The 72089-nt window shown below is 37.8% G+C and overlaps 1 protein-coding gene across 1 annotated transcript; it reads left to right on the top strand.

The window, feature by feature from the left end:
* Positions 1–24984: 24984 nt before the first annotated feature.
* Positions 24985–56970, top strand: LOC127666341 (vomeronasal type-2 receptor 116-like). Its single transcript, XM_052159165.1, has 6 exons — positions 24985–25190; positions 32408–32687; positions 33072–33875; positions 34580–34807; positions 35172–35295; positions 56051–56970. Exons 1-6 carry the CDS (start codon positions 24985–24987, stop codon positions 56968–56970), a joined length of 2562 nt encoding a protein of 853 aa, XP_052015125.1.
* The last annotated feature ends 15119 nt before the right edge of the window (positions 56971–72089 follow it).

The raw sequence follows: 72089 nt of genomic DNA, 5'->3' as shown, positions 1-72089 counted from the left end.
CTTTTCAGCAAATGGTGCTGGTTCAATTGGAGGTCAGCATATATAAAGAACTCAAGAAGTTAGACCCAGACCCCAGGGACCAAATAACCCTATTAAAAATGGGGTACAGATCTTAATAAAGAATTTTCACCTGAAGAAATTTGGATGGCCGAGAGGCAACTTAAGAAGTGCTCAACATCATTAGTCATTAGGGAAATGCAGATCAAAACAACCCTGAGATTTCACCTTACACAAGTCAGAATGGCTCAGGTCAAAAACTCAGGAGACAGCAGGTGTTGGCTAGTATGTGGAGAAAGAGGAACACTCCTCCACTGGTGGTGAGGCTGTAAGATGGTACAACCACTGTGGAAATCAGTCTGGAGGTTTCTCAGAAAACTGGACATGAGTCTTCCAGAGGACCCTGCTATACCTCTCCTGGGCATATACCCAAAGGATTCCCCAGCATGCAATAAAGACACATGCTCCATTATGTTCATAGCAGCTTTATTTATAATAGCCAGAAGCTGGAAAAAACCCAGATGCCCCTCAAAGGAGGAATGGATACAGAAAATGTGGTATATTTACACAATGGAATACTACTCAGCAATTAGAAACAATGAATTCACAAAATTCATAGGCAAATGGTTTGATCTGGAAAATATCATCCTAAGTGAGGTAACCCAATCACAAAAGAATACACATGGAATGCAATATCTGATAAGTGGATATTAATTAGCCCAGAAGCCCTGAATACCCAAGGCACAAATTGCATAACAAATGAATCCAATGAAGAAGTAGGAGAGGGTCCTGATCCTGGAAAGGATTGATCTAGCATGGGAAAAGAATATAAGGACAGAGAAAAAGGAGGTAGGTGATTAGAGAAGGGATGGAGAGAAGAAGGTTTATGGGACGCATGGGGAGGGGGGATCCGGGAAAGGGGAAATCACTTGGAATGTAAACAAAGAATATAGAAAATAAAAATATTTAAAAAATGTATAAGAGAACATAGTAAAAAGGCAGGAAGAAATGCTTGTACACTGTCAGTGTTTGCCAAAATTAATAAGTGTTTTGTAGTCAAATATATCATTCTATACAGAGTATCTGCATGTGGACTAGAATATATTGTTGAGACAAATGTCCGGTATGACAAACAAAATGCATCCACTGTCCAGAAGAGCAAAATCAGCATTGTGGTATGCAAAAATATGGTTCTGTAGTAGTCAAAGTAGGCAGCTCTAGTGTGACAGGTACTCAGAAGATGGAGCCATATGACTGGCAAAGGAGGAATGGGCCAGGAATGCACAGGGCACAGGAACAGTGGAATACCTGGGACAGGATACTTTAGGTCATAATCTTCACCCAGAAGCTGGGGCTGTCACAGGTCCTGTCAGGAGAGAGCTGGTTCTCAGGTATGCTGACTCAGGCTTACAGGCCCACAAGAAGGACAAGCTCCAGCCAGAATCAGCAAGAACAACTAGTACCAGAGATAACTAGATGGCTAAAGGCAAGTGCGAGAATCTTACCAACAGAAGTCAAGACATGGCATCATCAGAACACAGTTCTCCCACAAGTAGAAGTCCTGGCTACCCCAACACACCAGAAAAGCAGGATTTGGATTTAAAATCAAATCTCATGATGCAGATAGAGGGCTTCAAGAAGGACATAACTACCTTAGCTCTCTGGAGGGGACACAGCTAGGAACACAGAGGGCCTAAGATTGGTAGAACAGCTGCCATTTGCACCAGGAATCCAGGAGACTCCACAACCTTCTGTGCATAGACCACCAAAAGGGAGTGATCTCCCAGCAGGATTTCACTTTGAGCACAGAGGTGAGATCTCCATCTTCTCTCTGGAGGGGAACCAACTAGGAGTACACAGGGACTAAGATCAGTGGAGCTGCTGGGACAGAAGTCTTCCTGCCTGCCACCATTTGTACAGGGGAGTCTGGAAGCTTCACAGTCTTCTATGCATAGCCCTCCAGGAGAGAGAGAGATCTCCCAGCAGTGCTTTCACATTTGAGCTCAGTGGAGGAAGGACTCAGGTTTACAGACACATAGGAGGAACAAACTCCAGCCAGAGACAAGAATAACAACTAGCACCAGATGGTGAAAGGCAAGCACAATAACACTACCAACACAAACCAAGGCCACATGGCAACATCAGAACTCAGTTCTCCCACCACAGCAAGTCCAGGATACCCCAACACACCAGAAAAGCAAGAGTTGGATTAAAATTCATATCTCATGATGCGGATAGAGGGCTTCAAGAAAGACTTAAGTAAATTCCTTAAAGAACTACAGGAGAACATCAGTCAACAGGTAAAAGCCCTTAAAGAGGAAAGTCAAAAATTCCTTAAAGAAATACAGGAGATCATGGGTCAACATGCAGAAGCCCTTTTTGAAAAAAAAAAAAAAAAACACAAAAATTGCTTAAAGAATTACAGGAAAATACACACAGTCAAGTGAAGGAACTGAACAAAACCATCCAGGATCTAAAAGTGGAAGTAGAAACAATAAAGAAATCACAAAGTGAGACATCTATGGGGATAGAAAACCTTGGAAAGAATTCAGGAGTCATAGATGCAAGCATCAACAATAGAATACAAGAGATAGAAGAAAGAACCTTAGGTGCTGAAGATTTCATAGAAAACATTGGCTCAACAGTCAAAGAAAATGCAAAATGCATAAAGCATGTAATCCAAAACATCCAGGAACTCCAGGACACAATGAGAACACCAAACCTAAGGTTTATAGGTAGAGACAAGAGTGAGGATTTAAATCTTACATCTAATTTACATCTTAAAGGCCCAGTAAATATCTTCAACAAAATTATAGAATAAAACTTCCTTAACCTAGAGAAAGAGATGCCCATGAACTTACAAGAAGCTTCAGAACTCCAAACATACTGGACCAGAACAGAAAATCCTCCCATCACATAATAATCAAAACACCAATTTCTTAAACAGAGAAAGAGTATTAAAAGCAGTAAGGGAAAAAGGGCAAGTACCTTATAAAGGCAGACCTATCAAAATCACACCAGATTTCACCAGAGATGATAAAAGCTAGAAGATACTTGCAAGACATCATATGGACCCTAAGAGAACACAAATGTAAACCCAGGTTACTGTACCCAGCAAAACAACCATCATAGATGGAGAAACCAAGATATTCCATGATTAAACCAAATTTGCATATTATCTGCCCACAAATGTAGCCCTACAAAAGATAATTGTTGGAAAATACCAATACAAGGAGGAAAACTACACCCTAGAAAAAGCAAGAAAGTAATCTTCCAACAAACCCAAAAGAAGATCCCCACACAAACATAAAAATAACATCAAATATAACAGGAAGCAATAATCATGATTCCCTAATATCTCTTAACAACAATGAACTCAACACCCCAATAAAAAGACATAGACTAATGAAATATTTCTCATGTAAATCTTCAATTTTATCAGAAAAAGTTTGCAATTCCCTTTTTAATTAATTTAGTAATTTCTTTTATGTCTACCATTTTATCTGCATTATTTTTCAAGATAACCTTCAATGACTTTCTATATATTTCTATTTTATCAGAAATATTTCCAATGTAAATCTTTGATTTTATTACAAATGTTTATAAATCAGCCTTCAATTAACTTAGCATTTTTACATCAATCATTCTTTATGTAAAATTTTCCACAAAATAGTCAATTTTAACCTGTTTGTCTATTTATTTCTTGAATTTTACCAGAAATATTTTCCATGTAAATCTTCAATGTTATCTGAAAATGTTTATAATTGCACTTAGAATTATCTTCATGCCTATCATTTTATCTATATAATTTTCATGATGATCATTAATTTTAATGATTTTCTACGTATTTGTACAATTTTATCAGAAATATTTTCCATGTAAATATTCAACATTATCAGAAAATGTTTATAATTCCACTTTTAATCAACTTATGAATACTTTTATGCCTACCATTATTATATCTATATAAAATTTTTCATGATAATCTTAAATTCTAACATGTTTTTCTAAATTTTCTACAATTTTATCAGAAATATTTTCCATGTAATTTTCAATTCTTTCATAAAATATTTCTACCCCATATATCAATTAATTTAGCAATGTTTTGCATATCTACCACTTTAATACTCAATTTTCCATGAAAAATGTCAGTTTTAATGTGTTTATTTGAAATATGTTCCATGTAAATCTTTAATTTTATCATAAAATGTTTTTACTTCCCTTTACTTGCCTTTTCAAAAAATAAAAAATTAAAATAAATAATTCACAGAAAAATAAAAAAAAATAATAAATAAACAATTACCTTAAAGAAATACAGAAGAATACTGGTAAACAGATAGAAGCCCTAAAAAATTAAAGGAAAACACAAACATTTGAAGGAACTGAACAAAACCATCCATGATCTAAGAATGGAATTTGAAACAATAAAAAAATGACAAAGGGAAACAACACTGGAAATAGTAAACCTAGGAAAGAAGCAGGAGTGTGTGGGTTGGTAAGCATAAGGAGGAGGGATAGGATAGGGGATTTTTGAAGGGGAAATGAGGAAAGTGGATAACATTTGAAATGTAAATTTTAAAGTATCTAATAAAAAATAAAAATGAGACAGAGAACTAAGCAGAAAGACCTCAAAAATGAAAAATATATGTAGATGCTTGTAATGTGATGAAGAGCATAATATAATGGATGACAATGAAGTTGTAGGAATAATATATTGTCAAATATTGCCTACAAATTCTTTTGTTATGTTTAAACGAGATCTAGTTTTATATTGAAATGTTTAAAATATGACCTAATAAAACACAAATCTAATACAGGGGATATATTCATACTAAATGTATATTCACTACTTTATAAATATCTTGTGGGCAAATTATTTGATAAAATGAAAAGACATGCAGTTAAGTACTTACTAATAATATTTTTCTATTTTTAACTATTTGTTTTCTCATAAATAAAACCTAAGAACAGTATCAAATAGTACCACTCATATCCAACACATCCTCTCCCCTAAATCCATTCATTCTGTTTCCTTTCTAAAAAGGGCAGGCCTCATAGGCACATTATCAAACATTGCATTTCAAGCTACAGTAGGAGTATGTATTCTCCTCATTATGTTTGAGTGACACATCCCCATAGAAGGTAAGAGGTCAAGGAGCAGGCGATATAGACATAGACAACCCCTCCCTCAAAATACTAGGAGTCCCATAAGAAGACCATGTTACACAAGCATACTTTTGATCCAGAGGACTTAGCTATGTCAGACACATGCAAGCTTCTTAAATGCCTTCAGTTCAGTCTCTTTGGGCCACTGTGAATCCAGGATAATTGATTCTACAGATTGCCTTGTGGTACTATTAATATCTCCTGCTGTTATAATTCTTGCACTCCAACTTGAGAAAGATTACCCAAGCTCCATCTAATATTTGAATGTAGGTCTCCACATTTATTTCCATCAGCTGCTGGGTACTGTTTCTCTGATGACTCATATCTAAGTTCCTCCAATGAGTATAGCAGAACATCATCCTGAATCATTTCATTGAATCTTTTTCCAGGAGTGTTTGGAGCTATATTCTGGCAAGGTAATTCTTCTGGTTACCTAGTCCTAAGTTCATGGATATCCAGGCAGAATCAAGCGTAGGCTGCCTCTTGTTGGTTGAATTTCAAATGGGACCAGTCTCTGGTTGACAACTCTCATAATTTCTCTGCCACTTTTAATACAGCACAACTTGGAAACTGGACAAATTATAGGTTGAAGGTTTTTTTTTTTTTTTTTTTTTTTTTTTTGGTTTAGTTGATATACAAGTCATTCCACTGGAATTTCCTCTGGTTATAAACAAAACATTCTTAATGTTTAAATCACACACCTTAGCACTAGACATTATTAGTAGGAGATTTCAATACAGCACCCTCACCAATTCACAGGTCATGCGGTCAAAAAATAAACAGAGAAATAATGAAAATAACAGACTTTGTGAATGAAATAAACTTAACAAACGTTTATAGAACTATTTCACTCAAACACTAAAGGAATATACCTTATCCTCAGCACCTCAATGTTCCTTTGCCATAATTGACCATATAGTTAGTCAGTTACAAGACAAGCCTCAAATGACACAAGAAAATTGAAATCATACCTTGTATCTTATCAGGCTACCACAGATTAAAGCTGAGCAACAAGAGAAACACCAGAAAGCCTACATACTAAGAGAAATTGAACAACTCTCTACTCAATGATCTGTGAGTCAGGAAAGAAATAAGAAAAGACTTTCTAGAATTTGATGAAAGTAAACACAAAGCATACACAAATTTATGGTGAACAAGGAAAGCAATGCTAAGAAGAAACTTCATAGAACTAAATGTGTCCATAAAAATTTAGAAAGCTTTCCTACCATCAATTTAAAAGTACACCTTGAAAGCTCTACGGAAAAATGAGGCAAGTATACCCAAGATGAGTAGAAGGAAGAAAATAACCAAAATCAGGGAAAAAAATCAATCAGAAACAAAGAAAACAATACAAAGAATCAGCATAACAAACAGGTCATTTTTTTGAGAAAACTAACAAGATAGACAAACCTTTAGCCAAACTATCTAAAAGGTAGTGTGACACTATCCAAATAAACAAAATCAGGGAGACATAACAAGCAACACCTAGGAAATTCAAGGAATTATTATTTTTTACTTCAAAACTTGTATTTTATAAAATTGAAAAATCTTACTGTAATGGATGATTTTCTAGACAGATACTAGTTTCAAAAGTTATACAAAGATCATACATACTATTTAAACATTCCTTAAAGAAATATAATCAATCATCAAAACTCTCCCAACCCAAAAGAGCCAGGGACAAGGTGTAGTTCAGAATGTTACCCATCTTTTTAAGAATAGCTAATACAGATACTCCTCAAACTATTTCACAAAATAGAAACAGAAGGAAAACTGTGAAACTTGTTCCCTAAAGCCACAGTCACCCTATATCCAAACCCCACAATACCATTGCAAAGAAGTAGAAATTCAGAATGATTCCTATTAAGAATGTTGATGCTAAAATAATCAGTAAAATACTAGCAAACCAAATCCAGAGAAGACATCAAATGTATTATGCACCATGATACATTATGTTTTATCTCACGAATGCAGGAATGGTTCAGTATATGAATATTCAACCTCCTAATCCACTATATAAGGAAGCTGAAAGAAGTAAATCACATGACCATCTCATTACATGCTGGAAATCTTGTGATAAAACACAACAATCCTTCACATTAAAAGTACTAGAGAGAACAGGAATATAATGCACATACATAAACATAATCAAAACAATATTCAGAAAGCCAATAGCAAACATCAAACTGAATGGAGAGAAATTTAAATTATTTCCAATAAAACCAGGGACAAGACAAGGCTGCCCCCTCCCTCCTAATCTATTCAATATACGACTTGAAGTTCTAGCTAGAGCAATGAGAGAACTAAAGAAGATCAAGGAATCTTAATTTGGAAAGAAAGTACTTAAAGTGCACTATTTCCACTCCTCCCACTGATGCCCGATAAGGCATGCCTCTGCCTCATTTTTGGCTGGAACCATATGTACCCTTTGGTTGATGGTTTAGTCCCTGTGTGTCCTGAGGTATCTGGGTGGCCTACATCATTGCTATTCCCATGGGCCTGTAGACCCCTTCAGCTCCTCCTGACCACCTTCCCACTCCTCCATTAAGGACCCAATGCCCAGACCAATGGTTGGCTGCTAGCATCTGCCTCTTTATGTGTGAGTCTCTGGCAGGGCCCCTCTGGAGACAACCATGGAATGCTCCTTTAGGTATGCACTTCTAATCTTCCATAATAGTGTCAGGGTTTGGTGACTGCTTATAGGATGAATTCCCAGTTAAGGCAGTCTCTAGGTGGCCTTTACTTCAGTCTCTGCTCCACACTTTGTCACCTTTATTGCTCCTGTGAGTATTTTGTTCCTTTTCTCAGAGGAACCGAAGCACCCTCACTTCAGTATTCCTTCTTCCTGTTAATATTTGGTTGAAAATTCATTTTATTCCATATTAGAATGGCTAATCCAGTTTGTTCGTTTGGACCATTTGCTTGGAAATTTGTTTTCTAGTCCTTTACTCTGATATAGTGTCTGTCTTTGACACTGAGGTGTATTTCCTGTATGCAGCAAAATGCTGGGTTCTGTTTCTGTATCTAGCCCATTAATCTCTGTCTTCTTATTGGGGAAATTGAGTTCATAGATGTTAAGAGATATTAAGGGAAATGGGAAATCATTTGGAATGTAAACAAAGAATATAGAAAATAAAAATATTTTAAAAAACAGAAAAGTGATTGTTGCTTCCTGTTATTTTGATGTTATTTTTATGTTTGTATAGCTATCTTCTTTTGGGTTTGTTGAAAGAAAATTATTTTCTTGCTTTTTCTAAGGTGTAGTTTCCCTCATTTTGTTGGTGTTTTACATCTGTTATCCTTTGTAGAGTTGAGTTTATGGAAAGATACTGTATAAATTTAGTTTTGTCTTGGAATATCTTGTTTTCCTCATCTGGTAACTGAGAGTTTTGCTGGGTATAGTAGTCTGGGCTGGCATATGTATTCTCTTAGAGTATATATGATACCTGCTCAGGATCCTCTTGCTTTCATAGTCTCTGGGGAGTATTCTGGTATAATTCTGATAGGTCTGCCTTTATATGTTACTTGACCTTTCAACTAGCTGCCTTTAGTATTCTTTCTTTTTGTGTGTGTGCATTTGGTGTTTTGATTATTATGTGATGGGAGGAATTTTTATCTGTTCCAGTGTATTTGGAGTCCTGTAGGCTTCTTGTATGTTCATGGGAATGTCTTTCTTAATGTTAAGGAAGTTTTCTACTATAATTTTATTGAAGATTATTATTGGCCATTTAAGTTTAGAATCTTCACTCTCTTATATACCTATTATTCTTAGGTTTGGTCTTATCATTGTGCCCTTGATTTTCTGGCTATTTTGGGTTAAGAGCTTTATGTATTTTACAAAAAAAAAACAATAATAATAACTGGTCAATCTTTTCTATGGTATCTTCTTCACCTGAGATTCTCTCTTCTATCTCTTGTGTTCTGTTGGTTATGCTTGTATCTATGACTCCTGATCTCTTTCCTAAGTTAAATATCCCAAGATAGTCTTGGTTTTTGGTTTCTTGTTTATTTCCATTTCTGTTTTTAGATTCTGAATGGTTTTGTTCAAATACTTTACCTATTTGTTTGTGTTTTCCTGTAATTCTTTAAAAGATTTTTGTGTTTCATCTAAGCTCAAATCCAAATGGATCAAGGACCTCCACATAAAGCCAGACACTCTGAAGCTAATAGAAAAGAAACTGGGGAAGACCCTTGAGGACATCAGTACAGGGAGAAAGTTTCTGAACAGAACACCAATAGCGTATGCTCTAAGAGCAAGAATTGACAAATGGGACCTGATAAAATTACAAAGTTTCTGTAAGGCAAAGGACACCATCAAGAGGACAAGTCGGCAACCAACAAATTGGGAAAAGATCTTCACCAATCCTATATCAGATAGCGGGCTAATATCCAATATCTATAAAGAACTCAAGAAGTTAGACTCCAGAAAACCGAACAACCCTATTAAAAATGGGGTACAGAGTTAAACAAAGAATTCTCACCTGAAAAACTTCGGATGGCGGAGAAGCATCTTAAAAAATGCTCAACTTCATTAGTCATTAGGGAAATGCAAATCAAAACAACCCTGAGATTTCATCTTACACCAGTCAGAATGGCTAAGATTAAAAATTCAGGAGAAGGCAGGTGTTGGAGAGGGTGTGGAGAAAGAGGAACACTCCTCCACTGCTGGTGAGTTTGCAAATTGGTACAACCACTCTGGAAATCAGTCTGGCGGTTCCTCCGAAAACTGGGCACCTCACTTCCAGAAGATCCTGCTATACCACTCCTGGGCATATACCCAGAGGATTCCCCACCATGTAATAAGGATACATGCTCTACTATGTTCATAGCAGTCCTATTTATAATTGCCAGATGCTGGAAAGAACCCAGGTATCCCTCCACAGAAGAGTGGATGCAAAAAATGTGGTATATCTACACAATGGAGTACTATTCAGCCATTAGAAACAATGAATTCATGAAATTCTTAGGCAAATGGATGGAGCTAGAGAACATCATACTAAGTGAGGTAACCCAGACTCAAAAGGTGAATCATGGTATGCACTCACTAATAAGTGGATATTAATCTAGAAAACTGGAATACCCAAAACATAATCCACACATCAAATGAGGTACAAGAAGAAAGGAGGAGTGGCCCCTGGTTCTGGAAAGACTCAGTGAAGCAGTATTCGGCAAAACAAGAATGGGGAAGTGGGAAGGGGTGGGTGGGAGGACAGGGGAAGAGAAGATGGCTTATGGGACTTTCGGGGAGTGGGGGGGCTAGAAAAGGGGAAATCATTTGAAATGTAAATAAATTATATCGAGTAAAAAAATTAAAAAAAAGAGCTTCTACATGTTTACCTGTGCATACTTGTATATTTTAAAAGGAGCTATTCATGTCCTCCTTAAAGACCTCTATCCTAATCATGATATGTAATTTTTATTTATTTATTTATTTATTTTATTTACATTGTAACTGATTTCCCCTTTTCTGGGTCCCCACTCCCCGCAAGTCCCATAAGCCCTCCTCCATCCCTGTGTTCTTCCATCCACCCTTCCCACTTCCCTGTTCTGGAATTCCCCAATACGCTTGCACCGAGTCTTTCCAGAACCATGGGCTACTCCTCCATTCTTTTCGGGCATCATTTAATTTGTGGATTATGTCCTGGGTATTCCAAGTTTCTAGGCTAATAACCACTTATCAGTGAGTGCATACCATGATTGATCTTTTGAGACTGGGTTACCTCACTTAGTATGATGTTCTCCAGCTTCATCCATTTGTCTAAGAATTTCATGAATTCATTGTTTCTAATAGCTGAATATTACTCGTGTACTATACTTGTGTAAATATACCACATTTTTTTTATCCATTCCTCCATTGAAGGACACCTAGGTTCTTTCCAGCTTCTGGCTACTACAAGTAGGGCTGCTATGAACATAGTGGAGCATGTGTCTTTATTGCATGCTGAAGAATCCTCTGGATATATGCCCAGGAGTGGTATAACAGGGTCCTCAGAAAGTAACATGCCCAGTTTTCTGAGGAACTGCCATACTGATTTCCAAAGTGGTTGCACCATCTTGCAATCCCACCAGCAGTGGAGGAGTGTTCCTCTTTCTTCACATCCTCACCAACACCTGCTGTCTCCTGAGTTTTTGACCTTAGCCATTCTGACTGGTGTGAGGTGAAATCTCAGGGTTGTTTTGATTTGCATTTCCCTAATGATTAATGATGTTGAACATTTCTTAAGGTGTTTCTTAACTCTCTGAAGTTCTTCATGTGAAAATTCTTTGTTTAGCTCTGTACCCCACATTTTAATGGGGTTATTTGTTTCTCTGTGTTCAACTTTCTTGAGTTATTTGTATATATTAGATATTAGCCCTCTGTCGGATTTAGGGTTGGTGAAGATCCTTTCCTGGTCTGTTGGTTGACATTTTGTCCTTTTGACAGTGCCCTTTGCCTTACAGAAACTTTGTAGTTTTATGAGGTACCATTTGTAAATTCTTGATCTTAGAGCATAAGCTATTGGTGTTCTATTCAGGAACTTTTCCCCTGTGCCCATGTCCTCCAGGGTCTTCTCCAGTTTCTTTTCGATTAGTTTCCATGTGAAAGGTTTTTTGTGGAGGTCCTTGATCCATTTGGAATTGAGCTTGGTACAAGGAGATAAGAATGGATCGATGTGCATTCTTCTGCATGCTAACCTCCAATTGAACCAGCACGATTTGTTGAAAAGACTATCTTTTTTCCACTGGATGGTTTCAGCTCCTTTGTCGAAAACCAAGTGACCATAGGTGTGTTGGTTCATTTCTGGGTCTTCAATCCTATTCCATTGATCCACTTGCCTGATATTGTACCAATACCATGCAGTTTTTATTACTATTGTTCTGTAGTAGAGTTTAAAGTCTAGGATACTGAATCCCCCTGAAGTTCTTTTACTGTTGAGAATAGTTTTAGCTATCCTGGGTTTTTTGTTATTCCAGATGAATGTGAGAATTGCTCTTTCTAGCTCTATGAAGAACTGGGTTGGGATTTTTATGGGGATAGCATTGAATCTGTAGATTGCCTTTGGCAAGGTGGTCATTTTAACTATATTAATCCTGCCAATCCACGAGCATGGAAGATTTTTCCATTTTCTGAGATCTTCTTCAAATTCCTTCTTCAGAGATCTGAAGTTCTTGTCATATAGGTCTTTCACTTGTTTGGTTAGAGTCACCCCAAGATACTTTATGCTGTTTGTAGCTATTGTGAAGGGGGTAATTTCTCTAATTTCTTTCTCAGTCTGCTTTTCCTTTGAATATATAAAGGCTACTGATTGATTTTTCATTGATTTTGTAGCCAGCCACTTTGCTGAATTTGTTGCTCAGCTGTAGGAGTTCTCTAGTAGAGTTTTTTGGGGTCAATTAAGTATATGATCATATCATCTGCAAATAGTGATAGTTTGACTTCTTCCTCTCCAATTTGTATCCCTTTGACTTCCTTCTGTTGTCTAATTGCTCTAGCTAGGACTTCAAGAACTATATTGGAAAGATATGGAGAGAGGGGGCAGCCTTGTCTAGTCCCTGATTTTAGTGGAATTGCTTGAAGTTTCTCTCCATTTAGTTTGATGTTGGCTACCAGTTTACTGTAAATTGCTTTTACTATGTTCTTGATTATTTCTATTTCCGTTTTTAGATTCTGGATTGTTTTGTTCAAATACTTTACCTATTTGTTTGGGTTTTCCTATAATTCTTTTAGGGATTTTTCTGTTTCTTCTTTAAGAGCTTCTACATGTTTACCTGTGTTTACTTGTATAGTTTAAAAGGAGTTATTTATGTCCCCCTTAAAGACCTCTATCCTCATTATGATATGTAATTTTAAACAGACTTTTGCTCTTCTGGTGTGTTTTTGTATCCAGGGCTCACTGTGGTGGGAGAACTGGGTTCTGATAATTCCAAGTAGCCTTGGTTACTGTTGTTTATGTTCTTGCCCTTGCCTCTTGCAATCTGGTTATCTCTTGTGTTAGCTGATCTTTCTGTCTCTGATGGTAGCTTGTCCATCCTGCAAGCCTATGTGTCAGTACTTGTAGGAGACCAGATCTTTCCCAGAGGAATTTTCTTATACAAAGCTCTGGCACAGGGTTACCTCTGGGCTTCAGACAGAAACTGGAAGTATTCTGTCCCTACCTGTTCCTTGGTTCCTGTGTCCTGAGCATTGGAGATGGGTCCCTCTGAGCAGGAGTGGTCTTACCGGTGCTAGCAGGTTTGTCCACACTCCTGGGAGATTAGCTGTCTCTCAGCAGTATTCAGGATTCGAGAGCTGTGTCACAGGATAAGCTCCGGGGGCTTTGGCTTACTCTGAGATTTTTATTTCTGATTTTTTTTCTATATGAAGTTAAAATTTTTTACTTTCAAAGTTGGTATAGAAACTGTGTTGGAATTTTGATGGGGTTTGCATTGAATTTCAATGTGTCTTTTGATATTATGGCTATGTTAATTATGTCAATCCTACTGATACATGAGCATAGGGTATTTTTAATTTTTCGATTTTTTCTATCTTCTTCAATTTGTATCTTCAAACCGTAGCAGTTCTATCATCAAAATCTTTCACTTCCTTTGTTAGAGTTCCCCCAACATGTTTTATATTATTCAAGGCTATTTATTTATTATTTTATTAGTATTATATTTTTAATGTCTAGGTGTTACTCCCTCTCCTGGTTTGCCCTTCCCCAGTTAATCATTCCTATTTATACTCCACTGTCTCAAAGAAGTTGTCCCCATACCCTCCCTCTAGCCCCCCCCCACCTGACCCTTGGACAGGTCTCCCCACTCCCTTGGGGCCTCAAGTCTCAATAGATTTAGGTTTCGTTTTCTACCACTGAGGCCAGAGCAGCACTCCTTTTCTATACGTGTCTGGGATCTCAGACAAGTTTCTGGTTGGTGACCCAGTGTCTTAGGGATCTCAGGGGTCCTAGATATAGACTGCCAGTCTTATGTGGTCACCCTCTTCAGCTTCTTTTAGCCTTTCTCTAATTCATCGACAGGGGCCCCCAATGTTAGCCCATTGATTTGTTACAAGTTTCTGCAACTGTCTCAGTCATCTGCTTGTTGGACCTTTCACAGGACAGCCATGCTAGACTCCTGTCTGTAAGAATACTATAGGATCAGTAATAGTGTCAGGCCTTGGAACCTCCCATTGTTGGCCTCCCAAGTCGAGCAGGTCACAGGACATTCTTTCCCTCAGTCTCCTCTCCATTTCATTCCCTGCAGTTCTTTTAGATGGGAACCATTCAGGGTCAGAATTTTTTACTATGGGATGGCAACCAGATCCCTCCACTCCTGGAGGTCTACTCTACAAATGCTTTTTCAGTATCTGAGATGATGACACGATTTTTTTTTTGAGTTTGTTTATATGGTAGATTACATTAATGGATTTTCATATGTTGAACAAATCTTGCATCTCTAGGATGAAACCTATTTGATCGTAGTGAATTATGGTTTAGATGTGTTCTTGGATTTGCTTTGCTAAAAATATATTGAGTGTTTTTAATCAATATTCATAAGTGAAACTAGTATGAAATACTATTTCCTTGTTAGGTCTTTGTGTAGAACAGGTATCAGAATAATTGTGGCTTCATGTAATAAATTAGGTAGTGTTCATTCTGCTACTATTTTATAGAATAATTTGAGCACTGTTGGTATTAGATCCTTTTTAAAGTTCTGGTAGAATTTTGTACTGAAGCCATCTGGCCCTGATTTTGTTTGTTTGTTTTTTTGTTTTGGTTGGAATATTTTCAGACTTCTTTTTCTTTAGGAGATATGAGATTGTTAATATAGTTTATCTGCTCTTTACTTAACATTGCTATGTGGTATGTGTCTAGGAAATCTACTTCATATAGATTTTCTAGCTTTGTTGACTATAGGCTTTTGTAGTAGGATCAGATGGTTTTTTAATTCCCTCAGTTTCTAGCCTTAGTCTGTCGTCATCTGGTAAAATGCATGGGATTACAGCAATCTTGTAAATGTTGACACTTGTTTCATGATTGATTATATTTTCAGTTTGTCAGAAGATAACATGAGGTACTCAGAAGAAGTTATATTCTTTTATTTTAGGGTGAAGTGCTCTGTAGATATCTGTTAAATCCATTTGGTTCATAACCCCTATTAATTTCAATGTGTCCCTGATTAGTTTCTCTTTCAATGACCTGTATATTTATGAGAACTCTCTCATTATTATTGCATGTGGTTTAATGAGTGTTTTTAGCTTTAGGAAAGTTTCTTTTTTGAATGTGAAAGTCCTTGCATTTGGGACATAGATGTTCAGAACTGAAATTAGCTTTCCTTTTATTTTTTATTTTTATTTTAACTTTTTTTATTAAATATATTCTTCATTTACATTTCAAATGTTGTCCCATTTCCTGAATCCCACACCCCCTGAAAATCTCATAGCCCGTTTCCCCTCCTCCTGTTCCCCAATCAACCCTTACCCACTTCCCTGTCCCAGCATTCCTCCACACAACTGCATTGAGCCTTTCCATGATGAAGGGCCTCTCCACCCTTTGATGTCCAACAAGGCCACCCTCTGCTGCCTATGTGTCTAGAGACCTGGGTAACTCCATGTGCACTCTCTGGCTGATGTTTTTGAACCTGGGAGCTCTGTAACTTCTGGGTAGCTCATCTTTTTGTTCCTCCTATGGCATTGCAAACCCCTTCAACTACTTGGATCCTTTCTCTAGCTAGCCAATTGGAGACCATGTGCTCAGTTCAATGGCTGGCTGAGAGTGTCTGCCTTTGTATTTGTCATGCACTGGCAGAGCCTCCCAGGTGACAGTTTTACCTAGCTCCAGTCAGCAGGCCTTTGTGGGCATCAATAATAGTGTCTGGGTTTTGTAACTCTACATGGGATAGATCACTAGGTGGGATAGTTTCTGTATGGTCCTTCACTCAGACTGTTCTACACTTTGTCTTTGTACATACTTTTGTAGGAATTTCATCCTCCTTCTAAGGAGGATCAAAGTATCCATACATTGTTCTTCATTCTTCTTGGGCATCATTTGATATGTGAATTGTGTCTAGGGTATTCCAAGTTTCTGGGCTAACTATATGAAAAATTGAGTTGGGATTTTGATGCTAATTGCATTGAATCTGTGTATTGCTTTTGGCAAGATGGCAATTTTTATTATATTAATCTTGCCAATCTACAAGCATGGAAGTACTTGTCATATAGCTCTTTCACGTGTTTGGTTAGAGTCACAACAAAATACTTGATATTATTTGTGGTTATTGTGAAGGGTGTCATTTCTCTAATTTCTTTCTTTGCCTGTTTATCTTTTGAGAATAGGAAGGCTACTGATTTACTTGAGTTAATTTCAAATCCAGGCACTTTGCTGAAGTTGTTTATCATCTGTAGGAGTTCTCTGGTGTACTTTTTTGCGTCACTTAAGTATACTATCATATCCTTTGCAAATAGTGATAATATGACGTCTTCCTTTCTAATTTGTATACTTTGACCTACATTTTTGTATAATTGCTCAAGCTAGAACTTCAAATACTATATGGAATATATATATATATATATATATATATATATATATATATATATATATATATATATATATATATATGGCATCCTGATCTAGTCCCTGATTTTAGAGGTATTGCTTCTGGTTTCTCTCCATTTAGTTTGATGTTGGCTAATGGTTTCCTGTATATTGCTTTTATTATGTTTAGTTATGGACCTTGAATTCCTGTTCTTTCCAAGACTTTAAACATGAAAGGATTCTGAATTTTTTGAAATGCATTTTCAGCATCTAATGAAATGACCATGTGGTTTTTCTTTCTTTGAGTTTGTTTATGTAGAGGATTACATTGATGGTTTTCTTTATATTGATCCATTCCTGCATCCTTGGGATGAAGCCTACTTGATCATGGTGAATGATCATTTTGATGTGTTCTTTGATTTGGTTGACAAGAATTTTATTGAATATTTCTGCATCGATATTTGTAATGGAAATTGTTCTGAAGTTCTCTTTCTTGGATCTTTGTGTGATTTTGGTATCACAGTAATTATGGCTTCTTAGGACAACGTGGGTAGTATCCCTTTTGTTTCTATTTTGTGGAATAGTTTGAATAGTATTAGTATGAGGTCTTCTTTGAAGATCTGATAGAATTCTGCATCTTTAGGGTTTATAGGATCATTTAGATGGTGTCTGTCTTAGAAATTGGCCATTTCATCCAGATATTCCAGTTGTTTTGAGTATTGGCTTTTGTAGTAGGATCTGATAATTTTTTCAATTTCCTCAGTTTCTGTTGTTATTTCTCCCTTTTCCCTTCTGATTTTGTTAATTTGAATACTTTCTCTGTGTCCTCTGTTTAGTCTGGCAAAGAGTTTATCTATTTTGTTGATTTTCTCAAAAAAAAAAAATCCTGGTTTTGTTGATTCTTTGTATAGTTCTTTTTGTTTCTACTTGGCTGATTTCAACCCTGAGTTTGATGATTTCCTGACCTCCAATCTTCTTGGGTATATTAGCTTCTTTCTTTTCCAAATCTTTCAGGTGTGCTGTTTATCTGATAGTGTGTGCTCTCTCCAGCTTCTTATTGGAGTCACTCAGGGCTATGAGATTTCCTCTTAGCATTGCTTTCATTTTGTCCCATAAATTTTGGTATTTTGTGCCTTCATTTTCATTAAATTCTAAAATGGTTTTGATTTCTTTCCTTATTTCTTTCTTGGCCAATGTATCATTGAGTAGAGCATTGTTCAACTTCCATATGTATGTGGGCTTTTTTGTTGTTTTTAAAGACCAGCCTTACTCCATCGTGATCTGATAGGAGGCATGAGATTAGTTCAGTCTTCTTATATCTATTGAGGTCTGTTTTGTGACTAAATACATGGTCAATTTTGGAGAAGGTACCATACAGTGCTGAGAAGGTATATTCTTTTGATTTTCAGATGAAATTTTCTATAGATATCTATAGATATCCATTTGGTCCAAAACTTCTGTTAGTTTCCCCGTGTCTTTGTTTAGTTTGTGTTTCGCTGATCTGTCCATTGAGGAGAGTGAGGTGTTGAAGTCACCCACTATTATTTTGTGGGGTATAATGTGTGCTTTAAGCTTTATTAAATTTTCTTTTATGAATGTGGGTGCCCATGCCTTTGCAGTATAGATGTTTAGAACTGAAAGTTCTTGGTTGTAGTTTCCTTCTTTTTGTTACTGTTGTCCTTCTACAATCCTCTGTAGGGCTGGATTGGTAAAATGATCTTGTTTAAATTTGGTTTTGTCATGAAATATCTTGGTTTCTACCTCTATGGTAATTGAAAGTTTTGCTGGATAGAGTAGCGGGCCTGGCTTCTTTGATTTCTTAGGGTCTATATGTCATCTTCCCAATATCTTATGGCTTTTAGCATCTCTCTTGTGAAGTCTGTGTAATTCTGATGAGGCTTTCTTTATATGTTATTTGACCATATTCTGTTACTGATTTCAATATTATTTCTTTGTTATGTGCATTTTGTATTTTATTTATTATGTGATGGGAGTAATTTTTTTCTGCTTCCATCTGTTTGTTGTTCTGAAAACTCTGCCAGAGTCTGACCAATAGAGATGTGGATGTACACAGCCAAACATCAGACTGAGCCTGGGGAACCCAATGGTGAAGTTAGGGCAAGGACTGAAGGACTTGAAGATTTACAACCCCATAGGAAGATCAACAATATGAACCAACAGATCCCCCCAAACCTCCCAGAGAATAAAACACTAACCAAAGATTACATATTGGGGATCAAGGACTCCTGTAACAAATGTAGCAGAGGATGAACTTATCTGGCATCAATGGAAGGGAAGGCCCTTCGTCCTGTGCAAGCTCCATGCCCCAGCATATGGAAATACTAGTGTGGTGAGGCAGATACGTGTCAGCAGGTAGGGGAGTGTTCTCATCGAGACAGCGGGGCGATGGGTAGGAACTGGGCATTTGTGGAGGGAAAACTATGAATGGGAATAATATTTGAAATGTAGATAAATAAAATAACTATTAAAAAACAATGTATATCAAGAGACAAAAACAGAACATAGACCGAAGGAATGGTCATCCAGTGACTGTGCCAACCTAACGTCAGAAATCAATAACCCACACTACTGCTGACCCTAAGAAGTGCTTGTTGACAGGGGCCTTGTATGGCTGTTCCTGCAGAGGATCTACCAGTACCTGACCTATACAGATGCAGGCCCTCATAGCCAAACATCAGACTGAGCCTTGAAACCCCAATGAAAGAGCTAGAGGACAGGCTGCAGGAGATGAAAGAAATTGTAACTCCATAGAAATAATAAAATAACCTAACTGGACAATCCAGAGCTTCCAGGGACAAATCAACCAACCAAGGAGTATACCTAGAGTAAGCCTTGAATACAAGTACATATAGAGCAGAGTATGGCCTTATCTGACATCAATGGGAGGGGATGCCCTTTGTCCTGAGGAGGCTTGATGCCTCAGCATAGGGGGAAGCTACAACAGTGAGTTGGGAGTGGGTGTTTTTGTGGAAGAGCACCCTCATAGGACCAAGGTAGATGTAGGAGATGAGGTGTGGAGTGTTAAACAGGAAGAGAATATCAACTGACCCCCACTGTTGAATTAGTGAAGGCTGAATGAAGCTGAGGGCAACCCTGTAGGAGGACCAGCAGTCTCAATTAATCCGGACCCCCAGGATCTCTCAAACACTGGACCACCAAACAGGCAGCATATGTCAGCTGATATGTGGTCCCTAGTATACATACAACAGAGGACTACTAGGTCTGTGTTCATTCAGAGATGATGCACCTAACCATCAGAAGACTGGAACATCCAGGGAGTTTAGAAATCAGTTGGGGTGGAAGTAGGAATATCCACATGGGAAGGGAGGATATATGAAATGCAGAAGAGTCGGGTCGGAGGATAGACAGAGTTTTATGGTGTGGGGAATAAAATATAGTGCATAAAAATATTAATAAAATATTTTAAAATTAAATATAAATGAATAAAATAATAAATAGAATAATTAGCCTTGAAAAAAGTCCAGGTAATATAAAAAGGCAGTCCTGTCAAAATTTCACCTGAATTTTGAACAGAGACTCTACAAGCAAGAAGGACTTGTTCAGATATCTTGCAACTTTGAAAATAAAAATCACAGATACTAACCTAGGCTACTAAATCAAAACTCTCAATCAACACAGATGGAGAAAACAAGGCATTTCAAGACAGATCCAAAATCAAACAATATTGGTCCACAAATCAAGCCACACAAAAAATAAAAAATAAAAACTCTGACCAATCCACTGCCTGTCTTTTCTGCTGGGGCAGACTCTTGCCATGTTTTCCAAAGTAAAGAAAACATTTCCTGATACAATCTAGAGAACAAGCTGCACTCAGGGAATTTGGTAAGATCCCCTTCCCATCTCTGGAATCTAGAGCTGCTGCTAGGTGTTCAGTAGGACTTGCTACCCGGCAATCACCAAAACTTTCACCTTCCAGAATACCACTCTCCTTCCATTCCTTCTGCCCCTTCTGCTACCTGTCCTCTCTGCTGGGGCAGATTCTTGCCAGGTCTGCCAAAGTGAAGACATCCTAGATGTCTCCCCATGCATCCTAGAGTTCTCACTATACTCCGAGTATTTGGTAGGCACCCCCTCCCACTTCTGGAGATCCAGAACTACTGCTGGGGGGTCCAGAGGGACTCACTATCCAGCAACCACTAAAACCCCCACCCCTCTCAAATACTTCTCCCTTTAAAACCCTTCTACCAGTCTGCCACCCATCCTGCTGCTGGGGCAGACTCTTACAGGATATGCCACAGTGAATACACCATCTACTGATACAAGCTAAAGAGCCACCTAAATCAAACAAAGGCCAAACAAGGAAAGAGAACTTCAGACCAATTTCCCTTATGAACATTGATGCAAAAATACTCAATAAAATTTTTTCCAGCTGAATCCAAAGAATGTATTAAAATGAACTTCACGAAGTTCAAGAAGGCTTCATCCCAGGAATGCAGGGACAGTTCAATACATGGAAATCCATCAATGTAATCAACTAAACAAACAAACTCAAAAAGAAAAAAATAACACATGATCATTTCATTAGATGCTGAAAACGTTTTTGGCAAAATTCAGTATCCCTTGATGATAAAATCTTGGAGAAATTTGGATTTCAAAGGCCATAACTAAGCATAGTGAAAGCAATATAAAGCAAACTAGTAGCCAACATCAAACTAAATCAAGAGAAAATTGAAACAATCCCATTAAAATCGGGGAACAGATAAGGCTGCCCTCTTTCTCTCCATCTATTCAGTATAGTACTTGAAGTCCTAGCCAGAGCAAGTAGGCAAGAAAAGGAAGTCCAAAGTATACAAATTAGAAAGTAGAAGTCAAAATATAACTATTTTCAAAAGATATGATCCTATATTTAAGTGACCCCAAAAATTCCACCAGAGAACTTCTAAAGCTGATAAATAACTACAGCAAAGTGGCTGGATATAAAATTAACTCAAACAAATCTGTAGCCTTCCTATACTCAAAGGATAAACACACTGAGAAAGAAATTAGGGAAATGACACCCTTCATAATAGTCCCAAATAATATTATATCCCTTGGTATGACTCTAACCAGGCAAGTGAAAGTTCTGTATGACAAGAACTTCAAGTCTCTGAAGAAAGAAATCATAGAAGATGTCAGAAGATAGAAAGATCTCCCATGCTCATGGATTGGCAGGATTAATACAGTAAAAAATAGCCATCTTGCCAAAAGTAATCTACAGATTCAATGCAATCCTTATCAAAATTCCAAATTAATTAATTCTTCATAGAGCTAGAAAGAGCAATCTGCAAATGTATTTGGAATAATAAAATACCCAGGATGACAAAAACTATTTTCCACAACAAAAGATCTCCTGGGGGAATCACCATCCCTGACCTCAAGCTCTAATACAGAGAAATAGTGATAAAAACTGTATGATAATGGTACAGAGACAGGCAGGAAGATTAAGGGAATAAAATTGAAGTCCCAGAAAAGAATTTGCACACCTACAGTCACTAGATATTTGACAAATGAGCTAAAAACATGCAGTGTAAAAAAACAGCGTTTTTCACAAAATATGCTGGATCAACTGTAGTTCAGCATGTAGAAAAATGCAAATTGACTAATTCTTTTATCCTTGTACAAAGCTCAAGTGCAAGTGGATCAACTAACCAACCCTGAGATTCCATCTCACAGCAGTCAGAATGGCTAATATGAAAAACTCAGGCGACAGCAGGTGCTCCTTAGGATGTGGAGAAAGAGGAACACTTCTCCATTTTTGGTGGGATTGAAAGCTTGTAAAACAACTCTGGAAATCAGTTTGATAGTTTCTCAGAAAATTAGACATTGTACTACCTGATGACCAAACTATATCACTCCTCAGCATATATCCAGAAGAAGCTCCTATATGTAATAAGGACACATCATCCACTCTGTTAATAGCAGCCTTATTTCTAATAGCCAGAAGCTGTAAAGAATCTAGATGTCCTTCCACAGAGGAATGGTTTCAGAAACTGTGGTATGTCTACACAATGGAGTACTATCCAGCTATTAAAAATAATGAATTCATGAAATTCTTAGCCAAATGAATGGAACTAGAAAGTGTCACCCTGAGTGAGTTCAAAAAAGAACAAACATAGTATGCACTCATGGATAAGTGGATATAAGCCATAAAGTTCAAAATAAAAATCACAATTCATGGACCACAGGAAGCTCAAGAAGAAGGAAAACTGATGTAGATGTGCTTTGGTTTTTCTGAGAAATGGAACAAAATACTCACAGAAGCAATTATGGGGACAAAATGTGGAGCAGAGAATGAAGGAAAGGCCACCCAGAGACTGTCCTACCTGGGGATTCATCCTATAAACAGTCACCACAACCTGATACTATTAAGGATGAGAAGAAGTGTGTGCCAAATGGAGCCTGCTATGGTTGTCTCTGGAGGAATCCTGCCAGAGCCTTAGTGATATAGGGGCACATCCTAGCAGCCAACCATTTGACTGAGTGCAGGGTCTCCAATGGAGGAGTTGGAGTGAGGAATTGAGGAGCTGAAAGGGTTTGCAGCTCCGGGGAAAAACGATGATATAGTCCAACCAGACAGGACTCCCAGGGACTAAGCTGTCAACCAAGGGGTACACATGGTTACAGCCAAAAGTGTGGTGGAGTAATGCCTTGTTGGGTATCAATGAGAGGAGAGGTTCTTGGTCCAAGGAAGGTGTGAGAGATGCCCCAGGGACTGAGGTAGCAAACATAACATATTGCAAGACCAAGAGAGGTTACATACATATATGAGGATGAGAAATGGACACACAATTCCCACATTGTTATTAGTGAATGCAGATTTTAGCTCTTGGAAAAGGAGACTTTTTTTTTTAAATTAGAGCACATTCCATGAGAACTTGACTATACTTCTTTGGAAAATCCATTGTCACAAAATGATTTTGGCAGCAAAAAGTAATCTTGAAAGGTTTAAAAATATAAATGACATATAGTTGGATGGATAGTGAATGTAGGAATAAGAATAAAAAAATGGTTTGATTATGATCAAAATGTCTTGTAAAACTAAAGACTATAAAAGTACTAAAATTCAGAATATAAAAGATTTTAACATATGACATACCTGTCCAAGCAATATAATTCAATAACGATAAAAAACACCTAAAGCATATGAATGACAACAAGCATATATTTTTCAAAATGCATTTTTATAAATTATATTCATAGTAAGCATGATCACTGATTACATGCCTAGCCACCTACAATGAAGTTATATTATGTTTTATAGGATGAACTTTGAGGATTTTTCTTGGCAGACATAATTTGTGCTGCGTAATATTTATGTATATCCACCAGAAAACATCCCATAATGGAAATCACCACAGATGATGAGTAATAAATAATGGTTATAACTGACTTTAAATGGTAAGTCAAACTGAAAATAATCTGAGACATCTGTGCATTGTACTAATGCATTTTTATGGAAATCACTCTTGAATTTAAAAGACAGTATTTTTATTCAACATCACAACTAAGGTTAATACACTTGAGGACAAATAATACAGTGCATAGTACACTCTGAACACTCTCTGCTTGTCATTTCACATGCCCTTTAATGAACTATAAAATAAAAAATAATTGCTTGCCTTTGATTTCTCTTGTAATCAGCTTTTGTTAACAGCTATGAGTAAAATTAATTTAAAATGAGGTATTCTTACATTGTCCTGATCTAATATAATTCAATCATAATTATAAATGCAAGAAACATGAATAAGACAGAAAGCAAACATATAAAATTAATATCTGCAAGTGTTGAAGACACATACAGCTGTTGTTTATTTTTATTAATCTTTTTATTACTGAGACCAATTGGGTTCATTTGGATTCATTGACATAATTCCTTGTAAAACTCATTGGAATAACCTATGTAATCAAAGTCAACTATTACACTTGATTTCAGAAAACTAGATTGATGAACTAGGCTTATGAGAAATTATTTCCAAATGGAATCAAGTCTGAAACCTCATGTGTGTTTACATGAATGTAATCACAAGGGATACAGAGAAGCATAATCATGACAAAAATTATTACCCTATTTTCACCTGGACACAGGATCTCAGATGCAGAGCCCCAGGCCAGAAGGTGCTTCAGAATCCTCCAGAGGAAAGCAGTGAACTGAAAAGTATATTCTGTGAGAAGTACTTGTGTTCTTCTACAGTAACTACAGTAATAAAAAGTGACACCTGGATGTGTTCATGAAAATTTGATATGTGATTTCTGCATTTCTGCCTGCCTGATGCTTCATGTTGCATTTTCCTCAGGCACTTATCTTGGTGACATGGAAAAGATGGTCTCTTTGATTGTTTTCTTCTTGGTTTTGAAGCTTTCCTTTCTTTTTTGCCATTTGAGTGACCCGACGTGCTTTTGGAGAATAAAGGACAATGGAAATTATCTAGGAGATAAAGAGGCTGATTGTTTCTTTTCCATTTTTACAAGGGATGGTTATGTGAAGAATGATTACTTCAGTGAGAATCTAGACAAGCAGTAAGTGCATATTTTATTTATACATAAATGCACATAAAGCATTCTACAGATGCTGGATGATAAATAAGATCCTATGTGCCTTCTGGCTGTCCTGCTCTAGGACATGACTAAAATTAATTTTATGTTTTATGGTCATTTAATTATGGTGGTTTTAAGGTGTAGCTTGCTTTTTGTCATTTTTGTATCACCATCCAATTAGATGCTGAATGAATGAATCACACTATTGAATTTATTCTGAGAGAGATTCCCTTAATATGACAATTTGCATCTTAGGGTTTAATGTGATATTCCTGGGAAAAGTAATAAAAACACTGGTTTTGGTTTATTTCATAAAGCCTAAGAGAATGTGCTTTTTTATAAATTTGCTAATGTTTCTTCCATCTGCCTGGATTTCCAGTGCATGAACATCAAACTTCAATATATAGACTGACTTTCAGTTACATTTATTGAAAAGATACACAGATCTAGGTCAAATAATACATATGTCATAATTCCAAAGTTAATTGAAATCACAGAAATCTCAGAAGAAGTAGGAAATTTCAGTAGAATGCTAGGTTGATATGATAAGGAAAGTGATGATTTATTAGTAAACAATGACTACTTTTAAAATGTAGCTTTGAGAATATGATGCAGTAGTCCCAATAAAGTGATGTAGATGAAAAAAAATTCAGGAGAAGTTGAACAGTTTGAATAAGAAAATCTTCTGAAATAAATGTGTTATTTCACCCATAACCTAGACTCATTGTAGGCAAGAATTGTCTCAGGTGTCAAAGAGAATGTGCTTGTAATTCACTTTTATTCATTTTATGTCCGACATTCTGAAAACTGAATCTCCTTTCAATATACATACTTTCATGTTTTGTTGTATAAAATGAGAAAATTCTAGAGAGGTATTTTAATTCCTCCTTTTATGAGTAATAAAGAAAATAGCAAGATGTTTATTTCCTATCAAGACCCCAGCACTTCCATTTTAACAATGAAAATAAATTATTAATGTAGACCTTGACTCATGAACACATGATGAGCTGCAAAATGTAATTAGGTTGTCATTATTATGTTTTATTTTATTCATTGCATATGTTCATTACATTGGATTGTTGTATCCAAGTTTCTATAAAGCCTTGTATATTACATAACAAACATGTTTCCACAAGAGTGTATTTTTCTTTTCCTATATTGTATCTACATAATTAAAATGGCTGCATGGCTATTAAATGTTATTTTATCAGCAATGTTTTGATATTTCTATCATTATTATTAACACACTATAAAAGTTGATAAAGCAAGTGAATATTTGGAAGTAAAATACTGGATTATTTTTCCACCTATATGATGACTAGTGTGAGGTAGACTTTGATGACTAAGGCTGTTGAACATTTCTTTAGATGCTTCTGGGCCATTCCAGATTCCTAAGTTGAGAATTTTCTGTTGAGCTCTGTACCCCATTTTTTACATAGTGTATTTGGTTGTCTGGATTCTAACTTAAGGTCTTTTTATATATTGGATATAAGCCCTCTATCAGATGTTCAGTTGGTAATCATTTTTTCCCAATCTGTAGGCTACTGTTTTGTCCTGTTGACAGTATCCTTTGCCTTACAGATTATTTTCAATATTATGGGGTTCCTTTTGACAATTTGATCTTAGAGCATGATCCATTCATGTTCTGGTCAGGAAGTTCTCCCCTGTGCAGATGTGTTTGAGGTCCTTTCCCACTTTCTCTTCTATTAGTTTTAGTGTATCGTGTTTTATCTGGAAGTCCCACACATTTTAGTGTTGAAAGTGCTAATATTACTGAAATATGTCATTTTCAAATCTAAATTTCAAATACTTTGATGTCAGTTGTGATAGACATATTCTAAATTTCTCTATTGCAAAGCAAGTATATTCCCCATGTAGTTTCTGTTTTTGTCTCTATCTTAGAGTTAATTGGTAGAAAAAACTGAAAAGGACATCATTATATGTATTTACTCCCTCTACTTCTTAAGCATTGCTGTAGATTAGATATAAAGAATACCCAATGCCCTTGTACAGTACATTATTGATCTTAAGCTTGACAATGTTTGATATGTTGCTTTCAAGATGAAGATTAAGTTATTGGTTAGAGCATTACTGGGATAGGGATCATGACTTCCCCTATATGTGTTTAACTGTTTTATCAAGCCATGATTTCAACTGATTGGTAATCATGGAAACCAAATATTCTTTCAGTTTAAATCTATATCTGAAAATTTTCCACTTAGAAACTGGCTAATTGGAGCATATTTTTATTAGTAATTTGAGTGTCATACATTGTATTTTGATTATTTTGACCTTTTTCCTCACTCAATTCTTTATGCAATCTCCCTTGCCTACTCAAGCAATTTTTGTATTTTATTTTCAACCTTTCAGGACTAATCAATTCTATCCATGTATTTTCAGATGTGAGATTTTATGCAAGGCTCTGGCCACCATAGACACTAAGAAAAAACTATATGTCCCTTTTTTCTCAGGTAAACCTGAACCTAAGTGTGGGATTTTCTGTTGAATTCCACTTCAGTGATTGTGTTTAGTTTGTCTTCTCCTTGAATTCTTTTAGGGAGTTGATATTTTTCTTTTTTTACTGCTTTGAGTTTTTGTGTGTACATTGTTTTCAATATCCAGAAGTTAACTATCTCTTATAGTCAACACTCATTTTGATCTCTTAAAAGATTTACATTTTTCCAATGATACCAGATGTTTGGAAGGGAATAAACTTTACACATCCCCTATAGTGCTAATCATTCCTTAGTATCTGGTTCTCCATATTACTTTATTGTTCTTACCAGGGATATAATGACCTTCGTGTTCATGAATAACTTATTTCTTATCCATAAATCTGTTGGTAGTAGTAAAAATCAATTCATTTTCCATAAAAAATGATACATGGCAGCATCAATAGTTATCAAAATATGGATGCTTTTTTAAAATTACTTTTAATGTCTTTTTCTTTTAAATTACAAAGATATGCTTTCTTTTTCTCATGTCATCTATCATTTTTTTTCTTTTTTAAAAAACACTTTTTATAATTTTTAACCTTCAGTCCTTATCCTCCTCATGGTCTCCCCTAAGATGACTCCTCATCCAATTTCTCCTCCCTCTTCTCCAAGAGGATGTCCCCATCCCCTATTCCATCACACCCTGGCAGACTTTCCCAATCTCTGGGCCTCAGGTCTTTCCAAGGTTAGGTGCAGCTTCTCTCACTTAGGTCAGACCAGGCAATCCTGTGCTGAATATATATCAGGGGTTTTGGAACTGATAGTGTGTGCTGCCTCCTTCTTGGTTCAGTGTCTGAGAAATCTCAGGTGTCTAGCTAGGTTAGTTGAGACTGCTGATCCTTCTATGGGGTTGCCCTCATTCTTAGCTTCTTCCAGCCATTCTTTAATTTATCTACAGTGGGCTCAGACTTCAGTCCATTGGTTGGGTATAAGTATCTGCATTTGTCCCAGTCAGCTCTTTGTTGGGCCACTTGAAAAGCAGCAATGCTAGGCTCCTAACTGTAACCACACCATAGCATTTATAATAGTAGCAGGCCTTGAAACTCATAAGTTGGATCCCAAGTAATACTGGTCACTGGACCTCTTTTCCCTAAGATTTTTTTCTTCATTTCTGTCCCAGCACTTCTTTTAGACAGGAACAATATTAGTTCAGAGTTTTTGACTGTGGTATAGCAACCCCAACCCTGCACTTGATTCCCTGTCTTTTCCTGGAGGTAGACTCTGCATATAAAATTAAAACTTTTATAGGATTAATAAGAGTTAGACCTGCTCCATATGATAATTATTATTTGATTCACATCTACAGAGTTATTTACAATTTCTCAGACAATAATTCAAATGGCATTCTTTGAACAATGGAGAAATAATTTACTGTTTTTCTTTCACAAGTATTATTAATTGTGTTAATTTATTTTTTAAAAGAACATTATCTGTTTAAGAATAGCAGAGAATGTATTGTCATCATATTTAATCCCTTCCAATAATTCTTCCAGGTTCCTCCACACTGATTTGTGCAATCTTAAAAAAAAAAAAACCCATCAAGTCTAATTTGCATTGTAAATATGCTTTTACATTTATTACCTTCCAGTATATGAGGTTTAATTAGCAAGGGGATACAATTTCAAAGATTACTGATTCTCCCTCATTCAGTATTTGTTCTCTCTCAACATCTATCAAACATCTATATTAGTTCATATTTTAAGCATATTCTATGTACATGTAGATATGGACTGTATTATTTTTCATGCATGTATATAGTGGCTATTTAAGAAATAATAAATTCTAATGATGGAACAGAGCCTTCAGTCTGAAAATTCAGAATGTCCTTTCACTTTCATTCTTAGAAGGCATTGTGGTGAATTAAACAGGAGATCATCATCAGATAAACTCCAGGCTTTCTACAGCTTAAAGAGAATTCTCACAACTGATAAGTAGACACATGCCAAGCAGATGAGAACAAAACCAAAAGTATTATAAAAATATAAAGCACTAAATATTTTATATAGAAACCACTGAATAAAGTGATTGTATAATATACATGTTAATATAAATTAAAACCTATGATAAAAAATTAATCATTAAATTTCATTAAAGCTAATTTGATTTAAATGGTCCTTTATTCAATTTAGGCTTTCTTGATGTATCATTTATGATCTATTTGTTTAAGTGTGAATGCATCTATATACTTATATAGATGTATAAGTTCAACACCTAATACCTAGAATATTTTATTGGGAATCTTGAATGTTGTATCCTTTAACTCTTATCTTTTTATAACCTCATCTCTACCCTATTCCTAAATCTACTTTCTGTTCCATACCTGTACATTTGCATTTTAATATAAATGAGAATGTATGCTTCATACATTTTTTTTTTTACTAAGCATACTATTTACCAAGGCTAACTAAATTGCCAGCATAAATCAAATTTGTATTCCCGTCATTATTTAAATAAAATGTATTTTTAGTACTATCTACTCAATTTGTGACTTTTGCTCCCTCAACTTCTGTAAGATCATTTCAAAATTACTTCCAATATGGGCCCACATCTTTGTATTCACTCATTAAAATTTGTCATATAAAGAATAGTATTACAATAGGATAAAAAGAATTGTCAGAATATAAAAAAATTTGAACAAACAGAAAAGGAGCCCCTGCAAATATAAAGGCATAAACAACAAAGTTATATTCAAAGAGAAAAATAGACACGCACATCTTTACATCAAGTAGTCCATTAAAAGAAAAGCTTGGAAGCTATAAAATATACACAGAAATCTATAAACTTAAAAAGTAAATTTCTTGACAAATATGATAAGGCAAAGAATTTCCAAAATGTCACTGAGTTTATCTTCTGTTTTTCATCCAAATGAAAATGTATCACAGGTGAGTTTTTGTATCTCAAGTGTGGATAGAAGACATAGAATTGGGTTTTCTTCACTGTTATAGACATGGATGCATTTCTATTCTTCTCCTTGAAGCCATATATTTAGTCCAGTACCATTATTGAAGACAGCTTTTATTTTTTAAATTTTAGTGTAGTTTTCTGGATGTTGTTATAAAAAATATTTGTGCATCCAAAGGGGTGTGTTTATTTCTAGGTCTCCAGTTGCATTCTCTTGATCAACACCCACCCCCATTTTGGCCAATTTTATTAAGAGAGGTATTAAGTACAAAGTGAGATCAGAAATGGTGACAGTGCTATTAATTATTTCATTACTTAGGGTTTTCTTTAGCTCTTCTTTTTAAAATACCAAACTGCAGTTGGTAAAGAAACATTTAAAATTACTTGACATATCTGGATAAATCTGAACTAAATAGAAACCACGGCAAGTTATGTGATACCTAAGGATACACATGAAGTTAGAGGATCTCAGTCGTAACAGGGAAATATTATAGTTATAACCAATCTTATATCACTCAATTTTGTACAACCTCAAATAGAAAATGAAAAGAGATGACAGGTGTGGTATGAAAAAAAGTGTAAGAATTACATTACCTATGAATTCATTAAACTTTTGCAATTATTGAAAAAAGCAAGTATGGCTACTTATCCTTTATATATTTATGAAGGGTCATGACAATTTTAGTCATGATTCTGTAAAGAAGTATATCATTCTAGATAATTCTCATTTATTCTCCACAAATGTTAAGTATTAGAATTATGTATGAAAGCGTTGGAAGATTCAAAGTTGGCTCAGAAATATTTTTTCTTCATGTAGGACACATGTTCAAAAATGTTTCACCATGTTCAAAAAAATAAGAAACATAGAAAAAATGTCACAATCCTATTAATATAAAATTTATATTTAAAAAGTTTATTAAAAATCAAAAGAAAAATGAACATGGTGTCTAATTTCAGAACACAGTTAAAGAAGTCAAAAGAAGTTAACAGCAAACTGTACATGCTTAATACATCTATCTATAGTAAATACAAAAGTTCAAAAGATGTAATATGCTTCAATTCACCTAATTTGATAAAACAACTTTAAAACTTAAATAATTTTGCAGATCTCACATCCTAATACATATACATAGCAAGTAACTGGATAGCCCAATCAATGGGGCACAAAACTGGACAGCCTAATCAATGAGTCACAAAATCCAAAATTTCTATGCTTAAAACACATTAAACTTTATTTAAGATTACCATAATTAAAACCCATATGCGCTTATCAATGAGTACATACCATGTGTTTTCTTTTCTGATTGCTTCACCTCACTCAGGATACATTCTTCAGTTCAACCAATTTTCCTAAAAATTTCATGAATTCATTGTTTTTAATAGCTGAGTCATATTTCATAGTGTAAATATACCATATATTCTTTATCCATTCCTCTGTTGAAGGCTATCTGGGTTCTTTCCAGTTTCTGGCTATTATAAATAGGGCTGCACTATAAGTGGATATTAGCCCAGAAGCTTGGAATACCCAGAAAACAATTTATATATCAAATGATGCTCAAGAAGAAGGAATGAGAGGCCTTGGTCCTAGAAAGTCTCAGTGCAACAGTGTAGGGGAATACCAGGATAGGGAAGTGGGAAGTGGTTGATTGGGGAACAGGAGTGAAAAGAGGGCTTATGGGACTTTCTGGGAGGGGGGATCCTAGAAAGGGGAAATCATTTGAAATGTAAATAAAAATATATTAAATAAAAAAGTAAATAGAAAAAGAACACATATCCACCATAATTGGTGTGCTCTGTTTTCAGTGTGACACCTAAGACCATCCTCTTGATTTCCTCTGTTTATTTTGCCATTGAAGAAATAAATAGGAACATTCATATTTTACCCAACATTTCCCTACAAGTTAAGATTGAATGTAACTTAATACAGGATCATGTGAAAGGAGGTTTGTTTTTGAAAAGAAAGGAAATTGTTCCTAATTACTACTGTAAAAATCAGAGAAGATATCTAATTGTACTTACGGGACCTCAATGGATGACATCTTACAAATTTGGACCAGTCCTCTACTTCTCTAGAACGCCAGAGGTAAGTCATTAAGGGTTACATTTAATGAAATACTATCTTACAGCAGTCTGATTTTCTGAATACCAAAAGTGACTAAAAGGCAGAGAATTCATTTACATCTATTCTGATTAATCAAGCACAAAATTTAGATATTTTCTTTGACAAACACAAAATTTTATTGCAAACTAGTGGGAAGACATGCTAATGTGAAATGTTTTGGCAGAAGACTTAGTCTATCTGCTCTTGTATAGCAATTCACAAGAAGTTGGATATGATTTTAATAATAAAACGAAGAATCCATACTTTATCACACTTCTAGCATGTGCTCTAGCACACATAGAACTTAGAATGAGCACTATGCATCTCATCTTCTTCATACTGATGCTTATGGTCAATATCTTTCAGATTTACTGTGGTTATTTTCGTTTCCTAAGTGATCAGGAACAGTTTCCACATCTCTACCAGATTACTCCCAAGGACACATCTCTGTCACTAGCCATGGTGTCCCTAATAGTTCACTTCAGATGGACCTGGGTAGGAGTGATCATTACAGATGATGACCATGGAATTGAATTCCTTTCTGAATTGAGAACAGGAATGGAAAGAAGCAGTGTCTGCTTAGCATTTGTCACTATCATCTCATATGAGAAGTTTTCATATGTTAACATGATTGATATGTATTATCACCAAATCATAATGTCATCAGCAAAAGTTGTGATTGTCTATGGGGATAAAGAATCTCCTGTACAAATTAACTTCATAATATGGAAATTTAAAAACATTCAGAGACTCTGGGTCAGTGTTTCACAATTTGATATGATCACAATGATAGGAGATTTCATGCTTAACTCCTTGCATGGGACTCTTATTTTTTCACATCAGCAGTCTGAGATGTCTGGTTTTAAACAATTTATGGAGACAGTGTACCCTTCTAACTACAGTAATGACATGTCTTTCGCTAAACTGTGGTGGACTTATTTTAAGTGTTCTTTGCCACCTCCTAATTGTAAAAAATTGAAAAAATGTCCAACCAAAACTCTATTTACATGGTTTTTTGTGCCACCCCTTGGAATGTCTATGAGTGAAACATGCTACAACTTATACAATTCTGTGTATGCTGTGGCTCACTCACTCCATGAGATGGTTTTTCAACATGTAGACACATACTCAGAGAATGCTGGAAAGGTACTGGAATATAACTCCTGGAAGGTAATGACTCTTAGACTAAATGGCATATATATCATAGGGATGGCATTCATAAAGGCAATCTTTAGTGCAAAGTATATGTAAAGAAGTAAAATTTATCCTAAATATATGTCTTTCTTTTCTCTACCACTGCATAAGAGGCAAATCATGTTACTATCATAATTAATGATACAACTAGCATTGGAACCCAAGTCAGCATTTCATTATTTTTCTCATGATATGTCATCTGATATTTCAGTCATATATGTATTTCATGACTTTATTACTTGAAACTTTTCTCATGAAATCAGTAAATGAAATTAAGAAAATAACATGTCTTTTATTTGATCAAAAATTTTAATTCAATGAATAAATCTGAAATAATTTTACCTTCTTTTGCTGTATTTTGAGCTATTGTGTATTTAGCATAATTAATGAGCAAATAGCACTGTTGGCAGAAAAAAATGGATAATTTATTACTATTTTCAAATAAGAAAATTCATGTGGATATGTGTTACCACACCAATTCCAGTAAGAATACAGTATTTGTAAAGCATAAGGAAACTACTTTGCATGCATAAAAATGAATTTCATTTTTTCAGTACTGGATAAATCTAGTAATCCAGTATATATGGAATGTATAATGGATATGAATGATTTTCCAAGCTTTATAATTTCTGTAGTAATGTGTCTGCATAGCTGAAAGTAAAATGACAAATATATTTTAGGTGTTCTCTTTTCTGAAGTACATAAAATTTGTAAATCCTTCTGGTGACCTGGTAAACATGGATCAGAATAGAAAACTGGATGCAGAGTACGACATTTTCTACATCATTGATATTTTAAAACAATATGGGCTAAAAATGAAAATAGGAAGGTTTTCTGGTCACTTTCCAAATGGACAGCAACTCTTTATGTCTAATGAAATGATTGAGTGGGCTACAGATATCAAGGAGGTAATTTGGTTTTAATTTTTCTGCTTTACATGAAGAAAAATTATCTACACTCATATCTACTTTTGTTATAGCATAAAAATTTTGACGTTTCCTCATTTATTGAATTCCACTATCCTAGATTCATTCTCTCTCTCTCTCTCTCTCTCTCTCTCTCTCTCTCTCTCTCTCTCTCTCTCTCTCTCTCTCCCTCTCTCTCCATATGTTCCCAAAATTTTTATCTATAAAAAGCAAAACAAGCTAATTTTGCTTTAGATTATGATATGTGTGACTAAAAGGTTTTTCAGTGGCTTTCTTTTGCAAATCACTGCATCTTTTACCACATATGTCAAACTGTTTTTTCTATTATGTATCTTATTTTCTTCAGATGCTACCCTCTGTATGCAGTATTCCTTGCAGAGCAGGACTCAGAAAATACTTTAAGGAAGGAACGGTTGTCTGCTGTTTTGATTGTTACCCCTGCCCAGAAAACGAAATTTCCAACATGACAGGTAAGGGTATATTTTCTCAAAGTAGTGATATATTGCTTATATCTCCCATATGCACCAAGTTCTTTTTTTTTCTTTTTTCTTTTTTTTTTTATTCGATATAATTTATTTACATTTCAAATGATTTCCCCTTTTCTAGCCCCCTACTCCCCGATAGTCCCGTAAGCCCCCTTCTCTTCCCCTGTCCTCCCTCCCACCCCTTCCCACTTCCCTGTTCTGGTTTTGCCGAATACTGTTTCACTGAGTCTTTCCAGAACCAGGGGCCACTCCTCCTTTCTTCTTGTATCTCATTTGATGTGTGGATTATGTTTTGGGTATTCCAGTTTTCTAGGTTAATAACCACTTATTAGTGAGTGCATACCATGATTCACCTTTTGAGTCTGGGTTACCTCACTTAGTATGATGTTCTCTAGCTCCATCCATTTGCCTAAGAATTTCATGAATTCATTGTTTCTAATGGCTGAATAGTACTCCATTGTGTAGATATACCACATTTTTTGCATCCACTCTTCTGTTGAGGGATACCTGGGTTCTTTCCAGCATCTGGCAATTATAAATAGGGCTGCTATGAACATAGTAGAGCATGTATCCTTATTACATGGTGGGGAATCCTCTGGATATATGCCCAGGAGTGGTATAGCAGGATCTTCTGGAAGTGAGGATGCACCAAGTTCTTGAAAGTCATTATGGAAAGTAAATGATAAATAAAAGTTCAAAAATTAACATCAGTAACACTGTGATTTGAAATAGTGCCTTTTTTGAACTTCAGTTTTTTCTCATAATTCTAGAACGAATGATAACTATTTCTTCAGAGTAGTAAACATTAATGCATTTTTATAACTGTGTACTTCAAATTTATTGAAGACATTGATGCTATGCATTATTATTTTTCAGAATTCCATGAGTTTTACAACAGTCACTACATGTTACTTGATGTTGTATCATGTTTAGAAGTATGTGTTTTTGAATTTTTCTATGGTGGCGCAACAGTATATTTAAAATTTGTATTTTTCAATTGCCCTTTTGTCCACAGATGAGTTTTGAGACCAATAAATGGAACTATGAATAAAAGCTTTTGTTTTAAGATTAATATATTGTTTCCACAGAGATATTATACTTAAATAGTTACCAGTATTTACATTTAGATTAGTAAAAGATTTGAAAATAATTCTTCCAAATAGGAATGCAATAAGAAGATGAAATATAAAATTACTTGCAGTTGCAGGGCTTAGAACTAACCAAGAAAATAACTGAAAGTTTAAGATGCAGGCAAGTGTATAAATGATTGTAAATGGTTTACATGTGAGGATTATGAAGAGGAAGTACAAACTGAAAAAAATTACACTAAAATATTAACCAAATTTCATGATACAACTCAGACTCTACTGTAAAAAAATGAAACTGCTTAATTAGAATGATAATACAAATAAGTTAAGAAAACTTATTAATTAAAATGATATTGTAGCACATGTTTCAAAATCAAATAATCGGTTGATTTTATTGACTTTAGCATTGGTCGATTATAGCACACCAAAATAAATTTTATTAAATTTGCCTTGCTCCTATATATTTTTCTTTTTTATTGTAAATCTCTCATACAGAGCATCCAGGTACTCAAAACTTCTAGTTTCTCTACTCTGCTTGGCTTCTTCCTACATCCCTCTCTCAAAGAACCATTCTCCCTGTTTTATGTCTAGAAAAGTATGGGCCTCCAAAACAAGATAGTCTAACAGGACCAAAGGAGATACAATACGTCAAGCCAAGAGTAATCATACCAAGGATAGAAATGGCAACCCAATAAGTAGAAATGAATCTCAAGGACCTCCAAACAGTCAGAGATATACCTAGTCCCATTGTTATGAGTCCCACAGGAACTCAAGCTAAGAGTACCTCAAGCAGACCTACTCATGCTTCTTGCTAGATCCTTTGTTTTTTCTGACACACATGTAAGAGTTCTGCATAGTGAAATGGTAGAATATTTGCCCGCATGAGCGTGTGTGCATGTGCCTGTGTGTGTGTGTGTGCCTGTGTATGTGTGCCTCTGTGTGTGTATGTATGTATGTGTGTGTGTGTGTGTGTGTGTGTTTACTGATCTGAATTCCCTCTGTATTTTTTCACTTTTCCCTAAGGTATTTTCTGAAGGGGAGGACATGATGAAGATTTCTAATGTAGTCTCTCTCTGAATGCCTGCATATTGGTCTATATACCTGCTCCTAACTGCTGCTTAACAAATATTCTCTACTGGTTCCAGGATAGAGAACAGAACTGAACTGATCTAACTACATAAATATGTATGTATGCATATGTGTGTGTGTGTGTGTGTGTGTATGTGTGTAGTTATATTGTTTTATAACTGTTTTCTGAACTGTTATACATACTGATATGCTGCTATATATATTGTTATATATTGGTATTTATATATTGTTTATATGCCTATATAAATAATGGAACAATATCAATTAGGAATCTTTACTTAATTTTTTATTTTTTATTAAACTAATAAAATATATTTAAAATATATTTTTAATTACTCAAATATATTTTAATTGGTAAATGCCTCTTAAATGTACATGATATCTTCTGATGCTAAAATTAATAAGTACTCAACCAGATTTTAAAATCAATTTGGAACTTTAAACATGAAAGAATTAAAAAAATGTATCTTATGATGATCTTTATTAAAGGAATTTGTGACAAGTTCCTAATTAGATAGAATGTGTTCCATCTCCAAGGGAGAATACTCAGTGTAAATGAGGCTTCACAGAACTTATGGGATAGTGTTTCTATTTCATGAAATAGTTTGAATAGTATTGGTATTAGGTCTTCTTTGAAGGTCTGATAGAGTTCTGCACTAAAAGATGTTTTATTTGATGCTGATTTAACTTTGGTATTTGGTATCTGTCTAGAAAACTGTCCATTTCATTCAGATTTTCCAGTTTTGTATCCTATGTTCACCAAAAATTTGATGATCCTGTTTCTGTTGTCATAGCTCCCTTTTAATTTCATATTTTGTTATTTTAGATACTGTCTATGTGCCCAATGGTTAGTCTGGCTAAGGGTTTATCTATCTTGTTGATTTTCTCAAAGACCAGCTCCAGGGTTTGGTTGATTCTTTGTATAGTTCTTTTTGTTTCTACTTGGTTAATTTCAGCCCTGAGTTTGAGAATGTCCTGCCATCTACTTACCTCTTGGGTGTATTTGCTTCTTTTTGTTCTAGAGCTTTCAGACATGCCCTTAAGGTGGTAGTTTATGCACTCTCTAGTTTCTTTTGGAGGCACTAACAGCTGATTTTTCCACCAAGCATTGCATTCATTGTATCTCACAAGTTAAGGTATGTTGTGCCTTCCTTTTTATTAAATTGTAAAAAGTCTTTAATTTCTTTATTTCACCCTTGACAAAGTTATTATTGAGTCGGCAGTTGTTCAGTTTTCATGTATATGTGGGCAATCTCTTGTTTAAGTTGCAATTGAAAATGAGCCTTAATCCATGGTGACCTGATAGGATGCATGGAATAATTGAGATTTTTTCCTATCTGTTGAGGCCTGTTTTGTGACTGATTATATGGTGAATTTTGGAGAAGGTACCATGTACCATGAGGTGCTAAGAAAAAAGATATATATATATATATTTAGTATGAAGTGTTCTGTACAAATCCATTTGGTCCTTAACTTCTGTTAGTTTCACTGATTCTTTATTTAGTTTTGTTTCCATAATCTGTCCACTGATGGGGATAGGGTGTTGAAGTCTCCCACTATTACTTTGTAAAGTGCAATGTGTGGTTTGAGCTTTAGTAAAGTTCCTTTTATGAATGTGGGTGCCCTTGCCTTTGGAGCATAGAAGTTCAGAATCAAGAATTCTTCTTAGTAGATTTTTCCTTTGATGATTATGAAGTGTACTTCCTTATCCAATTTGATAACTTTTGGTTGAGTGTTGCTTTTATTCAATATTAGAATGGCTACACGAGCTTGTTTCCTGGGACCATTTGCTTGGAAAATTGTTTTCCTGCCCATTACTCTGACCTTTGACACCAAGATGCATTCCTTGTACTCAGAAAAAAAAATGCTGCATCCTGTTTATATATCCAGTCTGTTAACCTTTGTTTTTTAATTGAGAAACTGAATTCATTGATGTCAACAGACATTAAGGAATAGTGATTGTTGGTTCTTATTATTTTTGATGTTAGTTTTACTTTTTTTTTTGACTATCTTCTTTTGGGTTTGTTGAAAGACTATTACTTTTTTGTTCTTTCTAGGTTATAGTTTTCCTCATTGTGTTTGAGATTTTTCCATCTATTATCCTTTGTAGGGTTGGATTTGCAGAAGGATAATGTGTAAATTTGTTTTTGTCAAGGAATATCTCATTTTTTCCACCTATTGTATTTGCGGATTTTGCTGGGTATAGTAGCTAGAGCTGGCATTTTTGCTCTCTTAGGGTCTGTATAACATGTGCCCAGGATCTTCTAGCCTTAAGAGTTTCTGATGGGATGTCTGGAGCAATTCTGATGGGTCTGCTTCTATATGTTAGTTGACATATTTCCCTTATTGTTTTTAATATTCTTTCATTGTTTTGTTCATTTGTTGTTTTGACTACTATGTGACAGGAGAAATTTCTTTTCTGGTCCCATCTATTTAGAGTTCTATAGGCCTCTTATATGTTTGTAGTTATCTCTTTCTTTAGGTTAGGGAAGATTTTTTGTAAATTTGTTGAAGATATTTACTGCCCCTTTAAGTTGGGAATCTTCACTCTCTTCATTATCTATTAACTTTAGGTTTGGTCTTCTCATTTTGTCCTGGATTTCCTGCATGTATTAGGTTAGGAACATTTTGCATTTCAAACTTTCTTTGACTGTTTTGTTAATGTTTTCTATGCTATCTTCTGCACCTCAGATTCTCTCTTCCCTCTCTTGTATTCTGTTGGTGGTGCTTGTGTCTATAACTCCTGATTTCTTCCCTAGGTGTTCTATCTCCTGGGTTGTCTCTCTCTGTGATTTTCTTTCTTTCTTTTTTTTTTTTCCACTTTTAGATCCTGGATGGTTTCCGTTAATTCCTTCAACTGTTGGTTGTGCTTTTTCTGTAATTGTTTAAGGGATTATTGTGTTTCCACTTTAAGGGCTTCAAGCAGTTTACCTTTGTTCTCCTGTATTTCTTTAACTGATTTATTTATGTCTTTCTTAAAGTCCTCTATGATCATAATGAGATGAGATTTTAAATCAGAGTTTTGTTTTCTGGTGTGTTGAGGTATCCAGGGTTCACTGTAGTGGAAGAATTGGGTTCTGAACCAAGTAGCCTTCGTTTTTCTTGCTTATGTTCTTGCTCTTTCCCTTCACAATCTGGTTATCTCTGGTATTAGCTGGCCTTGCTGTCTATGACTGTGGCTTGTTCCTCCTGCAAGCCTGTGTGTCAGAACTCCTGGGAGACCAGTTTGTTGTGGGAGGAATTTGTATATGAAGAGCTCTGGTACAGGGTCAGCTTTGGAATGCATCCTGTCCAAAGGCTGATCCTTGGTTATTGTGTCCTGATGGCTCAAGGAATATCCCTGTTAGACAAGGTATTTGAGCAGAAGGACTGGTTATATCTGAGCTCACAGGAGAATCAAGACTCCTAGAAGACTATTTCTCTCTAGAAAGTATTTGGTTGTGGGAGTACTTCTGCACAGGATCAGCTCTAGTTGCAGATGGAACCTGGAAGAATTCTGTCCCAGTCTACTCCTCAGTTCCTGTGTCTTGAAGGTTCTGGGAAAGTCCCTCTGAGCAGAAGTGGTGGTCTTACCTGTGTTAACAGGTGTGTCTGCTCCCCTAGGAGACCAGCTTTCACCTGGCAGTATTTAGTTAAGGAGTACTGTGGCACAGGATAAGCTCTGGGTGAAGACAGAAACCAGAAACCAGAAACCAGAAACCAGAGACCAGAAACCAGAAACCAGAAACCAGAAACCAGAAACCAGAAACCAGAAACCAGAAACCAGAAACCAGAAACCAGAAACCAGAAACCAGAAACCAGAAACCAGAAACCAGAAACCAGAAACCAGAAACCAGAAACCAGAAACCAGAAACCAGAAACCAGAAACAAACGAGAAACCAGAAACCAGAAACCAGAAATATTATCCAGTGGTTTTCCCAGAGAGAATCCAATCAGTTTCTAGGCATTCAAGACTTCTTCAAGTATTTTTTTTTACTCGATATATTTTTTATTTACATTTAAAATCATTCCGCCTTTTCTAGCCCCCAACTCCCCAAAAGTCCCATAAGCCCCCTTCCCTCCCCCTGTTCTCCCACCCACCATTTCCTACTTCCCTGTTCTGGTTTTGCCCTATACTGCTTCACTGAGTCTTTCCAGAACAAGGGGCTACTCCTCCGTTCTTCTTGTACCTCATTTGATTTGTGGATTATGTTTTGGGTATTCCAGGTTTCTAGGTTAATATCCACTTATTAGTAAGTGCATATCATGATTGATCATTTGAGACTGGGTTACCTCACTTAGTATGATGTTCTCCAGCTCTATCCATTTGCCTAAGAATTTCATGAATTCATTGTTTCTAAGGCTGAAGAGTACTCCATTGTGTATATATACCACATTTTTTGCATCCACTCTTCTGTTGAGGGATACCTGGGTTCTTTCCAGGTTCTGGCTATTATAAATAGGGCTGCTATGAACATAGTGGAGCATATATCCTTATTACATGCTGGGGAATCCTCTGGGTGTATGTCCTGGAGTAGTATAGCAGGATCCTCCGGAAGTGAGGTGCCCAGTTTTCTGAGGAACCTCCAGACTGATTTCCAGAGTAGCTGTACCAATTTGCAACCCCATCAGCATTGGAGGAGTGTTCCTCTTTCTCTACATCCTCGCCAATACCTCCTGTCTTCTGAATTTTTAATCTTAGCCATTCTGACTGGTGTAAGGTGAAATCTCAGGGTTGTTTTGATTTGCATTTCCCTAATGACAAATTAATTTGAGCATTTTTTAAGATCAAGTTTTGATATAAACATTTACCACTCTGTGGTTGTCTTGAATTCTGTGATCTCAAACTCCCCAGTCTTGGACTCACTGTCTACTGCCATCTACTGGAACAGAGCATGCTGACCTCCAATTGAACCAGCACCATTTGTTGAAAAGACTTTCTTTTTTTCCATTGGATGTTTTCAGCTCCTTTGTTGAAGATCAAGTTACCATAGGTGTGTGGCTTCATTTCTGACTCTTCAATCCTATTCCATTGATCCACTTGTTGTTTTATCACTGATTTTATTAAGATCTCTTTAAGATCTATCCACTTAATGTGGTGATGTATCTGCCTCTGTGTATTTTGATTTTATTTTGTGTGTACACCTTGTTCCTCATTAGTCCAAGAATATAATCATGAATGAGTGTTGGATTTTGGTGAAAAGTTTTCAGTATCTAATGAATTAATCTCTAAAACTTTTTTCAGCTTTTTATACTGTGGATAATGTTGATGGATTTTTTTTTAATATGCAACATCTCTGACATTAATAACACTTTATCATGGTAGATGATATTTTTAATTTGTTATTTTGATTCTCTAAAACAAAACTCACAACAGTTTTTGAGCTGTGACATTTATCATAAATGACCATAACAGAACTTGGCCTAAAATTCTCTTCATTTGCCGAGTAGTTCTGTAATTTAGTTACCCTGTTTTCTATGACCTAATAAAAATAATTTGGCCGTGGTAGTGTTTCATTTTTACTTTTCTTTTTTTTTCTTTTATTGGATATATATTTACATTTCAAACACTATCCCCTTTCCAGATCTGTCCTCTGGAACCACTTAACCCATACCCCCTCTTCTTGCCTCTATGAGGGTGCTACCCCAACCCCCAAACCACTCCTGCCTTGCTGCCCTCAAATTCCCCCATACTGGTGTGTTGAACCCTCTCAGGCCCAAGGGTTGCTCCTCCCACTTATGCCCAAAAAGGCCATTCTCTGTGACATATGTGGCGAGAGTCATGGTTTTCTCCATGAGTACCCTGGTGGTGGTCTAGCCACAAGAACCTCCAGGAGTTATGGCCAAGTAATACTGTTGCTCCCCTTAAAGAACTGTAAGCCCCTCAGCTCCTTCATTCCCTTTTCCAACTTGATGATCAGGGAAACAACACTCAGTCCAATGGTTGGCTGGTAGCTCCTGCCTTTATATTTGCCAGGCTCTGGTAGAGGCTCTCAGGAGACAGCCATATCAAGCTCCTGTGAGCAAGCAATTTCTGATATCCTGAATAGCGTCCAGGTTTGTTGACCCTACATGATATGGTCTTTGGATGGCCTTTCCTCTTGTCTTTGCTCTACAATTTACCTCCACAATTCCTCCTGTGAATATTTTGTTCCCCCTTCTACGAAACACTGAAGCATCCATACTTTGGTCTTTCTACTTCTCAAGCTTGCCATGGTCTATGAATTGTATCATGGGTATTCTGAGCTTTTAGGCTAATATCCACTTATCAATGAGTAACTACCATTTTTTTCTTTTATGAATGAGTTACTTCACTCAGGGAAATAATTTCATGCTCCACTCCTTTGTCTGAGAATTTCATGATGTCATTGTTTTTAATAGCTGACTAGTACTACATTTCATAAATGTACCAATTTTTTTTTGTATCCATTCCTTTGTTGAGGGACATCTGGGTTGATTTTTGCTTCTGGCTATTATACATAATGCTGCTATGAACATAGTAGAGCATGTGTCCTTATTACATGTTCGTGAGTCTTCTTGGTATTTGCCAAAGAGTGGTATAGTTGGGTCTTCAAGTAGCACTATGTTCAATTATCTGAGGAACCATTAGACTGATATCCAGATAGTAGTATCAGCTTGCAATCCCAGAAATGACAGAATGTTCCTCTTTCTTCCCATTCTGGCTAGTATATGGTGCCACCTGAGGTTTTGATCTTAGTCATTCTGACTGATGTGATGTGGAATCTCAGAGTTGTTTTGATTTGCATGTTTCTGATGACATAAAATATTGAACATTTCTTTATGTGCTTCTCAGCCATTTCAAGTTTAATCAGTTTGGAATTTTCTGTTTAGCTCTGTTTTCCATTTTTCAATAGGGTTATTTGTTTCTCTGAAGTGAAAGTTTAGAGTTCTTTGTATATATTGGATATTAGCCCTCTATTGGATATAGGATTGGTAGAGATCTTATCCCAATATGTTGGTTTGTGTTTTGTTCTATTGAGAGTGTTTTTTTTTTTTTTTTTTTTTTTTTTGGCTTACAGAAGCTTTGAAATTTTATGAGGTCCCATTTGTTGATTCTTGATCTTAGCATATAAGTCATTGGTGTTCTGTATAGGAAAATTTCCCCTGTGACAGTATTTCTTTTGTTTCAACTTTGTGGAATACATCAAAGAGTATTGGTACTTACTTTACATTAAATGTCTGGTAGATTTCTGTGCTAAAACCATCTGGGCCCGAGATTTACATTGTTGGGAAACATTTACTGACCACTTCTATTACCTTAGGGATTATATGGATATTTAAATTCTTTGCTAGCCTCCATTTAACTTTAGTAACATGTATCTACATAAATGATCATCAATTACATATAGATTATACAATTTGAGTAGTATAGTCTTTTGAAGTAAGACTCAGTGATTTGTTGACATGCTTCAATGTCTGCTCAACAGCATGGATGAAATGAAGTTACTGTTGGGTAGTAATTCATGGTTTAAATATGAAATTGATTCTAACACCATAAAGTGGAGGCCACTGTCCAGGTCTTATGCTAGTTAATATTTATTAAATGTATAAAGGCTGTGTGTTTGTGTTTTTACCCCTGGAATTCTATACAATGTTGAAAATACAACATTTTTTTAACACTTGATTATTTTATTGTTTTGCTTCCCCTTCAGCTCCCCTGCCACCAATCCTCAATCCATTCCTTTTCCCCATGCCTCCTATATCATGCTCCCCTCCACCGGGGCCTCAAACTGGCCTGTGTATGCTACTGGTTGGTGGCAAAGTCTCTGGCAGCTCCTTGGAATATGGGATAATTTACCCTGTTGGTCTTTCTACGGCGTCACACTCCCTTTCAGCTACTTCAGTCCTTCCCCTAATTCAAACATAAGAGTTCCTGACTTCAGACCAACAGTTGTATGAATTTGTCTGTCTTTGGTTCTGTCAGCTGCTGATGGGTCTTCTCTGAGGACAGCCATGAGTGGTTAAAATCTCTAAGTACATTGAAGCATCAGTAATACTGTCAGGCCTTGGTGCCCCCCTCTACCTTGAAATGAATCCTAAGTTGGGATGGTCATTGGACTGTCCTTCAGTCTCTTGTCAATTATTGTCCTTTCAGTTCTTATAGACAAGAACAATTCTAGGTCACAAATTTTGACTGTGGATTAGTAACTATGTTCCTTTATTTGAAACCCTGAGTATCTAATCAAGGTGGACTCTTTGAATTCCCTCTCCCCAATGTTGGGCATCTTTGCTAAAGTTACCACCTATGAGTCCTGGGAGCAGCTAACATGTCAGGTCTCTAGTACTTTCTATAGGGTTCTCCACCTTCCACCCTCCCAGATTTTAATTTTCTGTTCATTCTATCAGCCAAGTGTGCTTCTCTCCTGCACCCCCCATATCTAATCTTGATTATTTACTTTCCCCTTGTAAGTGGAATTGAAATATCCTTACTTGGTCTTTTCTGTTTGTTGAACTTCTTAAAGTCTGTAGATTGTTTCCTAAGTAGTCTTTACTTTTTGTGTAATATCCTGAGTACATGCCAGGCACATTATTTTGGGTCTGAGATACCTCACTCAGGATATTTTCTGGTTCCATTCATTTGTCTGCAAATTCATGATATCCTCTGTTTTATTAGATGAATAGTATTCCTTTGTGTAAATTAACCACATTTTCGGTATCCATTCTTTGAGTGACATCTGGGTTGTTTCCAGCTTCTGGTTCTTACAATAAAGGTTGCTATGAACATTGAAGAGTACATGTCCATGCAGTATAGGTGTGGCACATTTTATATCTATGTGCAAGAGTGGTTTACTTTGATCTTCAAATAGAATTATTTCGAATTTTCTCAGGAACCACCAGATTGATTTCCAGAGCGGTTGCACCAGTTTGCAATCCCACCAGAAATCGAAGAGTGTTCCTCTTTTTCCTCATTCTTGCCAGCATTTGCTGTCATTTGAGTTTTTGATTTTTAACCATTATCATTAATGTGAGATAGAGTCTCAGGATCATTTTGATTTGCATTTCCCTGATGACTAAGGACATTGAACATTTCTGTCAGTGTGTCTAAACCATTCAAGATTACTGTGTTGGGAAATGTTTGCTCCGCTCTGTACCCCGTTTTTAAAATGTGGTTATTTGGTTCTTTGGAGTTTACCTTCTTGCGTTCTTTATATATTTTGGATGTTAGCCCTCTGTCAGAAGTAGGGTTAATATGATTTTTTGCCAATCAGGAGGTTTTCAGTTTTTCCTATTGATGGTCTCTTTTGCCTTACAGAATCTTTTCAATTTCATGATGTCCCATTTATAAATTCTTGATGTTAGATTCTGAGCTATTTATGTACTGTTCATGAAAATTTTCCCTGTGCAAATGAAATTAAGGTTATTTTCCACTTTCCATTCTATTAACTTCAGTGTATCTGGTATTAGGTTGAGATACTTGATCCACTTGGACTTCAGCTATGTGTCAGACGATAAATTTACATGTATTTTAATTCTCCTGTATAGAAACCACCAATTAGACCAGTAGCACTTACTGAAGAGGCTTTCTTTTTTTCCCACTGTATTTTTAAGCTTCTTTGTCACATATCAAGTATTTTTAGGTATATGGGTTTATGATGTATCTATGGAACTTAACTACAAAACTCCAAGATTTTATTGAATATGATTTTCTCTAATGATTTCTCTTTCAATGTATGGTAAAGACTCTAATTATTTGTATGTGTAAGAACAAATGTGTAGAAAAGAGTTTGGGATTATAATGTTTTGGTAAAATGTTGGCTGATGGAGTGGTAGAATATATATATGTCAAAATATGTGCTTGAGACCATATGTACAACCACACCGTTTGCTTAAACATTTCCTTCTAAGTTCTTCTTTTGAATAGTGTAGGTACCTAAGGCCTAAGACACCACGCAAAGCAATGTATAGGTCCGTTGCCCAGGCAACGGCCGCCATCTACCCAGAATTCCATAGCCCACCTTTACCTGTAATTACGTCACCACTCCTATATAACCTAGCAGCACTCCTCCCTCTCTCTCTTTTCCTTCCCTTCTCACTCCCATTCCCGCCGGCTACCCTTCCCTTCTTAAATAAACTCCACGTGGAACCATTTGGTCTAGCGTGCCTCATTGCGGTTCCCGGCTCCACCGCGGTCCGCGGCCCGGCGCCCAGGGTGCGCGCGTGTGTGCCGGCTAGCGGCAGCGGCTACAGAAGTCGACGCAGAAGCCAACAGACGCAGAAACCAACACTGGCGAGCCGACCAGCGAAACCCAGCGAAACCCTCCCTCCAGCCCGCGCTACTGGCCACGCTGCTTCTACGGACCACCGCGGACCACCGCTGAAGTCCCCTGCCCCGCCGCCTCTCCGCGCTGCTGCACCGCCATCTCTCCGCGCTGTTGCACCGCCCGCCTCTCCGCGCTGCTGCCCCGCCGCTGCCGCTTGCTGCTGCTGCCAAGCTGCCGCCACGCTGCCCGCCACCGCTGCTGCTGCTGCCACCACCGCCTAGGGCTCCGGACCGCGGCCGCTAGTGCGCCGCCTGGCCCGGGGTAGCGGCCCGGCCCGGTGCGCCCCGTCTGCGCCCGTCGCCGCCGCGCGCCCCGCTCACCGCTGCCACTCTGAGCCGCTAAACCAAATTGTTCCACGTTCCCGGATATCGGATTGCACTTCCTTAGCAAACACCATCGGCCCAATAAGGTAAGGTCTTTCGGTTGGCTGGGTGGTTTCTTAAGTTCAGAAGAGACCTGGCCAGTTTCCTTCTAGAGCTAGATGCTGCCTGAGCTAACACTCGTTTTATGATGCTCTACCACGGGTGTTTTCCGTTCCAGAAGTAATCCTAACTCCCTCTCATTGGCTTCCAGCCGTTCTGAAAACCCTGGGCCTCAGGTGGATTACTTTTTTTCCGGCTTTTTTGCCCCAGCTCCCAGAAGCCCGCACGACGGTCCGGACTCTCTGGCTTAGCTGCCTTTTCTTTGTTATACACACACTCCGGGACGCCGATTGTGGTATACAAAGCCCCCCCCCCCCACACCTGATGGGGAACAGAGCATCCTCGCCGGTACCCCCAGGAAGTCCCCTCAGTTGCCTCCTGGAGAATCTCAAGTCTCTAAAACTAACTCACGATGTGAGGCGGTCAAAACTAATTAACCTCTGTAATATGGTCTGGACTCAATATAAACTAGATAATAATTCCAAATGGCCACCTAATGGCACCCTAGATCCAATTATTTTAAGGGATCTTAATACATACTGTCAGCAATCCGGTAAATGGGACCAAATCCTGTACGTCCAAGCTTTTATCTATCTCCAGTCTAAGCCTTCTCTCTGCGCTGCTTGCACTCCATCTCAGCTCCTCCTAGCCATGAAACCTGCTCACCCTCCACTAGATGGCGTTACTTTCGACCCCGCTGACGAACCACCTCCGTCCACTCGCCACAGACACGTGGAGACTACAAGATCTCAACCTGCAGCCCCAGTTTCTCCCTCCCACCCGGTCTCGGAGTCTGTCTCCTCTCCCTCTGTGCCAGTAAAGGATCACCACAGACGCCCTGAACTGGCACCAACCTTTACCCCTCCTATTACTCGTTCTAAGGCCACGGCCAAGCCCCTAACCTCTTCTCCAAAGACACCTGACCCAGCGCCGGTCCTTCCTCTGAGGGAAGTGGCTGGAATCGATGGTCTAGTTAGAGTACATGTTCCCTTCTCTTTGAGCGAACTTTCTCAAATAGAAAGCAGACTGGGTTCTTATACCTCTAACCCCTCTAACTTTATTAAAGAATTTCAGTACATTACTCAATCTTACAACTTGACTTTTCATGATGTCTATATGATTCTTACTAACAATTTACTTCCTGATGAACGCAGGCGAGTTTGGGAAGAGGCAAAAACGCATGCAGATGAAATTCACCAGACAGACAAAAGCTATCCAATTGGATCTGAGGCAGTGCCTGACCAAGACCCGCTATGGGATTATAATTCCTCGGCTGGTATTTTAGCCAGAGACAGGTTTGTTACATGCCTTCTAGCTGGTCTCAGAAAGGCAGTTTTAAAGCCAATAAATTTTGAAAAACTCCAAGAGGTTGTCCAGGAAAAACAGGAAAATCCATCTCAGTTTTTACAACGCCTCACGAAGGCTTTGTTGCAATTCACTAATCTAGATCCTGACAATCCGGAAGGTAAGCAACTCTTAATGATTTATTTCTTTTCCCAAAGCTATCCCGACATAAGAGCTAAACTTAGACGCTTGGAGAGAGGACCCCTGACTCCACAGGCAGAAGTCTTGGCGCTGGCCTTCAAGGTATACCATGAGAGAGATGAAAAAGCCCGAAAACAAAAGTACCACATGCTGGCAAAAGCTGTCCGACCAGCTCCAGCTATCGCCCCGGGCTCCGGGCCTTCCAAGGCTCAGGAACCATCAGCTCCCTGCTACAGGTGTGGTCAATCAGGTCACTGGGCAAGGACTTGCCCCAACCCCCGCAAGCCAAGGGGACCATGTCCTAAATGTCATCGTGAGGGCCACTGGGCGGTCGACTGTCCACATGTTACACAGAACAGAAGGCCATCCCGCCCAGAAACCCCTCCTACTGACCTCCTAGGCTTGGCTAGGGATGAATGAAGGGGCCGGAGCTCCCTCAACCCGACCTCGCCCATCACTAGCAGGGAGCCCCGGGTAACTATCGTGGTATGTGGAAAGCCCATCTCTTTCCTTCTGGATACCGGGGCCACTTACTCAGTCCTGGTGGAATTTTGGGGCTCCACTTCACCCTCGCGTCTTCCCATAGTCGGGATAGGAGGACAGCCTTACCTTCCTCATCAGACCCCACCACTTAGCTGTACTTTTAGAAATATACCCTTCACCCATTCCTTTTTGGTAGTGCCAACCTCTCCCGTCCCTTTATTAGGAAGGGATCTTTTAGTTAAGTTGGGAGCTTCAATTTCTTTTGCTCCCCCCACTCGCCTGAACCCGAGCTCGCCAGCAGTTCCCCTACTTCTCCTTCTAGCCAATCAACCTACTAACACTAACATGTTATTTCCTCTGCCAGCTTCTCAGGTGGACCCCAGAGTTTGGGACGTCCAGAACCCCTCTGTTGCTAAACATCATTCTCCCGTTGTCATCCAGTTACTGGACCCTACCAGGTACATCACCCAAGCTCAATACCCCCTCTCTCTCCAGAGCCTCAGGGGACTTAAGCCTATCATTTCTGACCTCTTAAGGAAAAAAGCTTCTTCGTCCCACCTCTTCTCCTTTCAACACCCCTATACTAGCAGTTAAAAAACCTAATGGTACCTATCGCCTGGTTCAAGACCTCAGGCGCATTAATGCCGCAGTGGTTCCTCTCCATCCTGTCATAGCTAATCCCTATACACTCCTTTCTACTATCCCCTCAGGAACTTCTCATTTCTCAGTCCTAGATCTAAAGGACGCATTTTTCTCTATCCCTCTTGATGCCCAGTCACAAAATATATTTGCCTTTACCTGGACAGATCCTGACACCCACTTTTCTATCCAACTTACCTGGACTGTTTTACCTCAGGGATTCCGAGACAGCCCACACCTATTTGGCCAGGCTCTAGCTTCTGACTTACTTTCTTTATCTCTCCCCAGATCTAAAATTCTTCTTTATGTAGATGATGTCCTTGTCTGTAGTCCATCTCTAGAAATTAGCCAAGCTGACACCTCTACTCTCCTAAATTTCCTCTCCAGTCGAGGCTACAGGGTCTCTCCCTCTAAGGTTCAACTGTCCACTCCTCAGGTTACTTATTTGGGATTAACAATTACCCCAACCCATAAGGCTATTACCTTAGATAGAAAAAACCTAATTCAGTCCTTAACTGTTCCTTCTACAAAGGAAGAGATTTTATCATTCCTAGGAATGGCTAGCTTTTTACGTTCTTGGGTTCCTTCCTTCTCCCTCCTCTCTCGACCCTTATATGAGGCAGCATTAGGCCCCACCCACGAACCTCTTCTCATATCTGTTGCCAAACCCTTTCAGAGGCTCCAACAGGCTCTCCTTAAGGCCCCAGCCTTACATCTCCCTGACCTGACTCGCCCTTTTTCCCTCTATGTAACTGAAAAAGAGGGATTTGCCCTTAGAGTCTTAGGTCATCAACTGGGACCTTCCTTCGCACCTGTAGCATACTTGTCAAAAAGGCTGGATTTAACCATCCAGGGATGGGCACCTTGTATTCGTGCCTTAGCGGCTGCTGAACTTCTTATTCGAGAATCAAAGAAATTAACCTTGGGGTCTCCTATAACTGTGCTCTCTTCTCACAACCTGTCACAGCTCCTAACCTACAAAGGCCTGCAGACTCTACCTCCCTCTAGAGTTCTTTCTCTCCAGGTAGCGCTAATAGAAGATTCCACGCTCACCTTTCAATCATGTCCTCCTCTTAATATTTCTACTCTTCTCCCTCGACCTAATACTAACCACTCCCTGTCTCATTCCTGCACTGAGACTTTAGAGCAAATATTACCTCATCCTTCACACATACAGGAGGGCACATTGCCTCAAGCCATTTATACTTGGTACACAGATGGAAGCTCCTTTCTATATGAAGGGACTAGAAAAGCTGGCTATGCCATAGTGTCAGATACCGAGGTGGTAGAGGCACAGGCCCTTCCTGTACACACCACTAATCAACAGGCTGAGCTGATAGCTCTCACTCGTGCCTTTCAACTGGCACAGGGACAATCCCTCAATGTTTACACAGATTCTAAATATGCCTTCCATATCCTCCTGTCCCACGCTGCTATCTGGAAAGAGCGCGGGTTACTTAGCACAACTGGAGGATCCATAACTAATGCAAGCCATATTTTAGCCTTGCTGAAGGCCTCCCATCTCCCCACAGCTATTGGGATTGTCCATTGCAGATCTCACCAGACGGATGACTCTATTGTATCTAAGGGAAACAACCGAGCTGATGAGGCAGCTAGAGCTGCAGCCCTTAGGGGGCTAAACTCATCTCACCCTCCCCAAGACATCCTTACACTACAACCCACATCTCTACCTCCACCCCCTGACACTCGCCAAACTCTATCCTATCTTCACCAGCTCTTTCACCCTAACAGTCGAGCGTTATCTTCTTTTGTTAAGACCCACTTACAGCCTACTCCTGAAGACTTAAATTTCTTAAAATCTATCACTGCTTCTTGTAAAACCTGTCAGATGTCAGATTCTAACTCGAGGTGTCGTAGTACCCCTTTCCCCACCCATCAGGCTAGAGGTTCCCTTCCCGGAACTGACTGGCAGCTTGACTTTACCCATATGCCTACAGTCAAGCGTTCCAAGTACCTCCTGGTCTTGGTAGACACCTTCTCGGGGTGGGTAGAAGCCTTTCCTACCACTAACAAAAGGGCTCAGACAGTCTCTGATCTCCTCCTCCGAGAGATCATCCCCCGATTTGGTGTTCCAACCTCCCTTCAGTCAGACAATGGTCCTGAATTTACTTCCCAGATTTCTCAGAGTTTATCCAAGGCCTTAAATATCCCTTGGCATTTTCACATTCCTTACCATCCCCAATCTTCAGGTAAGGTAGAGAGAACTAATCGCTCTTTAAAAACCACTCTTGCCAAGCTGTCACGGGAACTTCACCTTGACTGGGTAAAACTCCTACCTCTAGCTCTTTTCAGGCTACGAGCTCTCCCCAAGCGACCTCTTCTTATCTCACCCTTTGAACTCATGTATGGACGTCCAGTTTTAACTCCTGGTCTCTCACCTAAATGCTCTCCCCTCCCAGACCACCTACTCACCCCATTGCTTTGCCACCTTCGCTTTCTCCTATGGGACTTTGCTGACCACCACCTACCTCGGCCACAGACTGTCTCCTGTCCACTGCCTGTCAACATTGGAGACCAAGTCCTCTTATCCCCTCCAGATCATCGGCCCTCACCCCTCTCTCCCAAATGGCAGGGCCCTTTTAAGGTTATTCTCGTGACCCCTACAGCTGCTAAACTTGAAGGATTTCCTCATTGGGTCCATCTATCTCACCTTAAACCTTTCATCCCTCCACCTAAAGATAACTCTTCTTCATACACGTCAACCCTGACAGGACCTTGCTCTATCAAGCTCCGGAGGACATCGGGACCACCCACCTTGTCCCCAATTCCAGAACATGAGACTCCACTCCGGCAGCTGAGCTCAACCTCATTGGATTAGACATGGGTTTCTTGTCCTACCCCTGCTGTTCTTCATTTCCATCCAGGGCAGTCCTTACATTTGGAGATTCGAGGTTCAAGAAACCCCCACAGATAACAAACAGTCTTTCCAAATAGGGTCAGGAAACTGCTCCATAGCCGGATGTCAGGTACCGATCCAAATCGCGATCATCCCTGTATCTGTTATCCCATCTAAGTATTATGATCTCTATACTTGCTTTCTCTTTGACCAGACAGAAGATTACTGTAAAAAATGGCCAGACGAATATGGGGGCTGCCCATATTGGTCTTGTCAGATACATATGCTAGGATCACGGGTCAATCATTTCTTCTTTCAACACCGCAAGACACTTTTCTTCCACATACAAGACCCGTGGGATTCCAGGTGGGAAACAGGAGTTGTTGGTAAGCTCTATCGTAAAAACCAGCCCAGTTCCCCAATAAGTACCATCCATATTCAGAGAAAGTATATCTCAATCGCCCAACCCCTAGATATTGGAAAAGTGGGGGAGATAATTAAACACTCCTCTAAGGTCCTTGATTCTTTAACAGCACCCCTCATAAATGGCACTAACTTGCCATTTCGCCTGTTGCTTCAAACCTTGACCTCAGCATACCAGCTCCTTAATGTCACCAGGCCTGGTCGCTTTAAAGATTGCTGGTTATGTGTACCCCCAGGGACTGACTCAAAACTGTCACTTACAGCTTCTCCGGTGATACTGCCAGATAACCTCACCTCACCTTTTGTTAGCTGTCCTGACTCCGATGTCACCATGGCTCCGTACCTTACCTCTGTCCCTCTCTTTGGCATGGGAAACTGTTTTAAGAACTCTGGGACACGTTCTGTAGGAACATTAAGCTCCCTAGACTGTAATAAAACCATAAGCCTTGATATATCATCTCTGCCACAATGCCCTGCAATCCAGAACACGTCAATTCTTTGTGGCACTCAGGTATATCATCGCCTACCTGCCAGCTGGTCAGGAGTTTGCACGTTGGTTCTCCTTTTCCCTGAGATGGGAGTGATCCAGGGAAATGAGCCCCTGCCAATCCCAGTTATAAATATGGTAGCTGCCCGACGTGAGAGAGCAGTCCAGATCGTTCCTCTTTTGGTAGCTACAGGAATAGCCATAGGTGTTGGCACAGGTGTGGCAGGAATAACAACTTCTCTGGCCCAATACAATACATTTACTTCTCAGTTTAAAAGTGACCTTCAGGGAATGACTGAAACTGTGCTTACTATCCAGAAACAGATTGATTCTTTGGCAGCTGTGGTGCTTCAGAACCGACGGGGCCTAGATGTTTTAACAGCTAAGGAAGGTGGTCTTTGCCTGTTCCTCCAAGAAGAATGCTGTTTCTATGTCAACCAATCCGGGATAGTGAGAAACAAAATCCAGGAACTCCAGACAGACATAAAGAACTTCAGAGATCGTGAGACCTCCAGCTCTGACATTTTTGAAAACCCTATATGGAAATGGATATTCCCTTTTGTAACGCCTCTCCTAGTCATTTTCTTGGTGTTATTGTTTGCTCCCTGCCTAATTAATCTTGTTTCTACATTCCTCCAACGGCAAATGCAAAAAATTTCTAACCAAACTATTAATCAGCTTCTGTTACAGAATTACCAACCGCTGCCCACGGAAGAGCCCCCGTCCCCAGATGTAGCTGATGCCAACATGCACCAGGTGGACCCCGATGATGAAAGTCATCTATACCCCAAAATTGACAACGCCCCTAGACAGCAGGAAGTAGTTTAAGAGACACGGCGCCCACACTCCTTTTCATCATCGGGTCCCCCCCACCCCTTTTCCTTTTTCTTTTTCTTTTTTTAATAAAAGAAATGCAGGAATGTAGGTACCTAAGGCCTAAGACACCACGCAAAGCAATGTATAGGTCCGTTGCCCAGGCAACGGCCGCCATCTACCCAGAATTCCATAGCCCACCTTTACCTGTAATTACATCACCACTCCTATATAACCTAGCAGCGCTCCTCCCTCTCTCTCTTTTCCTTCCCTTCTCACTCCCGTTCCCGCCGGCTACCCTTCCCTTCTTAAATAAACTCCACGTGGAACCATTTGGTCTAGCGTGCCTCATTGCGGTTCCCGGCTCCACCGCGGTCCGCGGCCTGGCGCCCGGGGTGCGCGCGTGTGTGCCGGCTAGCGGCGGCGGCTACAGAAGTCGACGCAGAAGCCAACAGACGCAGAAACCAACAAATAGTATACACAATTATAAATGAAAATTTTATGGTCCTATTAGTGACCAATTCTAGGCATAGTATTGTTGGACTAATAAAATTGGAAATTAAGATTATATCTTATAATGCTTCCATATTTAAGTTTGTATCTAACACAAGTTATAAGCCTAATTATGTTTAGGTTATCATGTGATTATTCTAGAAAAATTAAATCTGATAATACTTCTCTTCCTACACTAGACATGGATCAATGTGTGAAGTGTCCAGAGGATGAGTATGCCAACACAGATCAAACTATCTGCCTCAAGAAAGTTGTGACCTTTCTGGATTATGAAGACCCCTTGGGGATGGCTATGGCTGGAGTGGCTCTGTGCTTCTCTCTTCTCACAGTTGTTGTACTCTGTGTATTCTTGAAACACCGAGACACTCCCATAGTCAAGGCCAATAATGAAACTCTCAGCTATGTCCTACTCATCTCCCTCATATTTTGTTTTATCTCGTCCTTGCTCTATATTGGTCATCAGAGTATGACCAGATGCATCCTACAGCAGACCATATTTGCCATTGTTTTCACTGTGGCTGCCTCTACTGTCTTAGCCAAGACAATTACTGTAGTACTAGCATTTAAGATCACTGTTCCGGGAAGAAGACTGAGGTGGCTGCTGCTTTCAGGGGCACCTAATTACATCATTCCAATATGCACCATGATCCAAATGATTCTCTGTGGAATCTGGCTGGGAACTTCTCCTCCATTTGTTGATGCTGATCTACACGTGGAACATGGACACATCATCATTTTTTGCAACAAAGGTTCAGTAATTGCCTACTTCTGTGTCCTGGGATATATGGGCTCTCTTGCTCTAGCAAGTTTTATTGTAGCTTTCCTGGCCAGGAATCTGCCTGACACATTCAATGAAGCCAAGCTCCTGACATTCAGCATGCTCGTGTTCTGTAGTGTCTGGATCACCTTCCTCCCTGTCTACCACAGCACTAAGGGCAAGGCTATGGTTGCTGTGGAAGTCTTCTGTATCTTAGCCTCAGGTGCAGGGATATTTCTTTGCATATTTTTGCCTAAGTGCTACATTATTTTGTTGCGACCACAGATAAATACTTTTAATGGGCTTAGGAAAATACATGCAAAAACTATAAATATTAATTGAGTGCAATTTTTTTCTTTAATACACTAACTGTATCTCCATTATCACCACACTGCTTACTATGTATTGTATCTCTATGTGGGTTTCTCCCATTAAAACATGTAGAAAACAAACTGGATAATAAAGGTCAAAGATATGATTTGGATCATTTATATTGGATCATACTGCATATTCAGGTTTTTATCATTGAATATTCTTATATCTTAAAATTGTTACTTTTGCATACAAAATATTTCATTTGATACCTATTGTCCAGTGGTAATTTTGTGTTATTAGATTCCAAGAAAAATTATCAAACTGTAGATTGTGTATACAGATAGCATTTAATAAGAAAAACCTATATATTGATCTAGAACTGTAAGAAAATGTATAAAGCATAATTAAATAATTTTCTATGTGGTGTTATTCCTGGAATTGGGATGATAAGAATAACAAGGAAGGAGCAAAGGAGGATGCTTGAACCTCACCCAGACTAAGAATCCAAACAATTTTTGGATGTAATGGAGGAAGAAATTGGTTGGGAGAGGGAATGGGATTGGAATTACAGAGATCAGGTGTAGAGTCAGCTAGGGAGAGAGAGTCAGGTAAGTAAACAAAACTCAGCAATAGGAGGCAAAGAAGGCATCTCAATGATGTGTCAGAGATCTGGGATCGGGGAGGCTCCAAGGGGGATAGTAGAGTGATTATAGCTGAGATCCTGACAGTATGCAATTAAGAGCCAGAAATGGCATCCTCCAGGAGACAATCAGGCCTCCAAGTGGACATCAACTAAATAAACTTCTACTCATATTTCTTCCTAAAGACCACATAGATGTGCGGGGACAATGATCAAGCAGAGATTGAGGAAATAAATAACCAATAACTAGGCCCCTTTAAGAGTTATCCCATGGGCAAGAACCGATCCCTGAAATGACTTAAACTATTCTATTATGCTTGCAGTCAGAAACCTAGCATAATTATCTTCTGAGATTATCAACTCAGCAACTAACAGAAACAAATAAACAGAACCATAGCTAAACATTGGACACAACTCAGGATGTCCTCTGCAAGAATTGTGAGGATTGAGAGACTAAAATGACTCATGGCCTCCAGAATTAAAACAAACAAACAAACAAACAAACAAACAAAAAACTAACATGGAGCCTTGGGAGCTCCAGAGATGAACTATCAGCTAATGATCATACATGGACTGGCTCTAAGATGTAGCAGAAATGTCGCTTGGAATTCATGTGGGTCTGCAAGCACCTGGATCAGGGGTTGTCCCTGACTCTGTTACTTGCTTGTGCAACATGTTTCCCTGGCTGGGCTCCTTCTCCATCCTCATTGGGGGAAGTTGTGCATAGTCCTTCATTGACTTGGTGTCTCAGTATGAGATGGTACCCTGGTTATTGGGCAGGGAATATTCTCACCTTCTCAGAAATGAAGGGAAGGGGACAAAATGGAGAAGAGCCAAGTGAGGTGCATATTCAGAGGGGAGGCTATGAGCAGGATATAAATTTAATGAATATATTAGTGGAAAAATGAATGATTTACTTGAAATTTTATATCCAAGAAGACATCATAAAAATTTCAATTCAAGCAAAGAAGGAAAACCCAATAAAGAATGTTCCTAGGCTTAAAATGAGATATCACATTCTATGTTTATGTATTTTTTAGATCTCCTTATGTAATAATAATCTAATAAGTCACTCGCTTGAAATTTCTTGAGAAAAAGAATAATGGTGTCATGATACTATGATTCTTTTCTGTTTAAATATGAAAACGTCCTTACTTGAAAAAATTCTATGACTTATATTGTAATGCTTTATAAAACCTCGTTACTCAGGATGCAAATGGAAGTAAAATATTCCTGGTTTTTTTTTCTTTTGCTATGTGGTAGTAGTACAATGTGCCTTTCAAAGTAATTATGTTTAAGTCTGAGACTTGGTTTCCATCAAACTTAGTCACAAAAGTTCATTAATATGATACAAAGAAGTCAATTGAGAAAGCAAAATTATTTATTGTACTAAGTGTGACAGACTAGGTGATTCACCTTAAAGAGAATAGCTAAAAAATATCCTCTCACCATCAAGACTTAGGTTTGAATAGGATGCAGAAGAAATTAATAGCCAGTGTCTAAGGAAAGCTGTCAAATGAAATCACTATAATATTATATTGCACTTGAAGTTCTGATTACTAAACAAAATCTATAAAAGACTAAAATGTTGTAATTCTAGTTTATACTCACCAGATCTTCTTTGGAACCTCCAAGCACACTATAAGCTGTAGGCAGTAAAAAATTCCTATGGAAGGAAAACTCATTATTTTTCAGTATGGTTTTTTTTGTTTGTTTGTTTATGGTAAGATCTTCCTTTCTAGTAAATTGCCCTAACCCTATTCAAAGTTTGGTATCACTTACTGAACATAGTGAGTTTCCAAAGAGCAACACCAAGAAGTCTGGAAAAGGGTGAGTTGAAATGCAGCAAGTTTTATGTGGAAATTAGGAATAGGTTAAATTGTAGTGTTATAACAGTTGAAATAATAAAAAAGAAAGACATTTAAAATATTGTCAAGTCTGCTATTCCTCTTTTATTAATGTTTTAAAGGTGATTATTTACAGTGTTAAATTTAAGGTACTATGGTTTTATTAAATTTTGAGCTAAAACGATGGGCTGTATTATAGGAATTCTTAAGGTCACATATTTTAGATTTTCAATTATGATTAGAAAGAGATATGCTACATGAATATTCATAGATGTTCAGAATAGTGTTAGAAGAAAAGGAATGATGATCACATTTTAAACTCATCACTAATTTTCCTCATATTTTAAAAGAAATTGGATGGTTAAAAACTATGGTGTGGACTGAAACCATAGTATCATATTTACCTAGAAAACTGGAATACCCAAAACATAATCCACATATCAAATGAGGTACAAGAAGAACGGAGGTGTGGCTCATTGTTCTGGAAAGACTCAGTGTAGCAATATAGGGCAAAACCAGAACAGGGAAGTGGGAAGGGATGGGTGGGAGAACAGGGGGAGGGAAGGGTGCTTATGGGACTTTTGGGGAGTGGGCGGCCAGAAAAGGGGAAATCACTTGAAATGTAAATAAAAAAAATATATCGAATAAAAAAAAAGTAATATCTAGACTTCCAATATTCTATAAGTTTATTGTGACATTCTCCTGGACAAGATATGGGTTGGCCATACATTGTTACAAGGATATAATAGTTAATAATCTACAATCAATGAAGAGCTAGCAAATCGTTTCTTAATTCAAGATTTAATGGAAGAAATCCCTTTAGGGAAACTCATGGGTTTTCGTAAAGGAAGTTGTGACAGAAATAACTATTTGTGAAATTACAGACATGGTGATATCACATTAGAGATAATAATTCTTTAAGAAACCTTGTTGGGCAATGTATTAATACATTAGACATTATAAGAAAGACTTAAATGTTTAGTACTCTTACTTTGCAGTACAGTTGAATAAAGTAAAGAATAGCTATTTGGCCTTCCAATTGTTTCCGTATACTCTTGAGTTTTGTTGAATTATAAAAAATTCCTTGGGGAAATTCAGCATAAATATGTGTTGTACAGAGATAGGGAACCCACAAAAAATAAAATAAGTACAGGTATCATCTAAGTGCAATTTGGTGAAACAACCAGTATTTTGTGGTTCCTTACCAGAATATGGTTGAGACGTTATTTACAGGGGCAGAAAGTAACTCACTTAAGCCCCGATTTTCATGGGTGAAGCAACACAAAGCTGGGGATCTGGAGTATACTTACTGCATAAATCTCAGAATTTTGACAAGGTTAGAGATAAAATGTTCACTAAAAAAAATAATAATAATAACCCTCTGATGTAAAGACTTTCTAGGCAGCTTTATATGTGTCTCCTCCCAGGAATGTGGCATGGTTTCCTAGTCTTCATTGCACCTCTTCTTCACTGAGAGGTTTCTTGCATCTAATTATTTTTCACTTGTTTTGTTTATGTCTGAGGGATAAGTTTTAATGTCAAATTAAACTCTTTTTTTTGTTTTTGTTTTTGTTTTTGTTTTTTGTTGTTTGTTTTTCTAGACAGGGTTTCTCTGTGTAGCCCTGGCTGTCCTGGAACTCATTCTATAGACCAGGCTAGCCTTGAACTCAGAAATCTACTGCCTCTGCCTTCCAGAGTGCTGGGATTACAGGCGTGTACCACCACCACCCAGCTAAATTAAACTCTTATACAATATTCTACCTCTTCCTCTGTCTCTCCTATTTCTTATTCCTCCTCTTCTTCAATATTCCCTGAGTCATGGATGGAGTAATTTTAGATAAACATGAATCGTTAAAAAATAGACTATCATGACCCAGTAACAAACACTTGGTTTCAGGGTCTTTACTAATGTTTATGAATTAAGGTTGAAAATCACTGACACTTAAGTGTATGTAAAAGCAGTTTCACGGGGATATTACATAAAAACTAGAATAACCACAGAAGTAGCTTCCATAGCCACAGGACTTTTCTCTTGTTTACCGCAAAACTCCCTCATGGTCAATGTGCATGTAATTCTATTGGAAGAGAGTTGTTCTTAACCATATTAACCGGACAATTATTGCACAAGTAGGAAAAGCCTGCTTATTATTATTGATGTTTAGCATATTGGCTTATTAAAGCAAGAATGTTGGAGAGAGTTCACCAGCAACATTCATGTTCCTTCCCTAACTCATGTCGAAGCAAGCCAGCATAACCTTTTTCAATCTAGTCACCAATTAATTTCTTCATGACTTAATAGTCAAAGTATGTAATTGCAGGACATTTAGGCATATGGTTTGCTGGTTGTCTATACAGGCTGCTTAGAGGGGCCAAAAGTTTTTTGTTTTTTTTTTTTAACATCTTTGATAAGAGAGCTGATGGCTGTTTTTTTCCTAGAGAAACCTCTATGATTGTGCTTATTGGGTTCAACAAATGACAAGGTGCTTTGTAACAATGTCTTTGACCCATTTATGCATTCCTCATATCATGTGAATGAGAATCATTTCTCCTATCAGTGCATGAGAATCACTTTTCTATCTTCTGTATTTTATTGTTGAATCTTGTCTTTATAGTTCCTGTTTGCATTCCTCAACTTTTATTTTCACCTATTCCCTTAATTTGTGTTTCATGTATAGACTCTCTATACGCATATAATTTTGCAACTTACTTTTAACAAGGATTTAACCTCTCCTCTAGACAACTACCCACCAGAGGCAGTAGAACACAAAAGTTATAAGGATATGGGGGAAGTTTACCTGTTTGTCAATAGTTCTTTTTAGGCAAGCTCCACCTTCATTCTCAGCAGTTCAGTCTCATAGCAAATACCAAAAATGACTCAGTAGCTATAGACCAGGCAGGCAGATATCAGGCACAAAGCACAGCTATAGTTCAATCCTGAAGAAACTCCAAGGCTCAAGAAGTAGCAACAAATTGTGAGACAAGCAAACCAAACCAATGCTCATTGCTAGACTTCAACTGTCTGTGAAGACATACTTAAACTTCATCATCATGGGATCTCTCATGATGATTCAATATCAATATCGAAACATTCTTTTACCTGAATCTGCTTCAGGAAAACATTCATTTTCATGTTTGCTCCAGCAAAACATATTTTCACCTGAATATGGTTCAGCAAATCATTCTTTCATGTCACCTTTAGCAAGACATTTTTACATCTGTGTGCCCCCAACAATAAATCATTTCATACAACTAAATGTCCAAAGAAACTAGGAGTTTCCACTTCACTTCTCTTCCCCTTATTAGATCTTATAGACTTTATTGCTTCCCTTTAATTTTCTGTTTGCTTTTTAATCTTCTACAAATATTTATTAATTTCTTCCAATTGTTGGTGTTTTCATGGCTTTATTTAGGAACTTATTATTTTTCTTTAAATGTTTGCATTTTCTCACATTTTAAATGATTTATTCATGTCCTTTATAAAGACCACTATAATGTATACATATAATGTTCATACATATTCTTAGTTTTAAAGCCTTTTTCTTGTATTTTAACTATGTTGGAAGATCAGGACCCATTGTGTTAGAATAGCTGGCTCTCGTAATGGTATATTGCCCTGGGTGTTACTGTCTGGCCTCTTAAACTGACATGAAGGAATATGCTTTGGGGTTATTGTATGTATTTGTTGACACACTTATTTCTGAATTTGTCTTGGTTGAATTGGTGTTTTGTTCTTCGGCTTAAATTCTCTTTGGATTAGGTGGTTTGCTGATTTTTGCTTGGTTTCCTTGTCAGCTATGGGGTTGTGTTCATGGGCAAGACTTGATAATGTTTGTGGCTGGTAAATGAGAGTCCAAGTGTGTTGATCTATCAAATCCAATCCACAGGAGGCTTGGATAGGATTGAAATGAATCTTGTTAAGGTTTTGTCTTTCACCATCTACTCTAATGCCTATGGTAAAGTCTCATATACTGGATTCTGTACATTGGCCCTGTGACCCAACAACACTTTATTTCTGATTGATGAATAAAGATTCCCACAGAAAATAGCTGGTGTAGAAGAGAAATGGATGGGGTTTAGGTATGTCAGGCTTGTGGTCAGAAGGAGAAAAAAAAGAGATCTGCAATGGGATAGGTAAGCCATAAAATCCTGACCTTAATGGGCTGGCCAATTAGAATTGAGAGCAACCCAGATGAAACAGTAAGTTGTAGGTAATAATTTGGAGTTATAGATAGGGAAATTGATTCTAACAGCATGGAGGTTATGCAGCTACCAAAGTCTTGTGCTAAGTAAGACTTATTAAGAAGTCTTACTTATTAAGTCTTACTTACTTATTAAGAAGTCTGTGTGTGTGTTTATCCAGGAACTCAATAATATAAGATGGTGTAGAAACCTTGGGCTTGGGTTTAAATACTTTTTACAACAGAAGCTGTACTTACTATTTTGTTGCAAGATTAAGTTAGACCCTTAGAGCTATGTAGGATGAAATAAACACAGTAGGAATGGTTTACAGAGATCCTACCTGGTCTTCTGGCAGGTGTGGCTTCTGGAAGAAAAAGTGATATCATTCTTGAAGTTTTAAAATATAGCCATTTTATAATACTTGATTTTTTTTTGTTTTTGTTGCATCCCCAGCCCCCTTTCCCATAGTACCTCATCCCATTCCTACCTCTTAGAGGATTCTCTCCCTTACCAGACCTGCCTCATCCCTAGGGCCTAAAGTTTCTAGAAGATTATGTGCATGAGACCAGAAAAGGCAGACCTATGCTCCACATGTGCAAGGGGCCTCTGACTGACCTGAGTATGCTGCTGGTTTGATCCAGCATGAAATGGATCCAAAATTGGTCTTTTCATCAGTCTCTTCTCTATTTTTTTGCTGCAGTTATTTTACACAGGAAAAATTTTGGGTAGGAAATTTTATTGGGTATAAGTAACCCTGTCACTCCACTATCTACTGAAGGTGGACCCTTTGAGTTCCCTCTCCCCATTGCTGGCCATTTTTGCTAAGTTAAACCTGAATAAGTCCTGATTGTTTCTCACCTCCTAGGTCACTGGTACATTCTAGAGTAACTCCCACTTCTGCCCTCCCCCCAGACTTCTTATTTTTCATATTATTTTGCCTGTGGATTGCTCTCCTGACTCCCTTCTCTGATTCAGTTCCCCTTTTCATGTGTCCCTTCCTTCTCTCATCCAGGTCCCTCCCAAACTCTGCGTTCTGTGATTGTTTCCTTATTCTTTCTAAGCTGAATTGGAACATCCCCATTTAGTCATTTCTGCTTGACACACTTGTTATGATCTGTAAGTTGTTTCCTATGTATGCTATACATTTTTGTTAATAACCACTGAAGAGTGAGTACATTCCATATGTGTTCATTAGTTACCTAACTCAGGGTGACATTTTCTAGTTTCATCCATTTGCCTGCAAAGGTCATGATGTCCTCATTTATAATAGCTAATTAGTATTTCATTGTGTACATAAACCACATTTTCTGTATACATTAGTTGTTTGAGGGTCATCTGGGTTGTTTCCAGGCTGAGATGAATTCTGTGGAGCATATGTCCCTGTGATATGGTGCAACATATTTTGCATATATGCTCAAGAGCAGTTTATCTGTCTTCCTGCAGAACTATTTCAAATTTTCAGAGGAACCACCAGATTAATTTCCAAATTGGTTGTGCAATTCAATTAGCAATGGATAAGTGTTCATCTTTCTCCACATTCTTGCCACTGTCTGTTGTCATTTGATTTTTTGTTCTTAGCTATTCTGATTAGTTGAGGAGGATCATTTTGATTTCCGTTTTCCTTATGACTAAGTACTTTGAATGTTTCTTTAGTTGCTTCCATACCATTAAAAATTACTCTGTTATGAAATTTTTGTTTAGCTATACATCCACTTTATAATTGGGTTCTTTGGTTCTTTGTAAGTTAGTTTCATGAGTTCTTTATATATTTTGGATATTAGCCTCCAGTCAGATGGAAAGTAAGTGAAGATTTTCTTTCCAAACAGTAGGTTGCCAAAATACACATTGATAGTATATTTTGTTTACAGAAGCTTTCATGCATGCTTCCTGAGGTCCCATATGTCAAATCTAGATCATAGAGCCTTAGCTGCTGGTGTTCTACTCAGGAAATTTCCTCCTGGGCAAATGAGTTCAAGGCTCTTTACAAAATTTCTCTTCTATTAGATTCAGTGTATCTGCTTTTGGGTTAAGGTACCTGAATTACTTTGACTTGAGCTTTGTGCATGTAGTTTAATATGGACCTATTTTTATTCTCCTATATACACAAAACCAATTAGTCCAGCACCATTTATTGAGGATGCTTTCTTTTTTCCAGTATATATATATATATATATATATATATATATATATATATATATATATATATATATATATATATATTTGTAATATTTGTTAAAAACCTAGTGTCTATAGGTATATGGGTTTACTTCCAGGTTTTCCATTTATTCCATTGATCAAACTGTCTGTCTCTATACTAATAACATGCAGCTTTTAATCACCCTTAATCTGTAGTATAGCCTGATGTCAGGAATGGTGGTTACTCCTAGATACTGTTTTATTTTTTGAACTGTTTTGGCTTCTTTGTTCTCATAGCTGTTCTCTGTGTCTTCTTGAAACACCAAGACGCTCTCTACGTTTCCGGATCCAGATCAGCTTGGGCAGCAACACCACATCTCCAGGTCCTGCAAGAGGCAAGAGGGGCTTCCGGGTGGCCAGCGGGGAGAAGTCGCTGTGCTCCAGTGTGTCCAGCGGGCCCCAGCAGGAGCCTTCAGGTGCATGCTTTGGGATCTGAACAGCCTGGGCCACAGCACTCGGTCTCCAGGAAGTGCAGGAGACATGGTGTGCACCCAGAGGCAGTCTGGGAGCTCACAGCACAGCTCACTCCTGTGGCATGGAGCTTAGGTTCCAGTCCTGAGGCCTCTGGCAGGAACACTCAGATCTCAAGTCTTCCATATCCAGATCACCCTGGGCAGCAACACCACATCTCCAGGTCCTGCAAGAGGCAAGAGGGGCTTCCTGGCGGCCAGCGGGGAGAAGTTGGTGTGCTCCGATAAATCCAGCGGGCCGCAGCGGCAGCCTTCAGGTGTCTGCTTCGGGATCTAAACATCCTGGGCAACAGCACCCTGTCTCCAGGCAGTGCAAGAGGTAAGCTGTGCACCAGAGGCCACCTGGGAAGGGGCATCTTGCACTGGTGAGTCCAGCATTGACAAGACCAACTAACACCGGTGAGAACTAGATGGCAAAAGGCAAACGCAGGAACGTCACTAACAGAAATCAAGGCAATATGGCAACATCTGAACCCAATTCTCCTTTACCAGCATGTCCTGGATACCCCATCACACCAGTAAAACAAGATTTGGATTTAAAATCACTGGTCATGATGCTGGTACAGGAACACATGTAGTACATACTTAAAGAAATTCAGGAGAAAATGGATCAAAAGTTAGAAGCCCTTGCAAGGGAAACACAAAAATCATTGAAAGAAATCCAGGAGAATACAAAAGCCAATAATGAGGAAACACAAAAAACACTTAAAGAAATACAGGAGAACTTTGGTCAACAGGCTGAGGTCATGAAAGAGGAAACACAAAAATCTCTTAAAGAATTACAGGAAAGCAAAAACAAGCAAGTGAAGGAGCTAAGCAAAACCATCCAGGATCTAAAATCAGAAGTAGAAACAACTAAGAAAACTCAAAGGGAGACAACTTTGGAGATAGAAAGCCTTGGGAAGAAATCAGGGGACAGAGATGCAAATATCAACAACAGAATACAAGAGATAGAAGAAAGAATCTCAGATGCTGAAGATACCGTAGAAACCATTGACTCAACAGTTAAAGAAAATGCAAAATGCAAAAACTTGTAACCCAAAATATCCAGGAAATCCAGGACACAATGAGAAGACCAAACCTAAGGATTATAGGCATAGATGAGAGTGAAAATTTACAACTTAAAGGGCCAGAAAATATCTTCAATAAAATTATGGAAGAAAACTTCCCTAACCTAAAGAGAGAGATGCCCATGAATATACAAGAAGCCTACGGAACTCCAAACAGACTGGACCAGAATAGAAATACTTCCTGTCACATAATAATCAAAACACCAAATGTACTAAACAAAGAAAGAATATTAAAAGCAGTAAGAGAAAAAGGCCAAGTAACATATAAGGGAAGACCTATCAGAATCACACCAGACTTTTCACCTGAGATTATGAAAGCTAGAAGATCCTGGGCAGATCTCATGCAGACTCTAAGAGAACACAAATGCCAGCCAAAACTACTAGATCCAGCAAAACTCTCAATCACCGTAGATGGAGAAACTAAGATATTCCATGACAAAACCAAGTTTACCCAATATCTATCCACAAACCCAGCCCTACAAAGGATAATAGGAGGAAAACACCAATACAAGGAGGGAAAGTTCACCCTGAAAAAAGCAAGATAGTAACCTTTTATCAAACCCAAAAGAAGTTAACCAATCAAATTTAAAAAATAACCTCAAAAATGACAGGAAGTAACAATCACTTTTCCTTAATATCTCTTAACATCAATGGACTCATTGCCCCAATAAAAAGACATAGACTAACTCTACATTTTGCTGCTTACAGGAAACACACCTAAGGGTCAAAGACAAACACTACCTTAGAGTAAAAGGCTGGAAGACAATTTTACAAGCAAAGGGTCTCAGGAAACAAGCTGGAGTAGCCATTTTAATATCAGATAAAAATAACTTTCAATCCAAAGTCATCAAAAGAGACTATGAGGGACACTTCTTGCTGATCAAAGGAAAAATACAACAAGACGAACTCTCAATCCTGAACATCTATGCTCCAAATGCAAGGGCACCCTCTTTCGTAAAAGAAACTTTATTATAGCTCAAAGCACACATTGCCCCTAACACAATAATTGTGGTTGACTTCAACACTGCACTTTCCTCAATGGGCCGATCCGCAAAACAGAAACGAAACAGGGACACCATGAAACTAATTGAAGCTTTGGACCAATTAGATTTAACATATATATATAGATAGAAAATTCTATCCTTAACAAAAGAATATACCTTTTTCTCAGCACCTCATGGTACCTTCTTCAAAATCGACCATATAATTGGTCACAAGGCAGACCTCAACAAATATAAGATCGAACAAATCCCATGCCTCCTATTAGATCACTATGGAGGAAAAGTGGTCTTCAATAGCAACAAAGACAACAGAAAACCCACATACACGTGGAAACTGAACAATATTCTACTCAATGATAACTTTGTCAAGGAAGAAATAAAGAAAGAAATTAAAGACTTTCTAGAACACAATGAAAATTAAGAAACAACATTCCCAAATCTATGGGACAAAATGAAAGCAGTGCTAAGAGGAAATCTCATAGCCCTGAGTACCTCCAAAAAGAAAATGGAGAGAGCATACATTACCAGCTTAATGACACACCTGAAAGCTCTGGAACAAAAAGAAGCTATTTCACCCGGGAGGAATAGAAGGCAGGAAATCATCAAACTCAGAGCCGAAATCAATCAAGTCGAAACAAAAAGAACCATACAAAGAATCAATAAAACCAGGTGCTGGTTCTTTTAGAAAATCAACAGGATAGATAAACCCTTAGCTAGACTGACCAAAGGGCACAGAGAATGTATCCAAATTAACAAACTTAGAAATGAAAACAGAGATATAACAATGAAAACTGAGGAAATCCAAAAAATCATCAGATCCTACTACAAGAGCCTGTACTCAACACAACTTGAGAATCTGGAGGAAATGGACAATTTCCTTGACAGATGCCAACTACCAAAATTAAATCAGGACCAAATAGATCATCTAAACAGTCCAATAATGCCTAAAGAAATAGAAGGAGTCATAGAAAGTCTCCCAACCAAAAAAAAGCACAGGACCAGATGGTTTCAGTGCAGAATTCTATCCGACCTTCAAAGAAGAGTTAACACCAATACTCTTCAAACTATTTCACAAAATAGAAACAGAAGGAACACTACTCAATTCCTTCTACGAAGCCACAAGTATGCTGATACCAAAACCACACAAAGATCCAACAAAGAAAGAGAACTTCAGACCAATTTCCATTATGAACCTCGATGCAAAAATATTCAATAAAATTCTTGCCAACCGAATCCAAGAACACATCAAAATGATCATCCACCACGATGAAGTAGGCTTTATCCCGGGAATGCAGGGTTGGTTCAATATACGGAAATCCATCAATGCAATACACTACATAAACAAACTCAAAAAAAAAAAAAACCACATGGTCATTTCATTGGATGCTGAAAAAGCATTTGACAAAATTCAGCATCCTTTCATGCTTAAAGACTTGGAAAGAACAGGAATTCAAGGCCCATACCTCAACATAGTAAAAGCAATATACAGCAAACCAGTAGCCAGCATCAAACTAAATGGAGAGAAACTTGAAGTAATCCCACTGAAATCAGGGACCAGACAAGCCTGCCCCCTTTCTCCTTATCTTTTCAATATTGTACTTGAGATACTAGCTCGGGCAATTCGACAACATAAGGAGGTCAAAGGGATACAAATCGGAAAGGAAGAAGTCAAACTATCATTATTTGCAGAAGACATGATAGTCTACCTAAGTGACCCAAAAAACTCCACTAGAGAGCTCCTACAGCTGATAAACAACTTCAGCAAAGTGGCAGGTTATAAAATCAACTCAAGCAAATCAGTGGCCTTCCTATACTCAAAGGATAAGCAGGCTGAGAAAGAAATTAGGGAAATGACCCCCTTCACAATAGCCACAAACAGTATAAAGTATCTTGGGGTGACTCTTACCAAACATGTGAAAGATCTGTATGACAAGAACTTCAAGACTCTGAAGAAGGAAATGGAAGAAGACCTCAAAAAATGGGAAAACCTCCCATGCTCATGGATCGGTAGAATCAATATAGTTAAAATGGCCATTTTGCCAAGAGCAATATACAGATTCAATGCAATACCCATCAAAATCCCAACTCAATTCTTCACAGAGTTAGAAAGAGCAATTATCAAATTCATCTGGAAGAACAAAAAAACCCAGGATAGCTAAAACTATTCTCAGCAACAAAAGAAAGTCTGGGTGAATCAGTATCCCTGACCTTTAATATAGTTCTTGAAGTCCTAGCTAGAGCACTTAGACAACATCAGGAGGTCAAAGGGATACAATTTGGAAAGGAAGAAGTCAAACTATCACTATTTGCAGATGATATGATAGTATACTTAAGTGACCCAAAAAACTCTACTAGAGAACTCCTACAGCTGATAAACAACTTCAGCGAAGTGGCTGGCTACAAAATCAACTCAAGCAAATCAGTAGCCTTTATATACTGAAAGGAAAAGCAGACTGGTTTAATTTTCTTAATGAGAGAGTAGCAAAGGCTCTCCCCCGACCCCCACCCGATGGCCAAGTCAACCCACAGTCAAGTTGCTTAGAAGTACAGCTCAAAGCAAATGATAAATTCTCCATTTAAGGCTAATAATGGCCGGCACCAGAGAAAGGGGCCAAAGACTGTAATTTCCTCCAAGAAGGGGTTATACGTATGTTCTTTTCACAGAATGCTGGCTACACGGTCTTAATCCTAGACCGACCTGTACAATCTGCACTTACAGAGGCAAGACTACATGGGCTTTCACTGGCTTCGAAGAGACTGCCTACATGGATGCAGCTATATAAATTTGATCAGAGAGGCTATAGACTTGGTGGCTGCTCGATGGCAACTACAGACACTTGAGTTTGTTTTCCTTGCATTATATGATTAATTGCTATACACATAGACCTACTAATTATGTTGATTTAGCAGGTATGGCTCCCCTGGGTTGTCTTTCCACTGCTTATAAAACTTTCTGATGCTCCAGACGAGATGGATGCTTCCAGTGAAGGAACCTCAATACCATAGAAGGTTTATGTAGGAGATTAAAATAAAGATTCATAATAATGGAACTTTGGTAAAGGTATCAGAAGCTATTCCTTTAGAATCATGTGTTAGAGAGTATAGGGATCAGGATAAAATGTGGCAATCTCCACTAAGAAGTGTGAGACTGAGTTGACTTAAATGTAGGTTATTAAATGTCAGCTATTCTCCCTCAGGTAATATTTTAAAAACATTTCCAGGACTATTCAGACTTTTTGCTGAAGCTGATGTAGTTTTAGAATTATGGCAAGAGATAGAAAACATTAAGGTTCAGCTTTCTACCAGGTGCCACACAAATTTTTGGTACATATGCATAATACCTTTAGAATATAATAAGCACCATAATTGGAATCTTACTAGAAATCGTCTGTTGAGAGTTTAGAAAGATAATAATATTACTCCTGATATGGTTCCATTAAAAACTCAAATTTCAGCCATGAGCAAAGCACATGATGAATTTACTGATTTGGAAGACTTAGCTCAATGTATTTCTTCCAGCCTGCACAGTCTTTAAACAAGGTGAGTTGGATACATTGGGTTACTATTGTCGCTGTGGCTACAGGAATAATTATTCTTTTTCTTCAGATTCTTCCACTCATTTTCAGACTAGTCTTTTCCTCCATCTCTACTTCCAAAAGAGATATATATGCACTTCAATTATTAATCAAAAAAGAGGGAGACGCTCTGGTTGCTAGCAAAAACAAAGGAAGCACATACAAATA

Source organism: Apodemus sylvaticus, chromosome 1, assembly GCF_947179515.1.
Source record: "Apodemus sylvaticus chromosome 1, mApoSyl1.1, whole genome shotgun sequence".
NCBI classification, from domain to species: Eukaryota; Metazoa; Chordata; class Mammalia; order Rodentia; family Muridae; genus Apodemus; species Apodemus sylvaticus.
The sequence above is the reverse complement of the archived record's forward strand: the minus strand, read 5'-3'. Positions and strand labels throughout refer to the sequence as shown.

Bases quoted from the DNA above. Each gene is read 5' to 3' on its own strand.
- LOC127666341 (XM_052159165.1), top strand. From the start codon at position 24,985: ATGGAAAAGATGGTCTCTTTGATTGTTTTCTTCTTGGTTTTGAAGCTT. The intron at 25,191-32,407 runs GTAAGTGCATAT...CTCTGTTTTCAG, and splicing joins AGTGAGAATCTAGACAAGCA to TGTGACACCTAAGACCATCC. The intron at 33,876-34,579 runs GTAATGACTCTT...AATATATTTTAG, and splicing joins TGGAATATAACTCCTGGAAG to GTGTTCTCTTTTCTGAAGTA.